Genomic DNA, 72,089 nt, shown 5'->3' on the forward strand with positions numbered 1-72,089 from the left:
GTCTAAAGGAAATAAATTCTGTGTGCCACCATCTCAGTGCCTATTAATGAACTCAGTATATCTTGTTTTTTTAATCTGTACAAGAACAGACGTGCAAAAAAAGCAAATTATGGTTTCAATGGAGAGATATGTGCCAGACTATTTCTTGGCCGGGAGCAGTGACTTCCTGGAGTCTTGTTGTCACCGCGAAGTTGCCAGGCAACCAGCGGAGACAGAGTTGTACAGGGTGGTATCAATCATCTCGTCTAATGTTTGGCAAGAAAGGGAATAAACATAGTTCCAGGCCAATAAGACAAAATTATAAAGACTTTGTCAGTTATATAGTGTGAAAGAGAATTACTATATGATTAATATCAAGAATCTTGCTTATCTTTGATTGAGTGTGCGACTAAACAGATGTTACTGTATGAAATACACCAGTGATATTTGTAATATGAATCACTTCTAGGGAAGTCTCTTCACACTCAGTAATTCAAGCTGCCAACGACTGCAGATGCTTGTACTTGATTGGAAATCTGTTGTGAGGTGGCTGTAGCACTGTAGCACTTGTTGGCGTATTTCTTATACATTCTAGAGGTTCATTTTTGGTCCAATATATTGGTTACGAACTGCAATCTGGTGTTTTCCTTTGTCCAGCCAATTCTCTTCTCTGTTTTGGCAACAGATTATTTCCCATTGACCTCTGGTTTATTTGTTCCATTAAACAAATATCTCTCTGTCTTCATGTTTACATGGACACCACCTCCTCCAAACAGTGGAGTTCTGTACAAACAATAATGCACCGCTCTACAGTTGTTTTTTTCCCCCTCTTCTGTGATCATCTATCATGTCATACATTCCCGTGGTTGTGACACAGAGCAAACGCACAGCCACTGAACTCCCGAACAAAGCAAGCTCTCATTTGAGAGAGAGTAGCTCCAAAACATGTTGGTTACATTCAAACGTCCAAAACACATTATCAGTTTGGTCACATGTTAAAAAATAGAAACCAATTTCACTCTATGGTTGTAACAACAGGAGCTCATGATGCTGGCAGCCCAGATGCACTTTAGAAGTCTGCACAGTCCTAAAGAGGATATAGTTCTCTCCCCACTGTAATTGAATACTTCCTGAAGAAACATTATCAGCTGTACTGTAACTGTTTGATACTATCCAGCCGTCTTGATACTCACCAATATCCTGCATTTAGATGGTACTTATATCTAGTTTTGTTTAGCTTAGGTCACACATGTGATTAAAGGTCCAGTGTGTCAGATTTAGGATGTATTATGCATTAATACCTATACATCACCCGAAAATGAGAATTGTTATGTTTTTGTTACCTTAGATTGAGCCTTTTATTGACAGGTCCACCACGTTGAACCGCCATTTTTCTACAGCAGCAAAGAAAGAACAAATGAAACTCTGGCTCTAGATCTCACCATAGTTTGTCCTTCACACCAGGGAGTAAAGGTGAGGCAAGAGGGTTGCAATCAGTAACTACACTGCTAGATGCCACTAAATCCTACATACTGGTCCTTTAAAGTATACTGGTCCTTTAAAGTGAGTCTGCACTACACCAGCATTTCAGACATGTGGGATAAGAATTATATTATTAAATGATATGATGATATGTTGATATATAATACAGATTTATGTGTCAGAATATTAAAACCTTATTGTAGGATACTTTATGTTCTCTTTTTGCTGCACAGCTGCTGTGATGATAGAGATGTGAGTCTTTTATGCACAACCTGAAGCCGTGTATTTTGAGTTTTTCTGCCACATTCATGAATTAGCATTCAGTCCTCCATCAGCATCCATGGTAGTAGAGGTGGAGGTAGAGCCTTGTCAATCACTGCTGGCACCATGATGCCATACACTGACAGCTCAACATCTAAAAATAAAGGAAAAACAAATGAAATATCAGGTTAGGAGAACAATCTGAATATAACATTGGTGGTATTACTGGCTGAGATTAAGTCCCCAAGCTTTCCATCCGCGCATTCGTTTAATGGGGAATTCTATAAATTATTAGGCCATCAAAATGGGAACGCTGTAGAGCAAAATCCACCTGGTTTGCATTCACAAAACATTTAGAGAGATTCTATAAATCTGCTAAGAGCAGAAGGTCAAACTGATTTGTCAACAGTTTTAGCCGTTAATCAGGCGTGCTGCAAGAGAGAGAGAGGACTGACAAAGAAGTGATAAAGAGCCACTGGAGGAGAGTGAAACTGGCCTGCTCCTCTCTATGTGCGTGTGCGTGTGTGCGTGTGTGTGTGTGTGTGTAGCTGTTTCATTCATCTATGAGAGTGGTGTAGTGTAATGGGAGTGCAAAAGAAGACTTCTGAGCATTGCACTTTCATCAGAAAACTGCTTAGTAAGATGTGCAGGAACGCGTGTCTGCAGAGTGTCTGCAGAGTAACGCTTAATGGAAAAGCTCACATGTCTAACAACCCATATACTTAGTCCCTGAGTGTGTTTTATATGAGCTCTTTATGTCATACTGATCATAAGCTCCACACACACAGCATCTTATGTATGAAATCTTTTTCTTGCTTTTCTGTGTATTTGTTTTTGCTGTTGTTTCCCACAGTCATCTGTTCCTCTACTGTATGCATAACCACACACATACGGCATGGTAGGCTGCAGCATCTGTCTACTGTAAGATTAAGGTGTGTGTGTGTGTGTGTGTGTGTGTGTGTGTGTGTGTGTGTGTGTGTGTGTGTATGTTTTCACTGTGTCACCACCAGTAATAAAATGTTGCTCTGCTTGTTGTTAACTGTCAGGGCAAACAGGATGTTACTCTGCATCTCTAATACTTCTTACAGCGTATGTTGGATCAAACACACTGCTTTAACACATTCATCCGTCAGTTACAAAGTGAGATCATCCGTGGAGTTTTTCACCACAAGTGTTGCTTGATGAGCATGGTGCAGTTTTGTCTGGGCATGTGGTGATATGACGTACACTCTTGCCAGTGGTTTCACACTATTTCACTGATCAGCTGGTCACTGGTAACGTGGTGTTAATGCTCAGAAAGTGTTCAAAAGAAATGAATGATTCAAGAGGATAAGCTGCATTCAACAGCTCGAGGATACAAACAATGGATTTAAGTGAAAACAGAAACTGTTTATTCCCAAGAAAACCACTTTAAAAAATCACTTGTTTCGTTCTTAATGTTTGTCATTGGTCAGCAGACTGATTCATTCACCAACAGTTACTCAGTTTTCAATTCATTGTTTAGTTTATAAAAATGTCCAGCATGATTTCCAAGTGGAATGTCTTTAAATTGCTTGCTCATCAGTTTAGACATGATATTACATACGGAGAAAGCAGCAAATTATCATGTTATGACAAGATGATGTTTGATTCTTGCAATAATATGTCAGAGAAACAGGAAGAAAGAGATCTAAAAAAGAGGGTCGACGCATATAGAAAGTGTGCTTCATTAGTTGCAAGGCTTTTGGTGTGATCTTCTTATCTGTCTGATATCTGGCTTTGGCCTTCTGCTAGCATATACCCTGCATACTGTCTAGATACAGTGCTTATGTCTCAGTATGCGAACATTTTACAGCCCTGCGAGCTCAAAGCAGATAAATGTTGTTATTAATGATTTAACTGTTGCTGTTCATCTCTGTGGGAGCAGTTTTAAAGCTTCTGTCTTTTGTCTCCAGCTGTCTAATGGAAGCCACACTCTCCACTGATCTAAACAGACTTACAGGATGCAGAGACACTCACACAAGACTAGCAGTCAGCCACACACACACACACACACACTGTCTCTGTGGCTTTTCCTTGTCGCTCTCTATCTCCGTCTTCCACCTCTGCATAGATGAATGACGATGCAAAGTCAGCTTTGAGTGCAGAGCTGAGCTGTTAGGGAATCAAAATCTAGTCTGCTTAATCTCTGTCTTCTTCCTCTGTCTGGTTACTGGCTATCTCCTCAATGACAGTCTGTAGAGGACTTTGTCTCTTTAAATCAATGTCGAGTGAGCTGAGCGCCTTAACATTTTCTCTTCAACCCTGTCTCTGAGAAATGATGTTTGTCTATGACTAATATGTTTTCCCAAATGTGTTTTAATAGGAAATCTAAACTGCTGCAAGTTTTTCACATGAATGGGTGGATATGGGTGGGTGTACAAACTGGACACTGGGGAGTTTCTTGTGTGATTAGGTTTAGCCAACAAAAGCGTGTTGATGAAGGTTAGGGAAAGATCCTGATTTCAGTTTTTTCGAGTTTCTGTTGTTTCAAGTGACCAAAGACCAAGATCTTTTCCTATTTTCCCTTTAACAAATACTATAAACAGTGCTTCAACAAAACCACAAAAATATGTAATATAATAATAATGTAATGTATAATAATGCTGTAGTTGCTGCAAGCAGATACCAAAGGAAACATAATATCATAGACGATGTAATCTGGCCGGCATTACAATTCTTTGTAAACATATTTACTATTGCTGATATTAAAGTCATTTTTCAGCAGGTCCTTTTGATGCAAATGACTTTCTACTGATCCGAAACGGCTTACAATATTTCAATAGCGTCAGGATTCCTTATGAAAATAGATAAATAAAGAGAGCAAAAGTCAGTATCAGTTTCTTATAGCATAAAAATAGTAAAGCAAGTGTCAAATTTAAAGCTGCTACCATAAAGATTCTGTAGGATATTTTCCATGTGGCAATTTAATCAAAATCATTAATTTAAAGATTTGTTTTCATTTGTGTTTTCAAAATCCTGCATGTTTGTCCGCTTTGTATAGTCTGAAAAGCAGAAACAGAACAAAAGCGGGGCACACAGATGATACAGAAGAGGAGCGTCACAGGTGGAACAATGCTTTGATCAGTCAAACACAGAAGCACAAAAGAGAAAATGAAATGAAGATGAGTGGCTATTTTATGACGCATTCAACGGTGAACACAGACAGATGGAGCAGCTGGAGGTTCACAGAGAAACATGGCCGACCGTCTGCTGCCCATAGAGACAGGACGGACTCTGCAAGGTCGGCGTATGTCTGCAGAGTTAGACTGGGGAGGTGAAACGACAGACAGTGACTCCAGAGGACATGAGAGACTGTGCAGATAGAGACGGGGGTTTGGAGAACGAGTGTGTTTGTGACGTCGCTGCTGGCAGTGATTCAGCAGTCTGTTCGGTAGCTGTGTGACATTGGGAGAGAGAGAGTCTGCGTCAAGCATCATGCTTCAGCTGTGCATACATTATCACACGGTTCTGTATAATGACTGAATGTCTGTGTGTTAAACAATCAATTTGTCAATACATTTGTCTTAAATATTCCCCTAAAAGGAGAGGATATTCAAATTTTGCATATTGATGATGGAAACTGGTCTATAAAAAAACATCTAAAACAAAACCTAAAGGGTAAAATTAGTTTCATTTCAAGTTGGGTTTTATTTTCATGGTTATTTTTGGCTACAATAATGCACTCACCAAAATAATTCATGAGTTCATTGCTCAATGAAGACAGATGTGGCAAGAAACATGTGCAGTGAGCCAAGGGTGGTTGTAAACAATCTAATGATATTATTATTACAGATTAGAATGATGGACAAAAATACACACAAAAAAAAAACCCTAAATTGGATCATGTTGATCTTTTAAGATATGGACTTAGGTGTCATTGGTAGAAATATGCTGCAGTTCATGACTTCTCGCATATTTGAACAGTGAAACAGCAAAAACGATGGAGCATCTGGTGTCACGCATGTGAATGAGTTTCTTCTGGTTGTTGGTCTGCAGAGAAATTCCATATTTCTTATGTTTAAAAATAACAATCATTTGTGTTAGGATTTTTGCAGCAGAACTTGCTCAAGCTGCCTGGATGAAACCCAGACCCATGGTCTAAACATTTGATCCAAAAAACTGCACCAAGATTTGCTCCACCACAAAATCCACATTTTGATGGAAAAAAATGTCCAAGAAGGTGTCCAAGGAAAATGTATAATCTGACAGAAAACAGAAAGTCCAACAAAATATTCATAATAGTAAACCTTCCAACACTCAGATCTCACTGTATAGTGTTTGGGAGTCCTGGCACAGTCAAGTCTCACTCTACTTTCAAAAAGGTAGAAACAGGTCAGATCAGGGACTGTCAATGTTTGTACTGTATGCAGTGCTGAATACTCAGCTGTAACCATATGCATGCACATACACACATATAAGGACCATGAGTGCTTGTCTTTAATGTTGATTTATCTACTGTATTTTTTTGGAATTAATAAATTGATTGTTTAGTCTTTGGAATGTCAAAAATAATGGCAAAATGATGTCTTCAAGTTGCTTATTTGCCCAGTGATCAAACACCTGAAAAGTAAACATTATATTAAAAAATATTTTGAGCTGTGGCTCAGGTGGTAGAGGGGGTTGACTTGTTGTTAATCGCAAATTGGGTCCCAATTTGCTCCCAATGGCTGTGTATGTTTTTAGTGAACTTATGTCAGTGTGAGCAGTAGCATGGCAGCCTCCATGTGGATGTAAGTATTGTAAAAGCACTTTGATTGGCCAGTACACTACAAAGGTGCTATATAAAGTTAATTTTCAAATGCTTCTTTTAACTAAATGACTTTCCCAGTTGTCCAATTACCATACAGTTGATCAGTGATTGGATTAATAGGCTAATCATATGTTATCTGCATTGTTTAACTTGATGAAATTTGTATATGGTGTAATGAAAACAAGGCAGATTGCTCTGCTATTTAAATGAAAGTGTCATAAGATTTAAAGTGAATCACTCAGTCAGCAGTTTTTTGTGTAATTAAAGAATGATATTTAGCTGAATATTGGCAGTGCTTACACACACACACACACACACACACACACACACACACACACTCTCTCTCTCGCACAAATCTGTACCACTCATGAAGGCAGGAAGATGAGCTTTCCAAAATCCTATGGATCAGCCAGAAGGTGCTTGGCCTCATGCCTGTGTAGGAAAACTGAAATGTGTTCGGCTGTGTGTGTGTGACGATGGCACAAAAATGAGAAAAGATGATTAATGGCGCTTCAGTTCTCAAGCTTGTTTAGTCCTGGATGTCCACTCCCTGCACTCACCCTGACTGCTGTCATATAGAAAACATTTGACCCCTTTTTGATCTGACTGGATCCTCCCTATAATGAGTATGTTTGACTTCCTGGTATAATTAAAGGATGTAATCAATCTGGAAATAATGAAAGTAATTGGAGATGAAAGAACTTTCTCCAGAAGAAGCCACACAGTTGGCCTGTAAACTGGATGGATCAAAGATGGGCATGTTGGCTCTTTATTTCTATGGCAAAAAACTATGAAACACAATATGCATAAAGGACATTTTAAATATGTTTATTTAGTAGCACCACTCAATTTGTTGCCATCACTAGTCTTACTTTTCAGATTATGAATGGAACATTTGGATACATTTCTAACCCAAAATATTCAGCTGAGACCAAGAAAAGCAGCAAATTCTTACAACTGAGATGCTGGAACCAGGAAATCTTTGACATTGTTGCCTGAAATATGAAATGCCAATTGCCGATTACATTTCTGTTGGTTGACTAATCAACAGTTAATCAACTTGTCTGATATTATAATTTACTTTTACATACATGTCTACTGATGTACAGCATATATTACAGTACAGACCCTGCTCTCATATTTCATAGTTTACATGCTGGTATTATTGATTAAAGCATATGTATGCTTTCAAATTTAGGAGTCTACATGTTACTGTGGCTATAAATAATTTGAGTTTGTTTAGGACACACATTTTTTTTTTTGCTGAACAGAATATAAAGTGTGAGAGCAACCATGAATTTAGTGGAAGTATGTTGTCAGGCAGGCTCAGCACTGGCTGCTGGAGCGCTCAGCTTCGTTAGCTTTGTGCCACCTCAGCGCTGACAGGCACAGAGCTACTTTTACTGCCACCCTCATTAGGCACTCACAGTCTGTGCCAGCTAAAAAACCTCAAACCTCAAACCTGAACCCCACCCCAGATGTCTGACTGTGCCCCAGGACGTCAGCGGATTTACAGCCACACACACACACAGTTTCTCGTTTGTCTGGCAACTCCTCCCTGTGACCATGTGCTGTTTGCTTTTATGTGTGTTTAATGTACAGTAGAAGTGGCTGGATGGGATGAATAAGCAGCTATGTATTTATTTATCTCACGCTCTTTATATCTCTTGTTGTTAGAGCTGTCAGCCAGCTAAATTTAGTGTACAGTCAGTGTGACTCTGCCATCAGGAGATTACACAACTCATGTCTGCTCTCTAGACAAGCCCGACTGGAAAAGCTCCAATACTTTTTTTTTTTTGGTAACAAAAGTATTTTTACACACATAGCTGCATTAATTTGAGTGATGCTTATGTCCAGAGCCTAGACAGCCATTTTTACCATCTGACAACAAAAAGCTAGCCTTCACAAGCTTAACCATCCACGTATTGGATTAAGACTGGTTTATGGTTAAAATGAAAGTCGTGCTTTGGTTGAGGTTTGGGTAAGGGTTGGGATTAGGTATGTAGTGGTTATGGTTTTAGGTTTGGGTCTCTTGGGAATTAATGTAAGTCAATCCAGTGTCCTCAAAGTCACATAAGAAACCGATTTAAACGCTTCAAGGCAATCAGACTAAGTACCACTGTTTGAGCTGATGATGGCTCATATTGCAATCAGCTGAGAGGAGTATTTTGGCATGGATAAAATAGTTGGCAGTGAGTAACAGTAGACACCCATTTTCAACATGATGATGCAGTATATCTACCTTCGTTGCTTTGGACTCTTTCAAATGAAGGTTATGGCCTGAATGGGAACATTTTCTTTATCTGATTATATCATCTGAAGGATTTTTAGAGGCCTGAGGGGGTGAAAGTATCCAATATTTCAGATGAAAAAGTAGGGAGACGAAAAAAGAAAAAAAGGTTCTCAGTTTTATCTTTAACCCTTTGAAGGTTTCCAACCCACAAAATGACATTTTAACCACAGTGGGCCTGATAATGAGAAGATGAGAGGAAGACACTAAACACACTGTTTTCTGAATGGTGACTGGTTTAAACAAAGGTCAGCCACCACACATGCATTAGAGATGATGTATGAGAGGTATATCTTAACACACACATTGACACTAAGAGGGCTTTTTGTTAGTTTTTATTTATTTTTTGACAGAAAAATCTACAGACTGATCTAAAATGATGCATCGCTCTGCTGGAAACATAACCATTAATGGTAATATTGTGCAGCAGTGATAATTCGCTTGGCAGGTTGGAAGAATCAATATGTTCCTCTCCACTGTTTTATTGACTTAACCTGAAGGGTAATTCGGATCCAGTATAGGAAATAAGAGAGGTAAACAAAGACTCCAGAAGGTCAGAGGTGAAAGGTCTTAAAGGTCCCTGCACTTCTATTTCTTTTTCATTGGTAAAACTGCTACATGTGCAGCTTTTGACCATTTATATGAGAACTACCCTCACACAGTCAATCAGATTACTATCCTTTACAATATGCCTTATATAGTTTTTGTATGGACATGTAATGTTCGTGTATTTTGTCTTACCGAGGCTGCTGTTATATATATAGTATATTTTATATCTCATAGCATTATAATATTGGGTGTGTGTCTTTAAATACAACTACTGTATTTAAGGAAACATTTAGGGTTCTAGGTTTACTTTAGTATTTCCATTTCATACCACTTTATACTTCTGCTCCACTGCATTTAAGAGGAAAATATTGTACTATGTACTTCACTATATTTATTGGACAGCTATAATTGCTAGTTACTATGCAAATTAACGCTTTATATAGAAACATATGATTATCCTATAAAATATGATGCATTTTTACAGTCAGTAGATACACTCACTTGGGCCATTTTTCTCCATTTAGTTCATTGTAAGTGCATGTTTCTGATCATACATATGTGCTTTTTGACAGTGTGTTTCATTAATGCATATCAAAGCATACTTAGAATTAGAAATGTGACTAAACAGCAGATTATATAAAACATATATTTACTCTACAGTATATATACGTACAATAAGTATAATAGTGTTTGAAACGTGGAGGGAACTGAGACACTGACAGACTAAATGCTTAAAGCGTTGCGAGAGACTGGTTATCTGCAGTGGATATCATCAAGCTGAGCTTTGAATGTTGGTGCCATATGTCACCTCTTGGCCCTGTGCTCCACCGCAGACCTCTGTTAATATATTCAGGAGGAATTTTCCATGACCACAGCCGTCTTTTTCCTCTTATTCATCATTTAGCTTTTTCAACCTCCCACGTACACCCATGCATCACATTAGAAGACAACAGTGGCTGTTCTTTCTGATTAATCATTACTTTATTTGTTATACCCAATGACATCATGACTAAACAAATGTTCGAGTAGGTCGCACTGTTTACATGGTATTTAGATGATCTAGACTTTCTTTTTGTTTTATTTTCATAGTTTCCACTGTGTTGAATTTCCATCTCTCCTGCAGTTATTTAACACTTAACACTTTCTAATAGTTTAATCCACCACTTGCAGTAAACTTCTCTAAACATTCTTTTCCCTCTTTCCCCAGTTTGCCCCTCTCTCTGTTTTCTTGTTTTTTCCATCTACTTTTCCCCTCTACCGTTATTACCTTATTTGTTTCCACATTGGTTGCAGTGTATACTCAACCTGCCAGCCTCTGTTATACTTTACTTCCAATTATGGTAATCTCCAAAGGTTTAATAGCATTATAATGGCGTTTGCACTCCACTGTGGAGCCAAACCTGAATGCTTAAAATAAATATCTGCAGAGTCCTGGTGGTTCCTCAGGTTCACAGTTTGTCTGGTTCTCATATATAACATTTTTTTCCTATTACAAACTGTGGCCTATCAAAACATGAACAAAATGAAAATAGTTGTAAACCTGAACATGCAGTCTTTTTGTAATTTCATCCATATTCCTTTTTTGTATCTGTCCGCAGGCTCACCTGCGCTCGGTGGACGTGAAGATCTTGCAGCAGTTGCTGGCGGTCCATGAAGGCATCGAGGCAGTGAAATGGTTGCTGGAGGAACGCAGCACACTGACAAGCCGCTGCAGCAGCCTAACCAGCAGCCAGTACAGCCTGGGCGAGGGCCCTGATACCTCCTGGAGAGGCTCCTGGAGCAGCCTGCAGGACCCCAATGACAAGCTGGATAACATCTCCATCGGCAGCTACCTAGACACCCTGGCGGATGACATGGATGAGTACTGTCCGTCCAGCTCAGAGTCCGTCATCTGCTCCACCACGCCACTGGTCTCAGAGGCTACGGCTGGAGTCCGGACAGCGGGAGGTCCTGGGGCTTCGGTCACAGCAGCTGGGACAGGAGCTGGGGTAGGTCTGAGGTCTGGTGCTGGGGCTGGAAGTGGGATTCGGGCTGGGGAAAGTGAAAATGGAACTGGAGTTGGAAATAGGATGGAAGTTAAAGGTGGACAAGGGGCTGGGGTTACCAGTGCTATCTCTGGGACTGGGATTAGTGGGACTGGAACTGGGAAACCAGCTGTTTCTGTCAGCTCTCCCCAAGCCAAGTCTGAGGGCCCCAAGCAAGACCATCCGGTCTGGACCAAGGCTGCAGAGACCGGTAAAGGAAGCCCTGTTTCTAAGGGCAAAGCCCAGACACAAGCCGTGAAGGCTAATGGCATCCTGGAGAAACCATCCATGCAAACAGGCAGCCCAACTCGCCCCATCCTCAACGAGAAACTGGGAACCAGCCAGAGCCCCAAACTCAAACCTTACAAAAACGGTAAGATCGACTTGGATACCTGCAAAATGAATGGAAAAATGCATCTGGAGTACGACGCGCACTGGCGGTGGGTGCAATCGCAGGAAGATGTGACGTTTTTGTAAGAAGGATAATAACAGAGGGGGGCTAAAGCCACTAACACTTCCTCTGTAACATCAAAAACCAGATCACTGAAGGACAGAAGAAGAGCGAATTGCTGTCCTGAAATGCACATAGTGAGGCTTTCCTTATTGAACCACACTGGGTTTAAAAGACAAAGACTAACTTTTTTTTGTCCTGTTGTTCCTTCCTGTGACTGCACTAACTTTCTATAAAACATTGATGTCAGTATTAAGGTGGATGCACATTACAGGATTTTGACCACAGTTAGCCAAACCGGGCTGCCTCAAACAAACTTAGGAAAATCAATTAGAAAATCCTGTCATAGTTTTTCTCAGGGTCTTTCTTGGCATTCCCTGATTTTTTTCACTTTTCTTTGGTTTTTCTTTTCTAAAGCACAGTAACATAATCTGCCGGAGAGCTGAAACATGATTTCAGGTTGCTTGACATTGTACATCAACCAATGTAATTAAGAGATTTAAATTATAATTTGACCTTCTCGTCCAGAAAAACCCATAACCTACAATTCCTCTACATGTACTAAAAAGATTTCTGACCCCCCTCAAAGAATATTGTTCTAAATTACTTATTTTGTCCTGTGGTGAGCCCTCTGCAATCATCACCACCTTATTAACAGCACTGATAGATCCTATTGTACTGCATTTAATTTAATAGAAGACCAAAGTTTTCCTCTATCAACCCACAAATTAAATTTATTGTATAGGCTCTTGACTTAATGGTTATAGACAGTATTACTTGATTAAAAGAAAACAAAAAACAAGTATTAAACACCTTTTGATAAATTCAGTGAGCGTGTTTCTCCCCAAACTCGTAGCTTACCTGAACAAAAAGTGGAAGATATAAAAAAAGAAGACAGATCACAGAGGTTAGTAAAAGTTTCCCTCATTGAGAAATAATGTACCCACTGTTAGCATCTGTGTTGTTGTGGAGGTAATACCTTCAGTGCTTAACCAATCATCTGCAATATTGTATATTCATTGAATCGCAATACAGCTACTCTGTGCATCAGGTATTAGTCGTGACTGGTTGTAGGCAAATACTGAATATGGCTGAAATTTCTTCTTTTTTTTTACCATTATGGTAACCTGTGTTTTTATAAAGCAGATGTTGTGCCTGATCGGTGTAAACCTTAACTACATATGCCTGTACTTTCTCTCCTGAGATGAATGCACTGCTGTTATGATAATCTGATTTTTTTTAATCAATTATTATTTTTTTTTGTATTTTTGCTACCGTCTGGCCTCTGCTTGTGTGTACAAATGGCTAGACCAACAATCTGTGTACTCTTGCCATGTGAGTGTTGACTGGTAAATGTGTTATGTTGGCTGGGTGGATATTGCATGCCCTTTGCTGAGAGCTTTATTGGTTGAATTGTGAGAAAAGCGTCGAAGACCTAACACAATTAGCGAAGAAAAGCAATATTTTCTTGAATTCTTTCCACTGGCTTACATAAGCAGCCTCTTCTCTGCTAACGAAATCTAATATTATTGTCTGTTCTTCGGGAGTTTCCAAGACTACTGACAGGGAGAGGATGTGTGTGTGTGTGTGCGTTTGTGTGTGTGCGTTAAAGAGACAGATGCTCACTGGCCGCCTGGGTTGGCTGCCACAGCTGGCTTGTCAAGGTTTGGATAAGAATAGACGACTCCCAAAGGTTTTCAAGAGTTTTCAACTCATTCATCATAGTGTTACTATGTTTCCTGCCAGTCTGGAGTAAGTCATGTTAATGCTGCAGGCGCAATGCAACACATTTGATGAACGTATTACATAATCAGTACTTTAATCACTGTTTATGCTATAGCATACCCTGTCGAAAAGAAAACTCCTCATTAAAGGGTTGGTTTACTCTTTCTCTTACCTTATATGAGCTGACATTTGAGTCTTTGTGTGGTAACATTAGCCGTGTTTACATCTGAATGTATTGCAGATTATAGCCCAATATTGAGTCGATCTACAAAGGAAAATGCTAATTAATGCTTGTTTCCATCCACTCCCGTTATGCAAATATCTGTAGGTGGTGCCAGTTCTTCAGTCAAAAACCAGAAGAAGAGGGCGCAACAAGATAGCTTAACTAAAAGAGCATCAGTCGAATCTCAACGCAGAAAACATTATGACAGTATGACATTTATGTTTGTTTCATGTATTAATGTGAGGAAGGGTACGGATTACATAATATATCGGAATTTATTCAATCTCCCATTAAGCATTAACTCTTATAAAAAAGGCAAAAACCACCTCAGGACTGAGGACTATTTCCATCAAACTTTCCTAATGTGATATTTAAAAATGCACATTATAATACGTTAATGGAAACATGGCTATTTTCCACTTCTGTACCCCTTCACGTAACCCGTAATCCCACAAAATCTAGCCCCCATTGGGCTAGATTTACAGTGGGGTATTTTGGGGGAGGCTATTACTAACTAAATCTGCCTTGGAAGTAACTACTGTTGGTATTAAGATAGTTAGCCGGACATGCTAATGACTGAGTTTACCATAATGGATTAAACATTCTTCTTGCTACAGCCCTGTGTACACCACTTCAACATGTGGAGGAATCTAAAGCTTGACAGGCCAGTTGTGCCTCCTTCAGGATAGGAGTTTAGCAAATGGTCAATAAATCGACGACTCCATGTGAAGAGTTAACTTATATTAATAAAACAATGAGCTGTTATGTTGATAACTATAGCCAGTTCAGCTTCAATCAGTCCACGTTATTTCTTGTTAGGTCTTCCTGTGAAGAAATTCTATCTTTATAGGCAGCTACAGGGAGATGTTAAACTCAGCATCTCCATTTGTTTGAGCCATTCAAGTGTTTCCTCCTCCTGCCTTTCTTTTCATCCTACTTTCCATCGCCACACTGGTTCGATGGAAATGTTAAGTCTGTGCCAACAAACACATCATGCACACACAATGCCCTCTCGCTGGAGACAGCACCATAAAGCCGGCACCACAGAAATAGTGACTGTAGGCCAGTCCTGGAGACAGGAAAGGAAAACTGTGCTCAAACTTGACCTTGAACTCTTGGACAAGTTGGAACCCTTTAAAAAAAATATCTGCCCCCCATTAGAAAAAGAAGAGCATCTATCCATTGCTGGATAAGTATTTCAACCATATATCATCCAGCCACAGTATAGACATGAAGTCATTTGAAACCTCATTCCTTTTTTAACATATGTGTTGGCTGTAAAGCAATATTGCATGCCAAAGAGACTGTCTGCTCTGCTAGTTTGTGGTCTTCTTTCCAAATTAACCGAGCCATATGGGGGGAAAAAAATACATTTTAGTGAAGGGAACAAACCTGTAAAACACATTACATCCAGCTATAGTGTGTCTTTCTGAAGCTATGCTGTAGCACAAATGTTGTAATGTGTTTTCACTGGGAACATCCAGTTTAAAATTGGAATATGAACATTGTTTTAAACAGCTCACAGACAGAAATTTCATGGGTGCTGACAGTCTAGGTGCCAGGAGAAATGGCTTGTGGCCTCAATGTTTTTGAAAGAGGGCAAATTACTGCTGTTTGCATGGATAAGAATGGAAGTGTTACCAGCTGGCACACTTGTGGAAAATACCTTTCAGTCAAAGCTGCAAGCCTCACCTCAGTTTCCAGAATTTTTGTAGGGGATGGATTTAAACACAACCTGGCAAAAATCTTTCTGTTCTATCCTCTTATGATGTCCAGGATTTATCAGATGCCCAGTGTGTGATGTGTTTACCTTGGCTTCAGGTGCCAGGCACCCTCCAGCTATTCTGGACTAAAGACAAACAGCATGATTACATAGACGAGTGGATATCCACACGGTTGCTATGACAATGAGACAGAGCAGGCTTCAGCTCTAGTGGCTACATAAAACAATGTTTACCGTAGTGCCAGTAGCAATATAGTGGTACTGTTTGAATGATGCCAGATGAGATGAAAGAGATAGACAACAAAGCCAGACAAATAACCATTACAATGATGTTTAACACCTTTATAGATAATTTATGAACCTTAAATACATTTTCTAGTACATCTTCCTAAAAAGGCTAATTAAAATGTTTAATTTGCTATAGATCAACTGTAAGTCATAAAAATAACAAAATCCGGATTTTGTCCCATAAAGAAAAATGACAACTTTAATTTACTTTACAGCTGCAGGCATGATGATTAAAACCCTTTTATGAATGACTTAGTTACATTTACAACTGCAGACTTTATATGTTTTTTTGAAAGTCAGAAACCATGGGCATTGATCGACTGCATTATTACCAAATACAAATGGATGAACACCAACCAGTTTGCTATTTTTACTATCTTGCACGCCAACATTTGTTTTACTTAATGCATATTACTGATCTGTAACGTGTTGGTAAATGATTTATTAATGACTACTTTACTTGGTTACCAGGTCCTGTAAAAACTAATGTAAAGATGTCTGCCTCTCAAGGACTTACAACACTGAAACGAGTGATGAACAACATTAAAGAGTTGAGAGTCACTGAGAGGCGAGAGAATCACAAACCACCCAAGGTTTTCATTTTCAGTGCGCACAAAATGATGCACAGTAAATCACTGTACATATTCATTGCTGGTACCAATTGTACTTCCTTCTTCTCACACTGCTCTGTCCTGCATTAGTACACAGCTCAGCCACACTCTATGAAGCACCTGAATTGCTATCAAGAGCCCTTTGCCTCCAAGTTTTGGCTATTTTGGAGAAGCTAAAAGACAAACTTGTTGTGCCTCCCTGGAGGCAGAACAGAGGGGTAAACAGTAAGTTGAGCACACAGCATGCAACTAAAAGGGAAACTTCCACTCCCGGTGTCCTGCTGTTTTCTTCCTTCCTCTTATGCATACATAAACACACACACACAAGCACAATATATCCAACTGACATGGGTCTCTAGGTACCTGACAGCTCCTCAGAGAGAGCCATTAAGCATTTCCTTTCCTTGAATCTTATTTTTACTTTATCCCTGTGTGTGTGTTTTGTTCACATCCCAAACTGCTCAAAGAAATGGAAGTGAACTGAAATAAACCCCACTGAGTGCACACTGGGCTCGGAACCAAGAGTCCAAAACTTAACTTAGGCGACACAAAGCTTTGAGGATTGAGAGATCCAAAACCACAGAGACGACTGCAGTTCACTGGATCAGTCGAATCAATATCTCGCTTGAGTGAGTGGAACTGTTTTTATTTCCATGGTATGGTGCATTTTTATTATTTTGTTATGCAATGTGTTCAGAGAAAATGGTATTTTTTCTTTGTAAAGTGGAAATGTTCAACTAATAACTGATTATGTTCATTAATGTGGAGAATTATATTATGCAGTATGTAAATTATATGAGCTTATCCAATGATTAAAGATATTTTAAATGTTTTTGCTTGTGTTTTTATTCCCTTATCAAATAGGGAAGTGGGAGATCCTATTCAGCTGACACTGTATCAACAATTTCCCCGGAGAAAAAAGCTCCCAAGCTCAATCAGCAGCTGTTTTTCTACCCTGACCTCTCAATGCAAACTACTCTAAGTGCTTTCAGTGAACCTTATGTAGATTTCTAATCAATACTTGGCCCAGCCCTCTCCCCCACAAAGGTTTAGCAATGCAGATCCATTAGTACTCAATGGCTATTTTCCAAAACAACTTCAAAAGCAGTGTAATGCTGCTGTTTGATGAAAATAGAGAAAGCTAGAACTGCTGTCCTTCTTTGGGCAGATAGCTGAAAGGTGTGTAGGTGTAGGGAGTTGAATAGAAATGATATAAACAGTACACCAATTTCCAGTCCCAAGCTTTTGGCTTTCTTACAAAAAACAGTAGGTGTAGTTTGGTGCCAGGAATCACAGTAAATAAATACCAGGTTTGCCCTCCAGTTGTTAAATATGCTTGGCCGGGGAGCTGATGTTTCTATTTAGGATGTTGATACTGTTAAATATACATACACAGCATGGTGTGGTCCTCATGTGTGTCCATTTGATTGGAAATACGTTTTTGGGTTCAATGCACTTGAGAAATTTGCCATCACCAAGTGTGAAAAAGAAACAAACACAAATCACTAATATGTATGACATTTTGTCAAAGGACTTCTTTGTCTCTCAGGGTAAGACATTCTGTCTGGGTATGGATGACATTAGCCTGCACCAGCTCATAAATAACACTTCCCGGTGGACAACATATTGGAATAGTTCAACATTTGTATTGGGATGTTGTTACGACCCGACAGGGCAAAACTTTTTATTTAGGGAGGGAATTTAGGGAGGTAACAATTAAAGTAAAGACCCAAAAACAAAGGGATTAACCAAGGACCGACTGCAAGCGCAGGGATTTATTAAATAACACCAAATTTTAAACAACGTAAAGAGGAGGCTTCTTCAAAACGGCACAATGTTGGCCAGGAGCGATCACACTGCACACAATGAACCATTCGCTGCACGCCACCACTGAAACACCCGGTAGGCAGTTATAGCCTACAGGTGTTGATCAGCTAATCAGCTGATTGAGGAGGAGAGGGAAAGGGCGGTACCTGAAATCAAAGAGAGCACAAGACAATAAGACACACCCACCACGGCATGTAACAGATGTATTCACTTTCTTACAGAGAGTTTGATTAGAAGATCAATACCACTTGTGTCTGTTTCCAGCATTTGTGGTAAAATAAGCTAACCAGCTGCTGTAGCTTACTTTATCCCCAAAATGTCAAATTGTTATCTGATGTTTCATGAGCTAAAAAACAGCTCTGTTTTCAGCTTTGTGACAATGCATTTTTCAGATAGCTTCATTGGACATCAAGTCTGTTTTTTAAAGATGACATGGAAAATATGGCGTGTGGGTTTGACTGCAGCCAGGAAGATGATAATTAACTGCTATAAAACCTTCCCATGAATTATCCCCAAATATTTATTACAATTACTTCTGGATATGCTATGTGGAACAGTCTTCAGGAGGGATCAACACCTCAGTTATAAATCAATCAAAGATAGGTTTGTTCTGCTGTTTTTTTTTTTATTAAAATACATAATGATTATGATAAATATATATCTGTTGTTTAATTATCCATCTGTGCATTCACACTTGCAATAGGACATCACACCTCAAGGTGCTCACACATTTATAGGTTAACAAATCAAAAGGGTTTAGCCTCACAGTAGTTCTCAAATCAGCTGACATCATCCCATGTGTGTATTCAGTGTGTGTTCATGTATAAATACAGTGTTATTCATGTTCCCCACCCTTCTGGTTACAGTTAAGCAGTATTACGGTTTATCTGCTCTAATGGGGGCTGATAGTATCAGCCTGATGTAATCCAACAATAACCTCTGGGCCCTTTTGTCTGTCTGTAAGTACTATGTTCTCCCTGGGCTGTGTGAGGGGAGGATGGTGTGGATATAATGCAGTTGTGTGTGTGTTGTTTTTTTGTTTTTTTTGCAGATTTGGACAAGCTGGTCGGTTTAACAGATTGAGGTGATGACAGTGGGGGTGTGTTGGTAAGAGGAGGGGAGTGATGATGCCCTCAGGAGGGGTGTGAAAGCATGGCCACCCAGCTGTTAACGCTAAAATGTGGATTAGTGAGGATTGCAAAATGAAGTGGTCTAGCCTGACTAATGAAGCTCATTCAGAAAGAATACTTTCCATATTTTTGTTCCCTTAAATTTACAACATGCTTCTTTTATCCACTTTCAGCTGAATGTGTTTTTACCACGACCTCTGTCAGCCAATAATCTTGCTGCTGAAAGCCAGAGTGCTGTCATCTGTCATTTCACTGCTCGACTGGTGTAACGAACGTCCACCCCTCCACCTCCACAATTCATCAGAGGCAGAGGCGTCACTACTATTAGATTAGATTCTATCTGGCATTCTGTGTTCAGTTTTACCAACCTATAAAAGCACTAGTTTCATACTGGTGTCAAAGATTGTTCAATTTTATTATGATGTGCACTTAAAATCCAATAAATTAGTTTTATTAATAGGTCTTGTACACATTTATTGCTGTGTTTGTTATCAAGTAAGTAGTGATAAAAAAACTAATTGCACGCAGCATTTACGCTTGGTAAGTTCAGGGAACAGTACAGAACATTTAAATAATGAATGTCAAAACTGGATGAACGCTTTTACATTTGCTGCTCTAAACATGTAGTCAACATAAATTTAAATTGTATAAATAGATGTTAGACAACTTGCACATTACCATGTTTCTTATAACAAACAATTCTTCGCTCAACCTCTATAGACACTACAGCTGTGCTGACAATGTTCAGCTCTGTTAAGATGATGGACTTCTGTGTTTTAATGCTGTGTCAGTGTCAGTGATTGATTTTCACTGTCCAGGAGACAGTGGTTTTGTCTGGTAATGCACAGCTCTGCTAATTGAAGCAGGCTAAGTGTTTGCGGCTGGTGTTGACGCCTATGTCAGCAGAGTCTTTTATTTTACAACCAACAACCACACGAAGCAACCAGACCCGGCTGCTGTTAAACAGACTGTAGAGCAGCACATTTTAACTTGCAGTTCATCAACTGATTATGCAAATGCCACTGCTTCAACCTGTGCTCTATTCAGAGCCCTGACAGGGTATTTTTATTTCCACTTGAGCGTGTTTTTTCCACAGTGGGTGGCAAGAGCATGGAGTGCACACAAAGAATGTGGGAAGGCTGCAAAAGCACAGTGAAACAGTGGGAAGGAGGAAGGTTTCATGCTTATAAGAGAGGGTGGAGGACCCTGGAGAGACATTGTGATGGAGAAAACATGGACAAAGGAATCGTTTGACATTTTGGGGAATCTGCCCTCTTGCTGAGGATTGAGAAGATTCATACCACACTTATGACTGTACACTACATATGAAACTAGAGCCGGCAGCTTATTAGCTTAGCTTAGCATAAAATGGACAGATGACAGCTAGCCTGAATGCAAAGAAATTATTCTAGCATAACTCCCCCAAAGATCAGAATGTGTCACGTTTAACTTTCTGTTTATTTATTTTCTAAACTCATTAGTTGATATTTTTATTGATTGATTATTGAGTTTTATTGATCTTCTCATCTATGTCTCAGCAGGAAAGTGAATAGGCCTAAAATAATTTCCGAAATGTCAAACTATTATACAGAAAAATGTTGGAATTTTAAACAATAATTACACTTAAAAGGTGCTATATGTAAGCTTAATTTGATGTTTGTTTGTTTTTTAATGCTAATTGGTAAAAAGTTGCTGCTGGTTTAAAGGACTCTGGAGGAATTTCTAGATGGACGTAACATTTATACGCACTTTTCTCACCACTTCCCTACAGTGTCAACAGTGTGCAACACTAGCTAACATTAGCTTAGAAATTGACTCCATTAACAACAAACAACCAGCACCTACTACCATATAGTCCAAAGTCAAAGCTAACTTGTGATCTTGTCATTTCAGCTGTTTACAAGCGAATTCCCCCAGTGTGCGATCACTAAGTGTATCTTAATGTGAACAAATTGCTTGCTAGTTAACGTAACAAAATAGTCAAATAATTAATTGATGATTAATATGTATATATATTGTATAAGCTTGCCAAATTACTTAAGCTAACACTATCCCTGATACTTAACAATTTTGATTTTACCCAACAACAAATGATAGAACAGTAAAAAGCGATGCTTTGTGATGTTGGCTAATGGAGTGATTTGCAAACTGCAAATTAGTTAGTATAAGTCCAAATAAAATAGTCATTCCAGATCCAGTCTCGTGTACGTCACCTTTGGACTTGCTCACAGCTCGAACAACACAGTTGTTATGGAATTTTCTGTCTTTAGGTTACACGAGGTCACGTGTGGGCCTTGAGGTCCTCAGCAGTAATAGTTTGGCTTTGATTGGGAACAGTAGATTCCAGTCTATCGCAGCACTGTGGTGGCCAGGGTTGAAGAGACCTATTGCTGCCTTCCTAGACATAATACATAGCTTGCCGTTGACATTCCAATCTGCGTAAACAGACATCTGTGTCTCCAGACTAGAATATGCTGACAATAACACCTGCATGGGTAAAAACATTCTCTTTGGCTAATTCTGGGCACATAGTATTTGTGGTGTTATCTTGGGGTTTAAAGTCTATCCACCAGGATGAGTTGGGGAGAATGTGAGACCGACTCAGACACTTCTGATGTACTATGAGAGTGTCTCTAATTCTCCTTGATCAAGCAACAATAAATAATACAGCATAAGACATCAGAGGCTCCTGAACACTTTCTTCCTTCCTGACCTCATCATTGATCTTTGACTTCAGCAATTTCTCCATTACAACACCAACATTATTATTGAGGGTTTTTTGAATGTTAGACAGAGAACCAATGTCTATGTCTAAAAAGTGACTTATTTCAACAACAGTTGTTACTGTCAACTGATAAATTCTTGAAATGTACACACATCATGAACAAACACAGACATTTAATCCCAGAGCAGATCCCATAAAAACATATCTGCCTTTTCAGACCTTTTTCGATTTGTCAGTTGCCCAGTCAGGTTAAGGATGATGATCATAATGAGCCACAGACTCCAGTCACACAGTACCACTAATCTCTTGAAGTACCCCTCAAATGTCATGACAGCAACCATTCAAAATAGTTGGTCTTCCAAAATTGGAGGGGAAAACACCACAGGCCCTCCTCCCCTTAGCCTCAGTGTGGTGTGAGAGGAAACCACAGATCAGGACCTGATCCCCAAAGTGTTGTCTCTTGACCAAACATCACTACAGCAGGGATGAATCTGTAAAAAATATTCAAAAGCAATACTGATTTATCTTAAAATAATGAGTATAAACTCAGAGAAGTATAATGTCTTGTATTTTGGGGAGAAGGTGAGCTGTTACAGTGAGTCACAGTGTTGAGTGGATACAGAATTCTAGCCAAAAGAGAGACAGAGAGAGAGAGAGTATGAGCTCACTGAGTTGAACTTTATTGAAATACAATTTGATGTGGATTTAGTGAACATCGATCCAAGAAGCCCAGATTTCAGTGTTTTCATGGTCTGTGACATCAGACAGTGACTTCAGTACACTAAAGGAAAATGTAACCACAGCTATGCTATGAATAATGTTATGTGTATGGGGTGGTAAAGATAATACATTATGACCAAAATGAAAACTATAAAGGCAAATTTAACCAAACCCTCTCAGGGTGCCTGGTTAAACATTTTTAGACAAATACTCAGTGAGTATCTTGTTTCTGTCAATAACTCATGACTCCAAGGAAAGAATGAAGTCATCTACATATAACAATTTATTTATATTCACCATAACCATTCAATTTACACCCAAAAGGTTCAAGTCCTCTTTCAGAAATAAACATTTGGAGCTATCCAACCTGTCTTTTCCTCCACATACATAAGGTCAAAAACCTTTTTAGGTCCAACCTCAACTAACTGTACTAACTTCTTTTTTAAAAATCCACAGTGGAAACAAGAAACACACTGACATATCTTTGGCTTTTAATTGATATGTTGAACACGTTGGCAAACAGTTGCTTTTTTGTAAATCTAATGGCTACAGACAAACATTAGCTTTCATGATGATGACGAAACCTTCGCACGCAGGATGACTTACTCTCAGCCAGGTACGTAGGTCCAAAATGAACGCTCTTTTAGCTCTGTTTTTGGTCTGCACCAAGTAACTGGCAAGTAACTGTCTTTAGTTCCACTATGTTCACTCTCTAGTTACTAACTGTGTCTGCAGCTGTTTGGTGCTGAACAGGTAGTGTGCAGTGGGTACTTTCTCGTCTATAACAGCTGACTGCTGTGGCCAAAAACAACCGTATGAGAACAGTGAGACTAAAACAAAACAATAAGTTGCTGCCAGGCAGCTAAATAATGAGCTGAAACAAAACTCCATAAAACCAAGAGAGGCTGCAGATTCAGGTGATAATTCTCTGTAGATTCATCACTACGAGCGACTCCTTTCACATTGTCACATTGTTTATAAAAAATATTGATTAGAGCCACTTAAATTACCTTGCCACCTTCTTGACTACTGGATCACACTTTGGGCTTTGTTATCTGACTAACTCAACCTATGATTTATGCAACAACACACACACAGTAAAGTTATAGCCAATTTTTTATTTTTTCTAAGAATGTAAACAGTCTCATCGTCTCATCTTCCTTCCCCTCACGTTAACAACTATTTGGATCCTGTGACACTTTGTTAGGACGTTCCCAGACACAGGAATGTGCATGAGCGTCCCATGAGCCGTTTGCCACTGTTGAGTGTTTTTACTCCAGAGGTCCCCGGGCTCTATGGGACGCTGAGGGAAACAAACAAAGGGGCAGAACTAGGCCGCGGAGTTCCCACCGAGTGACGTATCCGAACGTGGGTCAAGTTCAGCAGGGGCCAGGCTTTTTGGGAATGGTTGTTGGAGTTTCCAATGGATACCCAATGATTTTGTGGTAAAGTCACTCACAACATGGTTGGAGATTAGGCCATCTGTTTTGTGTTAACGTGACCGGGTGTGCATATGTGTGTGTGTGTTTTTTTCTCAGCAGGATTTCTGCAGAATATCTGCGGGTTGTTGTCATTGAGGCCATTTTGTGTTCACAGCTCACTGTTTGTAAGATGTGAACATATTTGTAAGAAGACATCGCGTAGCAGCAAACTGACAGAGAGAGAGGGTACAGTCATTACGGCAACAGACATAGAGAATAAAAAGATGAGATATAAAGCTGACCATTCAACCCAAGGTCATATCACTTCTAATCTGTTTGAAGACTGAATGGAGTATTGATCATGTAATCCCTAGATTCATTGTAATTCTTGAAGGACTGATTGATCAAACAGACCTGGGTTATCCTGGTGGTCACATGTCATCTCTCTTCTCTCTCCAATCATTTCCTGTCATTTCTAAACTGATTGATATTAAAATAAAGGTAAAAATGGCCTAAAATATACTTAAAAATAGTGTAAGTGATGATTGTTATGTCTTTATAGAGTTATTGTATGTCTGTCTGCTGCATTCTATTGAAGTAGACATGTGGGAGTTGTGTTGGATTGAGAAAAGAAGATTTTGGCCAATCTAATGGTATGAATAAAGTGATTGCTTTGCATGTTACGTTGTGTGACAAAAGTGTCTCCATAAAACTGTATTTAAATGTAGTGTGTGAATCTTAGTAATCCTAAAAACTCTGATGAAGGTTTGCACAGGCCAAACACTTGTCTTAAGAGTAATGTCCTTTCCTATAAGGCAGGATGTAGTTCAAGGAGGCTTAAAGAAATACAGTATATCTAGATGACCACTCCTCATGACTACAGTGTTATTGCTGTTACATGGCTGTATGGGTCTCTGGAGAGCAGCAGTGGAGCTTTCCAGTAATGCATTAAAGGAGTGTAACACAGAGATGCTGACACAGCACATGGAAATATCTGACATAATACACATTAATGCCGTGTACGGATGCTCCCTCTTTACTGCACACAGAAACACATCACAAAGACAAATTGATCCATAGCCACAGTCATATGGATCTATATCTGCACTTAACTGTATCCTGCTCTGTGCCGTGTACCCATTTTATCTGTGAGTCAAATGAACTGTAAAAATACCAAAGCTATTGTCCAAAACTGCTGTAAATGTTCAAAGAGAACATAGGCAAATAATCAACCTCTTGGCTTAAAACCTGCTTTGGTTGTTAACAGATCAAAGGAATATTTCCAGAGGGGGCGGTTGAGATAGAAAATAGGGAACAAGTGCACAGAATCCTGGGGTGTCGCCTTGCCACATACCATGTTGTGGACCTCAAACCAATTAGGCCATAATTGAGTGTCAGAATGAAAGGGGGCCATTCGGCTGAGCCTCTTTCACCCTGTTAGCCAGAGACAAGCATGCTTTGTGACACACGTACTGACTGATCTGGAGGCATTTCATTCCCCCGACCCACTTTCTTTCAAATACTCATGTGCATCTCATGTTTTGTCCCACTAACAAGTGGATAAATGGGTTTTGCCATTCAATTGATTGGGTTAATGGTTTTGGTTGAATATCAGCCTGTGCCCTATACATATGTGTGGTAATGGTTCTTTTCCCTCCTGCAGGATAATGGGTCACAGTCGATGAGGACAAGCTCCTTGATGGCATCTTTCAATAGAAAACAGTGTGGAGGATTGTTTGTCACCATCAATGCTCACGTCCCAGTTGTTGTGTCTCCAATCCACAAGAAACAACAATGGAAAAAGGTTGTGAGAAGTAACATGATGGTCCACAACTGCACTTAGATTATTCTTTGGGTCTGTTTGTGAGAGGGAAAAAGCTAAACAGAGCTGAATCAGATAAGAGTCATGTGGCTGAATTGAGACATTTTTACTTTGGTGATGGAAGCTAAAGTCTGAAGGTGGGGAGATTTAGAACAGATGCTTCTTAAACGCATAGTGACCTCCAAGATGGGGAAGAAAACAACTTTAGACAGGTGAAAACTAACACAAAACATGATTTACTTACATGTTATGTAATATGATGGCCCTGGATCAAGACTATACGGGCCTGATAAAGGCATTATGGTGTAAATGCTTGTTGAATAAAGTGTTTAGGAGAAGAGTTAAGCAACTTAAAACAGACTTGCCAAATTGGACCAAATCTTAAAGATCGTGATGTTTTCTTTATCTCTATCACCTGTTTGTAACATGAATGACTGTCATGGAGTTCCATCAATGGAAAATTCTTGCTCTGAGATTAAATATTTCCAGGTGTCTGATGATTATAAATCATGAAGCAGGCATCAAGTAGCACATATTTTCAACCCTGTCTGAGGGAGCAGTATGTCTTCCCAAATCCTCTCAAAGGTCTCCAGCACAGATAGGGCCCCAAGGAGAAAGTCCAAGAGGTCAGCACAGCTTCTGTCTACATGCTTTCTCTCATTCTCAACCCTGCACACTTCCTCATTCTGTTTTCTCTGCTCTGTTCCACCTGCTGCTCCACACACTTTTAACCTCATGTGTTTTTTTACAGTGCCCTTTCTCTCTAAGTTCTCTAAATTCACATTTTCACTCGCTGTTTTCGTCTCTCCCTCTTCTCATGAATGTTGATGACATCGATTTCCCTACAACTGAGCAGCAGTTGAGCCAAGATTACAGATTACAGGGAGAGAGAGGCTTTACATTCCCCGAGAACCCAAATGTATCCAACTTGCAGGGCTGTGATGCCTGGTAACCGAGCCAAGTTTCTGTTTTCTTACTTAAAAAAGAGCACAGCCAATGCAGCGTGCACATGCGGCTCCAAACCAGCAAAGGTGGATTTTCCTCATTTTCTTTGCGGTCTTGGAGTTTTCTAGTGAACTTGCCACAATCTGACCTTTGCCCCAGATGTTAAGGCCTTCAAAGCAAACATGGATAAACATCAGTAGCTAAAGCCCTTCACGACTGCTGCACGAATTAATGCCAGGCGATCAATGAAGGATTTACAATGTCAAGCTGCTAAACCTTTCTCCTGATTCCCTTTAACAGGGTTGATAGCAATATCCAGAGCATGAACAGTGACCAGTAACACACATACACATCTTAGGTAAATTTCAGTTTACTGGTTAATGGTTCATTAGATTTGTTTTGTGAATGTAATTATGCCAATAAAACACATGTAGCAACAGTAGTTTGTCATAAACAAACTAAACTATGTATGGAGCGCCAGTGGATGAGAAACATGTTGAGCGTTTCATAGAGTGAAACAGAGTTCATTTGGTTTGTTTTACATAAATTCACTCATTCTAACCATCGTGTTTCAGGAGGTTGGAGAAGATTATGGTAAATTATACTTGTGACTTAATTTTGCATTTTATGCAGCAGTGCTGGATGTTTTCTTACAGCGGTGGATAACCACAGCTAACCAGTGACGAGCACAACACGTTTATTTTTCAGGAGAAAAAAACCCCTAAAGCGCTGTATTACCAAACTTACTGCTCAGACTATCCTGATCTGTCTTAAAGGGCCAGTGTGTTTACAAAATAAAAGTGTGTAAAGCTGCACTAATCAATATTCTTTTATTACCAATTGATCATATGATGTGTTATGTGAGAGGTGACAATTATAGTAATATAATAATAATATAATCACTGAATTCTGCAGTTTGTTTTAAATCAAATTTGTAGAAAAAAGGTAGAAAAACCAAATACCTAAAACACAGTTGCGTGGCAATATGTGGAATCTAGTGGTGGCATCTGATGGTGTGGTTGCGGATTGCAACCCCCTCCTTTCACCCTCTTCTCCCTAGCGTGAAGGAGGAACTACGTTGGAAAATGTGCATAAAAACTCTAAAGATTCCATCTAGATCCAGTGCTGGTTTGTCCGTTCTGAGCTACTGTAGAAACATGACAGTTCAACATGGTGAACTCCATGGAAGAGGACCTGCAGACTCTGTGGAATGTAAAAGGCTCTGTAAGGTAACAAAAACATAATAATTATTTTCACTGTGTTCATATTATGTTCAATTTCTGCCGTATTATGTAAACAGAACCCCATAAATCCAACATATTGGACTGGACTAAGGTTTTGTCTGCTGTGGATCAGCGTGTACTTTCTTTTCCTCTTTGTCTTCTCAGTTGTTTTCTCCTCCTTTTTCCACAATCCAGAGGTGATTGAATCACTTCCAGATGACAACAGCATCCAGCTTAAAGATAAATCAGATTTGTTTTTGAGGAAAATTGTAATACCAGACACACATTTTCTGGGAGGTGAGGAAGCTTTCTGATGAAGTGTTTGCATTGCCATTTCAAGATGGGTGGATCCAGGCAGAGCTGGGGATGAGTAAAATGAATCAAACAAAATGTAAATACATTTTAATAATAATAGATAATATTATCATAAATATCTTCTGGGTCTCGTCATGGCTTAGAAACAATATCATTTGTGCCAGGAACATTCAACAGCACACACGGTCTTCAAAATGAATATTTAAGGTAGTATGCATAATCTTGTTTTTTCACCAGAGTCAGTATTTCTCTGCTAATGAACAAAAGCTCCATCTTAAGAACAAGATTACTACATTTCAAAGATACTTATTTTGTTTACACCACCTCCACCACTGGCAAATTTCAAAGACCTAATCAGCTCAGAAATCTCCTTTCACTATGGTCCGAATATCTTACAATAAAGAAGATATAGTATTTTCCCCTCAAAGTTTGTATTAAGTTCAAATAAATGCTCTATCCTTTCTGGTAGAGATTCTCTGGAAAGGTCACTCACCTCTCACTTTTTAGATTGTAGCTCAGTCTTTCCTTGTTCATGCTAATTTGTCACAGCTGAGAGATCAGCAGAGCTCCAAAGAACTTTCACATGTGCAGTATTTCTCCTGCAGGCCGTCTTATCTCACGACCCCATGTTAAGCTGTTGATTTGCAGGAAGCAGGTAACAAGCTTGCTCCCAGGGGTTTCTTGAGGAATCTGGGTCACTCACAGTAACTAGACATAATATCACTCTGGAAGCCTGGATTCTGATCTTTTTGATCATGAGTCGGATGTAATTGTGTCTGCATCTTAATTTGAAACACTTGTGTCTGACGGTTTTCCGGTTGGGATCCTTGAAGTCATTATCACCTTACAGAAGACAGCACACTTCAGACAATACTGAGCCCCATCATGTCCTTCTATGGCAAACACAAGAGACCCAGCACTGAGGGCCTTTAAGGATACAGCTTCCTTCAGTGACATCACCCAAACACCCAACTTACTGGACTCCATAAATTAGTTTATTCTGTCCCCGTGTGGCTGCAAAATGAAAATACATCTGTATGACTTACTGTTGAGTTTTAGATTTACACTTTCACGGAGGTGGAAGAAGTATTCAGATCAATTACTTACGTCAAAAATACTACCACACTGTGAAAATTAAAGTCCTGGAATTGAAACTATTCTAGAAGTATGTAAAACTAACTCAGTAAAATTACTCATTAAGCAGTACCTTTTAGTCAGCATTTTAGTATTATGTAATATTGTTCTTGTGTGTTTGTTGCATTTTACTGCTGCAGATGTTTGAGGTTGAGCTCATTTTAACTACGTTATATCGTGTTGGTTAGTTTAATCTACAGAAATACATCATATTCCATGAGATCACAGTACATTTGTCTTGTTAGAGTCACTTGAGAACCATGAACTAGCTAACGTACACATTATAACATGAAACTTATCAAATTATAACATGAAACCATCACTTATCAAATACTCATTGTAATGTTATGAATCAATGTTTATGGTCTAATCACTCTATATAGATTTCTTTGTCAATAAAAGTACAACTTAAAATCATGTTCCCTGTCTAAAGTGTTTTTTATTGACTGTTATTCATAACTTATAATGACTTGAATGAATGATTCATGGCTGCTGTGAAGTGACCTCTTGAAGGCAAATGTGACAAATAGAGTTAATCTTTATATTATCTATATATTAGCCCTATTACATACCAAACAGAGCATGTGTGTGTACCTGGAGACTTACGTCCTTTTGATGTAATTGCTTCTCTCAGCCACAAGGTGACAGAATATTACTGCAGTTTAAGAGAGTGATCTGCACACACGTGTATGTATTTATCTTCTTATTCAATGTATGATACCTTCTCTTCTAATATTTTGCGATAGCATACCCACTCACAATAATACAAAGAACACATAAAGAATTAGTAACAATGCTCTGTCCAGTAAGTGTGTACAGACTGAGGTTGACATACTGAGATGTGTGTGTGTGTGTGTGTGTGTGTGTATGTGTGTGTGTTTATGTTTTGGTTCATAAGATTTATCCTGTGGTTTTATTCCTTATACTGTCATTGGTTTTCTCATTTTCGTCTTTAGCCAGTGTGTGGAGAAATGTCACAACTAAATGAGCCAGTACGGATCCAAAGAGTGTGATGTTCACTCACGTAGAAAGAAGATGAAATCTTCAAACATGCAAGAGATTAAGTTTCAGGCACTCATGCATAGAGAAGCAGGAGTATTTGGAGTTATGATAAAAGGCCTTTATTGATTAAATGGTTTGTTCATGATAAAACATAAAATAAAACCTGGCATAACTTTTATTTTATTATTATTAAGGGTGTATCCTAAGTAGGCAATTAGGACAATACATACTGAGCATCATCTTCTTCATTCCTTACTTTTTCAAAAAACATGGTTACTGACTCAAAGATGTACTATTCCTAATTTCTACATTCAGCCCTGCATATACTGTTGCATCAAGTTTGAAAATCCAAAACATCAAATGGAGTAATTTATTACATGAGACTCAGAAACGGGACAGAAAGTCTTTACTTATATTATGTAAATAAAGTAAATAATATAATAAACTTCCAGCATGATGCAGAGGGGATATGTGGCTCAAGTAACCCTTGGGTGCTTCTGAGGTACTCATTGATCCTGTTATCACTGAAACGATATTTTTGATTTCCAAACTGGTATGACACACAATCAGAGAAATGTCATCAACTGTAGCACCACGTTTGTAGTATAATGTCGTTTTGTCCATATGATTATTATAATGATTATTCATTACGTCCACCAAAAGAGTTTCTAGAGTTCAAAACATAAACAATGTCAGCAAAACCACTGAACATTAAATTAAACCTTCAAACTTTCTGTGTTGGTTTGTGGACTATTTCTCTAGAGAGAAACTTACTAACTGAAGGAGTTCAGACTTTTTTGTGATTGTGATGTCAATAACTATGTTTATCCTCATTTTAATGTTTGTTTGTTTGTTTTTTTTAATTATTATTACTGTCACAACCAAGCCATGTAAGCAAAACTTAAATGATACCAAAGCAGACACGCTCACAATAAGCACTTTATTTTCACCATGAAAAATAGACAAAATATCTCAATATACAACACTTTTCTTTAAACTTTTCATTTCTGTCTTCTTCTGGTTTCAAATATACATTCTTTTGTCTTTTTTTTTCTTTTTTACACCAGACAGCAGGTGTTTATATTAATGGCCAAACACAGAAAAAAATAGATATCACATTTCTCAGAAACTGTAACAGAGTCTCAAACACATTACAGCACAAAGTACAAAAAGACATTCTTTGGATTGGTGGGTGAGTTCGTTCATGCAGATGTTGTTGCGCAAGCTGCCGCCAAACGTCCAAAAATCACCTGCAGTTACTCGCAGACTAACCAAAGGTTTGCCTTCACTTCACAGTCTGATGTGCTTTGAGGAAACCAGATTATGTGCCTTCTCTTTTGCGTTTAGCTATTCTCTTTGAACCTCTTTCATGTTTCACTTAAAATGCAGCTCAAATAGCTGAACACAGAATGAAACACTATTTATTTTTTACATTACGACGGGAGCAGATGAGTGAATGTGGACACACGCAGCACTACCACATTTTTTTTTTATATGCAACATGACTTCCTCCTCTACTGCTCCCTTCCTGATGACCAATATTCTGCACAGTCTGCCCGCTGCTCTCTGTGAGCAGTAACTGTACATGAGTCCACTAGCATAACCTCCCATTGAAAATCTGTGATTTCAATGTTCTCAGCAGGTGCTCCTGCATCAGTAAATGATTGCAGAGGCGCAGTGTGGCACAGTACAATCTGGGTTTCAAACCATATAAAGAAAGAAAGAAATAAACGCCTATAAATCAGGCGTGTGCCCTCCTGCCATCTCTTCCGACAGAACATAACAGCAGCATTGATGAATATCAATTTGCAAGAAATCGAGGTATTTTTACATTTTCAAGCTCCACACCTCACTATGTCTGAAGGAACTCGTGCACATGGCTTTGGTAAATGCTGACTCATGGCGCAGACCACGACACACAACAGATTTTTCATTTAAATGCAGTCTGTGTGAGAGTGACGCCTGCCAGGGCGTCTTGTGGTTGAGCTGTGAGTTGCCTCGCGCAGGGTGCAGTTCTGAACTGAGGCAGGTACAACGGAGAGAAGCCACGCACTGGCGGTGACAGCAGCTCGCTCGAGTCCTCAGGGCCGAGCAAAGGGTGCGACTCCACAGAACAGTCCTCTCTGTTCAAAACTACGTTTTTAAGCAGCTCAGTTTTTGTCTCCTCTTCTCTCTGCTCCTCGCTCTCCTCATCCTCGGCTGGATAGTCCATTCCTAGGTAGTACAAGTCCTTTTCTTCTCTTGCCTCCTCTTCGTCTTCTTGCTCTGATGTTTCGGAAAGCTCCTCCACGGAGTTGTATGAGCAGGAGCGCCGCGGGTCATCCAGCTCCCACAGAGCACCATGGAAAGATCCAGAAATGTCTGAGTTGTTAGCAGAGAAATTGCCCTCATCACTGGAGCTGCTTCCGCTACCATCCTTGTAATGGAGATGAATGGGCTGCTGGCCCTGCTTTGGATCAGACAGTAGCACAGTGGCGTATGTGACTGAAGACTGGGCAGAGCTGTCAGTGCTGCCTGGGGGCTGGTCTGCTGGGTTGTCGATTAGCTGTAACTGATCTGTTCCCGAGCTTAAACTGGTTAAAGAATCCAGATTAAGTACAAATGACGGAGACCCACCTCCTTCCACAGGTTGGGTTTGGTTGACCTCTGAGTCAAACCCTGGAGGAAGGGAGATAGACAAGGCAGTCGCTGGGTCAGGAGTCAGGGACACAAGTGGGGCTTGGACTAACGCTGTAGTCAGAGCCGAGAGATCAGCCTTGTCTACTATGACGACTTTGGAAATGTTCTCCGACTGCATGAGCAGCGGCCAGGCTGGGAGGCCTCCTGGAGGTCGGAACAGGTGATCGAAGGTATCAGCCTAGGAACACAAAACAAACATGTGAACAAGCTGATCAATAAAAACCATGGGAAGGGGAATGCACTTAATCGCGTTATTGCCGACATATTGACAGAGAAGATTAATACCATACTCATGTCTGTTACCAATATAATCAGGAGCCGGCTAGCCTATGTTAGCATGAAGCCTGGGAACAGCTACCCCAGCTCTGTCTGACGGTAACAAAATCTACCAAGCAGCAGCACTAAAGGTCAATAATTAACTTTGTACTTTCACATCCTTTTTTTTTTTTTTTTACCTTTTTCAAATCCAGTCCTTTGGCCCAGGAACACTTGTTTGGGTTGGGCACATCTTTCCACACAATCTTTTTCATCCTGGAAACAATGCAGCAGATCTTTAGGTGTAATCACTCTGTCTAAAGACCTTTTTCCTTCCTCCCACTCCCCATCATTTAACATCAAGCGTAATTACACCCTTGTAACCCCTTAAATGTCAAACACCAAATTCTTCATGGTCAGTGTCACTGCTCTCTAAATTAGAATGCGCCCTAGAGATACCCATCATTTATCATTTCTTACAGGTGTCTGGGTTAAAAACTAATTTGATGTACAACAATGTCGTACAATTGTTACCTGGCACAAGATTAAATATGAAAAACACCTGCAAGATCTGCGTGTTGAGTTGAATATCTGTAAATACAGTTTGGACGTTCTCTTACTGGTTTTGGGAGAGGATCAGGGTGACTAACAGAACGATGGAGAGGAAGGAGATGATCATCAGCATCATGTAGGCTGCAGGGTCTCCTCTGGTGGCTGTAACAGATGGGAAATACACATCAGACCTTTAATTAATAGCATAATGGAAGTACTGGCTTTGTGTCATTAAATATGACACTGAAACAACAGCCAGAAAACTGGTGCATACCTGTAGTGTACACTGGCTCCCCTTCTCCATCAGCAAACACTGGGTACAAGTAGAAACCACACTCCTCTGAGCCAAAGAAATCATCTGAAATCACACAATGAGATCACGTTGGCACAGTGTCGCACGCACTGAGAAATAAAACAGAACAGTCAGAGAAGAGCTCTTGTTACCTGTTAGATAGATGGGACGGTCAGTGTAGGGCAGTTTGGCCCATGTTTCTCCGCTCTGGCCTTTGTGACGATCAGAGTCCTGCTGCCTCTGTGCAGACCACTGGACCACCATGAACAGGGGCACAGAGCTGTTGTCCAACAGAGTCCAGGACAGAGACACACAGGTGCTGTTGATAACCAACACACTGAACGAACGCACACAGTGGCCTGAGGTAGAGGGAAGAAAAAACAGAGTGAATACAATACTTTCAGGTGACTCATCTTTAGGTTTAAAAAAACACACAAATTAAAGTTTAATATAAAATCTCTATTGACTGGACTGGAAGGCTAAAAAATGTGTTTTTTAATGACGGTGGTGGTGGAGAGCAATAACAACATCAAATTTATCCTGCTGCTATTTTAGCTGCTAATAACACTGAAAACACAATTTCTCTGAATACTTATAGGAAAATGTCGAAACAAACATGCACAGCATGGAAACATTTTTTGATTATGCCAATTAGAAGTTTTCTGAAAATACTTTTTGCTGAATTATGAGTAATGGGTGAGAAAATCTCTCTCTCTCTCTCTCTCTCTCTCTCTCTCTCTCTGGGAAATGAAACTCATTCCTCTCTTGACGTGCTGCTAATAGTACTTGCTACACTAAAGCTAATGGCAGCAGGGCCTCAATAACAACCTTTCTGGCCTCTCCGGGACATACGGGAGTGCTATGGCTAAATGGATGGCCATTAATGTTCCCAGCTTTGATGTAAACCATAAACTGATCATAGTGCCAAATAAAAAACAGGTAAAAACAGGTCAAAGGATGACATTTTCTCAACCCAACCTCAGAAAGCGCAGCCAAACTTTTGTTTTTTAAGAAGTATATTTCTGAAGGGAAATGTAAAAAGAAAATGATTCAGTCTGTGACATAGTTTGGACAGAAAGAAATCTATTACTCAGAAGCACTCAGAGTTTTTTCAGCAGTTTTGCTTCGAGTGGACATTCTTGTTTTCTTTCCAGTACATGAGCACCTGTGTCCATGAATTTGATTGATCATAACCTCGTTGTAGACCTGGACATTGTTTTTTACAATGCAATATAACTGCAAACCCTTTTCAAACCCAGTTTGAAAGTCCTTACTGGAACAACATGCTACACAATTGAAACTGTCTGTCAGTCTCACAGAGTTGTTATTATAGTTGTTAAATATGTTAATGGTTCTAGCTAGTGGAGTTGTTTTGAAGTATGATTTAGGTTGTTTCTAAGATGATTTATTTGACTGTAACAGCAAACTTCATGATTTTATAATAAATATGTGTTCATCATCAGTGAGGTGTTCCTGCTAAAATAAAGGTAAGTATTATATATAAAGTTTTAAAATGTATGTTAATATTAGTTTTCCTCCCAAACAAAAAAACTGTATTTGTCATTTAGTTGATTAAATGCCAAAAAAAAGGTGAAAAATGTCAATCCCAATTACTCGGAGCTCAAGGTGATACAATGAATACCAACAAATAGTCCAAATCAATATGCAACAGAGAGAAGACTGAATGTGTTTTGCTCGATAAATGACTAAAATGATTAACAAAATTATTAAGCAGTATTTGTTGTTGACTGAATTAACTGACAGATCATCTCAACACAAAAATAATCCCATTCAAAAAGACAAATCTAATGTTGAGATTTGTTTGTGGGCCACGGTCCACAAACACACTGTCCTCCCCTCACTGTTTTCACTATCATTAAGACTTCAGGCTATGGATCAAGAGAACAGCTTTAAAATGACTGCAGTCTTTGTCAAGGACAAACAGTACCGTTGCTGCATCACTGCTACGTTGCTCCAACAGTGAAAGTATTTTTTGAATGGTCCTTCAATTTAATGTAATACTAAGAATGTTCCTACTATTAAAACAGATTCAGTGTAAAAGAGAATATGGTTAAACAAGATAAAAATTCCAGCTCACTCACGTTTGGGATTTCTATCCAGCGTCATGTTGATGTTGTTAGTGGAGCTCCCCAGACTGTTGTAGGCCTCCACAGTCACACTTTGGGGCATTTGGTTCCACTCAAAGCTGTAGGAGGATGTCAGTTCGATCTGCTCCCTCATCACAGAGCCACTCGAGGTCTGGTGCTGGACTATGAATCCTTTCACGCAGTAAGACTGCTCTGAAATTTGGAGGTGCTGGGAAACAAAAAGCAGAAAAAAAGAGCATTTTTTTTATCATGTCTTAATGATAAGCCTGGAAATGTTTCAATTTGTGTTTGTGTACCTTGAATAGCAGAGTGACATTAGTCTGGTTTCTGTATGGATCATCCTGGAGAATTCTCCAGAAATCAGGGCCACGCTCAGGAGCTGAGGGGGAGACAAACAACTGCATTACACGACAGCTTTTACCTCTGTGTTAGAGGAAAAGGTATGATTGGTACGTGTGTGCCATTTTCCATTAGAGCTACGGTCAAACAGTCAAATGTGATCTAAAGGTCACATCAAGCATCAAGCGCAGTAATTATCTTAAAAGGTTAGTGATCAAGAGCGAAAATAACAGTGTTGTACTTTTGTACTTTACCTCTGCTGTTCTGAGGAGTGGAGTAGACTGAGTCGCTCCATTCGCTCCAGTAGCCGGTGCCGTTGGTGTGCATGCAGCGAATTTGTACAGCATATTCCCGGCACATGTCAGACACTGTGACCTCTGCCCACGGCACCCGCACTGGACTCTGGACCTGAAGGCATGACGTTTCTATTGTTACTTAGAGCTAGTTAAGAAAACTAAATGGAAAATATTTGATCTATGGAGTACACATCTGTTCCCACTCTACCCTAACAAAGAGAAGAAATTATTTATCTACCTTCTAAGCATCATCAAGATAATGCTTCAATTAGAGAATTAGGAGCATGGTCTCATACCAGCTCATATCAGGTCATTTTTAACTGACCACTGAGTCCGTATCAAAGCATCCTGTGCTATTTAGGGACATACAAGACTTATTTACCAGATGAACCTGAGTGACTACTAAGATGTTTGCTCCTGATGTTCTGGTGGGAGGACATTTTGGAAACATAATAACATGTCATTTTGTACAATAACAATAAAGTGCTCGTGGTAATCATCCTGTTTCCTAATTACCCAATAATTACATGCAACTTGACATTTAGAGGTCCAGCAATGTTCTGGAGGGCGTTGTCTTTGGTTTTCAATAAAGGTTAGTTAAATGTCGTGCATATCGCCACTTAGCCGAACTTTTTGTTAAAACCTGTGGTTGGTAAACAATCCAACAGACGAGCTCACCTTCCACTCCGGCTGGGCTTTCACAGAGGATGGTGAGTGGTACCGCAACTGACACTGGACCCCCTCGACTGGCAGAGGGGGAGGCTCCCACGTGACCATCAGGACCCCACTGCTCCGGCTCACTGCCTTCACATTGGTGGGCGTGTGGGGTTTCACTGCAGAGGGGATAGTGTAAGGGAAGAGTGTGAGTGTGAGTGTGAGTGTGTTGTAGCAGGATCTTATTACGCTGATATAAGACTAAAAGGATCTTTAAATAAAACCTTCATGCTCACCATGATCTATAGGGGTCAGGTAGATGGGTTTAGATCTGATAGGACCCAGTCGGGACGGCACTTCCAGCCACAGCTTGTAGCAGTTCATCCTCAGAGGCTGGATGGTGCAGGTTTTCTGACTGGATTGCAGGCAATAGGCTCCCATCTCTCCCACTTCCTCTCCCGTTCTTTCCCTCTCCTCCATCACGTCACACGATAGGTCTGCCCAGCTGCAGTAAAAATAAATAAATGAACATGAAAATCTTGTCGCGTTATTCCTACAGGACTCCTTTTTTCGGGGTGAAACTAAAGTGAATTCACCCAAAATGTCTGTAATGATCACTTATTTCATGGAAAATTTGGGTACTGGCACAACTACAGCCAGTATAATGGGTGAAAGTTGAACCAGGAAGCATCTGTAGAGTTGGAGGATTTATTTTCATTTCCTCGATCAGAAACGATGAGCTGACCTGGAGATTCATTCAAAACCCCTACGGCTGTCTGACTAGCAACAAAAAGCTACAAAAATAAGACAGCTTTTAAAGAAGTGGCTTATCAAATTACAAGCTCTATTACTCTAAACTATCAAAATATCTCACAAAGTCTCACATTTAATTATGCCAAGATGTATTTTTGGTGGATTTGAGCCAAAGTAAACAGTAGGGGAGAGGGAGAAACTGGAGTAAAATACAAAGAAGTATTGTCCTAGAGGCCTCTGTGAGAGACATGAAACATAAGAAATCATATCATTTTATCAGTCCTCATTGTTGTGGCTGGAGCTTCATTTCTTAAAGGGCAGAGACTTCCTGTTGCCTTGAGGTCAGAAACACCAATGACGTGGAGTTTACAGCTTCAGGGTGTGTCTGATACGGGTGCAGTCTGGCACACTGTGTACAGTATGACGTTGTTCTGAATGTTGCTTAATTAATGAAGCTTGTATAAACATCTGAATACGCTACACTAAAATGAGTTGCAGTAAAACATAAATGTCTGTTTTACCTGGATCTGAACTTGGGTTTAGTCCACTGTGTGTTCTTCCAGCTACAGTCCATAGCATCGATATCACCGTTGGTTTGACAGTTTATATCAATTGAAGCTCCTGGAACACACAGAAACCCTCATGTTTAGGTAACAATAACAAACGTGACCTGAGATAGCTTCTGTGGGATTATTTTGGTTCACATTGTTGTGTTGTCACATGCCGCCACTTTCTTTCCTGTCTTTGTCCACTGCAGAGGAAGAGTGACTCAAAAATGGGACATGGACTTCCAGAAATTTGCAGCTTTAAACTGTATATCAATTATGTATCTCTTTGTTTGGACATGTCCTATTTAACTTTGCTGTCGGTGCTACGAAGCTCACCCTCTACATAGATCTGGCTGTACGGGATGGTCCAGTGAGTGCACTGCAGCAGGTCATATATCCGGGTCTCTGAAGCACGCACTGTGATCTGGCTGACCTGTTTTGGATACAGGAAAATCAGAAATATGAAGCCATTAACATACACTGTACTTTTCTAAAAAAAGCACACAGCAAAGTCATTGAACTGTTTGGAAACACACAAAAGGTTGTAGCTTACCCATTGGTTGACTGGGTGGTACTGGCTGCTATGAAGCTGGTGTTTGAAGTTGAGCATCCACATGGCCGTGCTGGCGTTGATGTTGTGGTCGTTGAACACACAATACACCGTAACGTTCTCCCCTGGTCGCACCACCACTTTCTCAGGGATGTAGCTCACCGCTGTACACACACACACACACCACATTTTTTATACAAAGCACCTTCAAGCAAAAAAAAAGAATAAATGCTTGACTCATTCACTTTTGCCCAAAGTTTTCATGTAGATTTTACAAAAGAAAAAGAAAATTCAACCGAAACAAAAGAAATGACTCATCTGCAAAACAGGTGAACAACAACTCAACAAAATTGACCTTTAAAATTAATTACACTAACTTAGTGAAAATGCCGCTTCATGACTCATCAAAGTTGTTCCAACTTTTTGAATACTGGGATTACAAAGGACGTGTGTTTTTTGGTATGTTTTACTGCATATACACATGAAGAAACTTTCCAACAGTCATTATTTTACCTTGTCCAAACTTTTTACTAAATTTACTTTGCTATTTCTGGAAAACTTCCCTTAACCATAAAAGTTTTGATAGCTCATTTTGGTGGCATGACTCACGAGCCATTCAGTCTCATCAACGTTTAACCCCATGACACGTTATTTGGATCAGGGTCAAGTTTCCTCTTGTGTGGCACATGGAGTATAAGAGCAGCCTTCTAAAAACACACCAAAATATATACATGCATACAAGATTTTAATTGTAGGTTGTTTTATTTAAAGTCCTCGGGCTGATCTTACTACCAGCCAACATAAAACGTTTATGATTGTCGATGGTGTTAAAGAAACCTTTAGAGACAATTCTCACTCTCATTTCTCAGTTTCGTCATTTTAAACACTTCTGTTAAAAAGTCTCACATGCAGGGCTGCTTCATATTCAGCTCTTTGTACAGATTCGCTGCCTGTGACATTTTCCATTCCTTTCAGGCCGTATGTGTGTCGTATGATTTGTAACAGGTCACTAACCTTGGGAACAACCTCTCATTCAGAGTCTATTGACGTTGACCACACTAGAATGAGTTCTTCGTTAATAGCTCAGGCTAATGAGCTAGACTCGTTTTAATAGTTTAGAACAGGCGTAAATCAACCTGAGAGATAATTGAAGTCAGTGTTTGAGTGTTTTTCACAGTCTGTTCTCTCTCAGAGAAAAGGAGAGCTGAGTTGCTGCCTTCAGGAAACGTTAAAAATGTTGGCTAACCAAGTTCATTGCAAAAAGGTGAAATCATCAAATTCCCAGATAGTCAGTTTAACAATAGAGTTTCGAAACATGAGCAGTGATTTTTTTTCCCCCCTTTTGATTTTGTTTCCAGATTTGTGGTGCATTCTCACTTTATTCAGTGAAATTGAACATTTCAGTTGGGTGTTTTTGTTAGTTAAATAATTTGGAAACAAATGTACTCCACACAACAGGCAAACAGAAAAGCCAGTGCGCAGTGTTTAAGTCAGACTGAAATAAAGCACATACAAGAAGTAGAAAATGCGTAGATCTCACAGAGCAGACTGTGAAATGCCTCTAGCTACTTAATAATCATAACTGTATTTTGTTTCAGCTGCTCGATGACAGACAAAAATCACCCAAAAAAATGCAATCACAATAACTACTGTTGTAGCTCACGTCAATGTCTCACTCTACCCATGGCCAGAAACATGAATCTGTTAAATAATCAAACATCTGCATGTTTCATAGCAGAATAAACACATGTACACTGCAGCCAACAGAGAAAACAACCAACTTTAATTAAAGAGACACCCTAAAAGTTGGAAATAAACTGTACTTCACACCTTTGATTCAGTCTATATTGACATAAGCAGTTCTCTAAATATTTTGAAGTCCTTCAATCATGCCCCAAAACTGCAGATTTTAATACAATCTGATCAAAATTTCAAATTAAACAAGTTTAAGAGCTCACGGTCATGACAGCAGCACTATGAGACTGTACTGAGGTGGTATTTTGAGCTGAATGTTTGCATCAGCATGCTAACAGGTTGATGATGAACATGGTTCATCAACAGGCTAAAGTTCAGCATGGTTTATATTTACTGTATTCACCAGTTTTGCTCGTCAATTAATACTTAAATAATACAAAAGCTGTGTCTGAATGTCTTTTATTTCCAGGAAGGAATGCTCAGGAAGTCATAGACCGTGGAATACTGTACGCTCTACAAGGATTTTCAAGAGCTTAAAAAAAGATGTGCAGGGTTGTTCTGAGTGACACGTTAACATTACAGAGGAAAGAAACAAAGTGCACGAGTAAAAGACAAACGGAAATATATTTTTAAAAGCTTTGTCTGTGTAGAAACAATTGGAAGAGAATGGTTCTTACTGTCCAGGTAGATGTGGTGAGGTTCACTCCATTCGCTCCACAGCGGAGGATTGTTGAGGCTGGAGCAGCGAACCTGGATGGTGTAGTTCAGTCTGGGCTTCAGATCCAGAGAGGACCTGGGCTCTCCAGGTGCAGACACCACCTGGAGACAACAGAGAGGGAATCAGCACACACACGAGCATCCGTATACACAGGCATGCATCAGACTAGCTGGGCGTGTTCGTGCTTGAGAGCGATGACTGAATCAAATTCAGCCGTAATGGTGACATGATTGTGGTTGATGTTCGATGTCTCATCAACTGTAACTGTAACCAAAACACACAAACAGGATTCAACCAGAATTGGACAGTGTCTAGACACCTGCAACTTCTTGGAATTTCTTTTGAAAAGCCCTTTGTGTCAAATTAAAAAGATGATTCAATGCCACACAGCATGGGTGTAGTAGTAAGATCATTTGTACGCATTTGACTTCTATTACATCTCTGTCCACCTTGGGAAAGAGATTCCTTCCAAGTTGTCCTTCATGAGGTTTTGCTCCATATTTTTTTCCATTAAAGTATTTTGGGGGTTGTGTTTTTAATCTTTAATACCCAAACTAATGGAAAATATATTAAGAGAATCACTGAACCTATATTTTATTTATAAATCTGAGTCTTTAACAGCAGGTCTATAGTATCACCCCTGGATGAATCATGGAGCTTCTGATCCACTGCTAAATACACCGTATGAGACTTTTAAAACCACAACTGACTGAGCAAGTCACACTAAATAAACACAGTGTCTTTGCAGTGGAAATTTGTGCCACGCTGCTGCAGTGAACGAAAGGCAAATACAGTAAGTGTGTGTGTGTGTGTGTGTGTGTGTGTGTGTGTGTGTGTGTGTTTGTGTGTGTGTGTGTGTGTGTGTTTGTGTGTGTGTGTGACTCACTCACTCAGGACATGACTTGAGTCAAGTTTCTGTATAATCCTTCATAACCAGTCTAATAGAAGTTTTTCAACACCTGGAAGTATATTTTCACTTCTCTATTTGATGCATAATTTGCATCTGACTTTCAAGGCTTTCTTTGCCACCTGCAGCTAATAATTCCTGTTTCAGAATAGATAGAGATTTGGTAGCATTTCTTTTAAAGAAACCCATTATTAAGAACTGCAGTTGAGTTGAGACTAGTGGTTGATGCCACGACTTGGAAAAATTATGAGATGGCTTACTAGAAATCTGGGATTACAATCTATAAACCTAAATGTTCTTATTATCTAACATAAAACAGATGTCAAAGCACCATTAATAACACGTTACAAACTCAATATAAAGATCACTTGACTTCCAGTAGGTGCAGCAGCAAGCTCCTACAAGGTACCACGTCTTAGGTAATATTTTATCAATGCTTGGTGTTACCTGCCAGGCTGGGTGAGTGGTGTTGGAAGAGTATCGTATCTCATATCTCAGCGGCCCGGTATCAAAGTCTGATGGGTTGTCCCAGTGTAAAATCAGTTCTGCCTCAATGGTCTGGATATGTGACAGGTTGACTGGAGGACTTGGTTTCACTGTAGATAACAAACAGATCAAACAGACAAATTATCATAATGCTACTTTGATCCCGCTTTAATATCATTTCCCATTTTATCTTGGGTTACTAAATCCTATGGATCATGATAATAACTGTACATACAATTAGAAAATCATTTTTACCGCAAAGGATTTAAAGATCCACTGTGCAGCCTCAAGGTCACTTATTATTTCCAACCATGCGTTATATCTTAGCTGGGGTAGTAGATTGCAGTAATTACTCTTATCTTCAGACAATGAAGATCAATACTCTACTACTCATCATGCCAGGATTATCAATATTAAATAAATGAATCAATCACATCTGGAGTTCAGAGTTAATGAAAAATCTAATTTACTATCTCTGCTTGGCATAAACAGTTAATACACATTGCCTTTTTCATCTTTACATATGTATAAAGCTTGTGCACTTTTAATGTCAATGAGTGGAATTTGAAGCATGTAGCTGGGTATTTTCACATTTTTATATAACAATAATAAATATTTAGACTGAATGACCATTTCTGGTGCATTCAAGAGATTTGGATTTACGGTCATCTACTGGAGCAAAAATGAGGCATGGCAGCCTGGATAATCAGTTCATCACTCAATAATGAAGTCTCACAAAACCACAAGGATGTCTGCTGGGCAAAAGGAGATTACTCAACATTATGAGTAAAAGCTCAACAATTTTTTTTCCTTCCCCTATCAGACGAAGGGCTCTTAATTCTCTTCTAAAAGGATCATTTGTCCATGTACCTTCAGGAGAATGAGAATAATTTCCAAATACAGTAACAAATGATCAAATGTTCAAATCAAGCCTTCCGACAGAACAGTACAGTACTCAGCGGTGCTTCATATTTCCAGTCACAGTGCAGCAACAAAAGTTGCAGTGAAGTTTAGAAAAAAGGTTAAAAGTTTTCAAAAAGAAAGTTTGGAGACTCTGATGCTCTGATCTTTTTAAGCTGTTTATTTTACCCCTAAATGATCACAGATACCATAGATCAATACAAAAAAAATGCAGTTATTTTGTTTCAGAAAATCAACTTTCATTCTTAGTACAGTCAGTAGTTTAGCCTTTATGAATCAAGTGTTTCTGCTTGGCTAAGTTTCTAATTACATGATTCGAAAACTGAGATTGTGGCTAGTGAGATCTGCTAAGCTCGCTACCTTTAGCAGGAGTTCAGCTGTGTTTTTTCTTCATCATCATGAAGTGATTTAGCTGAGACCTTATTGAATTATACTGAATAACAGACCAAATAAACTGTGTCAGTTCATCAAAATGGATACTTTACATGTAAAGACAACAGCTAGGCAAAAATCAATAAATTCACTTAGATGTGGCTAACTCACAAACTAGCTTTCATTTGAAGCCCTGTTACTTTAACTGTCTGTCTAGTTGACTGTCTTTGTATGGCAGAGACGTTGCTGCAGCCTGGGCAGCAATAAATAGGCAACTTCAAAAAGCTATCTTCACTGTGATTGTGGTTTTCACTATTTTATTTTCTGTTATGCTTGGACAGAACGCACACTCGTCTGTATGTATCATAGACAGATACAAGAAACAACAAGAAACAACTCAAACTATTTGATAGCTTTTTATTCCCTTTTTCAGAAAAGGTTATCCTAGAATATGTTTAGTATAGTACAAATCATGTGTAAAACTGATGAATGAATGAGTGTTCACCTAGGGTACCAAACACCCAGGACCACCACTGACAGTATTTAAGTATCCTCCATAAAAAGTTTGGATTTTCACTAAATTTTTTTCAAGGAAAAAGAAATAATCATTGAGGAGGATGAAGCATTTATGAATGACACTCTAGGCAGGAGAAAAGGGATAAAACTAAAGAACTGCCTCCGTTCTGCTCTGTCAGTTTAACAAAAAGGTCTGATTGAACAAACACAGCATGGAAAGTATTGTCTATCACTGTGGAGATCTCACATCTTGGATGTGGTTGCATGCACACACACACAAATACACACACAAGGCCACGGACCAGCTGCTCTTAGCTATTCCGGACACGTCTGCCAATCACAAATGAATACGACTCTTTCTCCTTATCTGTTCGGATTCATTACTCTGAAGCTGGACGATGGAAAATGTAGGTGTTTTAAACAGTGATGGAGCCAAGCATCATCTCCACACTCGGAGCTCTAATACCAGTAAATGAAGGACTTTGAAAAGAAAAAATGGGGGGAGAATGCTGGGAACTTGCTTTTTTGATGAATTACTGTATTAAACTAAAAAAGGACAGTTTGGGTTTATTGAAGTGGGGTTGTACGAGGTACTTATGCATCATCAGTGTGTTACTTAAACATGTAAACATACCAGAAGTATATTAATTATCTTAACATTTAAAGTTTTTTGAATAATTATTCTGCTTTCAGTACCATGTTCTTATAAGACATAACAGTTGATAATTTGTAAACAATAACTTAATTCATTCAACTTCTAATATAGTAAAAAGTAGAACCCATTTCTCAAAAAGTCAGTGATTTCTTATCATACAGTTTTACATCTGTCCCAGTTCTAGGTGCAATAACTTGGGAGCAGAGACAGCTAAGGCAAGTCTGTAGTGTTCCTTGCATTTGTAAACATAATCATTTGATTGGTGGCTTTTGCATTGGACTTCAGCCAGTAATTCCATACTTTTCTTAGAACGTAACCCCCTATAGTATGCAGCTGTTTTCCAGAGAAATAAAAACAAGCACTGCATACCATTCCTTGGGGCTGCATTAAATTATGAACTGCATCTACAGAGAAAACTGGTATCTCTGCCTCACCCACAATTGATTCTGGTTCAAAATTGAAAATGTAGAAAGAAGCTCTTTGCTCTTTGATTTTGTGGGACTGAAGTTTATTGTGGTTTTAATTTGAGTGGGTCCACATGCTAGGAAACCAGTTTTATCTTAAATCACGGGAAAGCAAATTGTGTTACAAATATGGAACAAAGAATGACACATTCATGACACAATGACAATGACATTCAATGACACAAAGAATGAAACAAAATCTCTTTCTTACCAGGTCGTGCAGGAATTCTGAGCAGCACTGGCGGAGCTACGGCGTTGCCGATGCTGACAGTTACCACAGTGACAAAGCTTGTTGTAGTGTCAAGGGCGAGTGAACACATGAAGGAATCCTCCGCTTCACAGACGACAGGATTATAAGGTGCAGTATTACCATCGTTCACCATCGTGCCCTCTTTCTGGGACCTGGGAAATTATTACAAAAAATCACCAATTTAGCAGAAACATATCACTTGACTGATGCTTTTCTCACACAGATTTCATGTCAGGATCCATTTATTAGCTGTTATGGAGCTTTTGATCATTTGTTATTAGCAGGGATACTCAGAAGAAAAAAAGGAAATTTGAACTATTCCATGACAACGAGGCACATTTATCTCCTGATGAAGATTGTGTGACATGACTGAAAGCTCCAGAACAGGTAATAAATGGGACTTGAGTTGACACCATCTAATCATATTTATTTACACTCAAGGCAAACATTTCAGAACAGGGTACAACATGTTTCTTATCAGGTGCGTGTGTTAGATCAGTGGTTATCCCCGCCGTAATAAAAGCCTGGAGCCTGCTTGCTATCACGCAGCTTCCCCTCTGCTGGTCAAAGTAAACACACATACTTAACACCCCACTGAGCAGTCGGGAAAGCTTCAGATCAGACTAAAACACACACACACACACACACACACACACACACACAGACCATTTGCACAGGACAGGAAGAAACTACAAAAAATAAGAGGAGCCTGTAGCTTCGTACTCACACCAGACGCTGTAAGCTGACTTCCACGAGACCAGCATCCAACGTGGACGATGGTGGACTGTGACACTGAAGGTCACACATTAAATGTTCCCAGTTTTCATCAATTCTGCACAGTATGTCCAAACAGGTGCCTGACGAGAAATTACATTTACATGTTAGTAGTACGATCAGCCTGTTGACTGTGACCTTAATGAAAGCTTCTGGGAAAATGGCATGCATTCATATTCTGAGAACTAAACCTCTGCTATGAAGCTAAACTGAATGAAATACTATAGTTGCTCAGGCCTGGCAATTTAGTCTTGATGAGAAAAAATAGTATTTTAAAAGTCTTAGTTTAGGGCTGATTACAGAAGTTAAATCATTCAATCATTCATAAGACAGAGGTTTTAATATATATATTGTATTATTAAGTTTGGAGAAATTATTCTGAAACAAAAAAAACCCCTACGAGTCTACAGTCATGCTAGCGGCTCTGTGAGGCTGCACAAACAGCAAAGATGACTACTGAACATCAGCATGTTAACATGCAGTTGTTTAACACACACCTGTCTTCAACACGTTTTTGTTGATGTGAATAAAATAAGTATGACTAATAAGTAAAAATGAACGAGTAAAATGAACAGGGACCTTGGAGGTGAATCACACTGCTGACTGTGAAAAGGCCCCATAAAGCAGTCAGGAGGCACAGCACAGGCCGCCTCTCTTTAATTATCATTGGTTGGACATGAAGCTGGAAGGTTTTTGCTAATCGACATTGATCTGGACGCGTCAGAGCGCCTCACAGATCAATTCAAACAAACAAATCCTGCTGATGTCTCTATATTGCCTCACCTCCATCTTCACCTCCATGCTGATAATATCAAGAGAGCATTTTATAATTGTGACTCACTTTAATTGGCCCCCTGTTTGCTTTTTAAACTCAACAACCATTGTCTTTCTTTTTCTTGAGGTGCTGAACAATTCCCCAGATCAGCAGAAGAGGAGAAAAACAGTTGGTTTGAATGTGTGTGTGCTGACTGATGAAAGTGAGGCAGATCTTGTGATCACAACACAAGGCTCACACAGTCATTCATCCCGGTGGAAAGGATTCCAGCTGAAAAGCCATTAAAGTGTAATGAGCCTGTCTGAGTCAGGCTGATCTTCAGGGGCGTCTCTATCAGTGACAAGTGACTGTGCTGCAGGCAGAATTATGAGGCACTGTCACACTCACCCTGCTGTTTGTTCTGATGAGCAGAAGCCACACCGCTTAGCTACCCTGGTATTCGAGATCACTCGAATGTTGTGTTGTGAACAAACACTGTTGTGCTTATGTTCCCTCATACAGAGAATGATGCTTGTCCTGCACATCTTGCCTGAAACCGTCAACGGGAGCATGTATATTTAGAGAATATGGCAGAAAACGAATATAATGTAATATGCATAACTTTGAACTTCAGAATGCAGAAAGATGCCACGGCTCCTCTTCTACAGAGTTGGTCATCACCATGTTTCTGTCACAACAAAGTGAGTCTGTGTGTGTCTATATAGGTTCTGTGTCTCCCTTTGTCCTGTGCCAAAGTGTTTCGTCTTATGTTCGTTCACCCAAGCCAGCTCCAAGACTTGATCATAGTCACAGTGTGACTATGAGTGTTTTGCCTCGAAAGAGTGATTTTGTGTTGTAACTTTCTTAGTCTTGTTTTTTCATTCCTAGTGCTTAGTTAGGTCATTTTATTGTCAGCCTTCCTTGGAAATATTTTCAGTTCCTTGTTTTTGTGTATAGTATTGTCCAGCCTCCACCCTTCAGGAGAGTTTTTGTTTCTTCCCCGTTTTTCTAGTAGAGGTTTTAGTTAATGCTTTGCAGCCTTTTGATTTTTCTCCTTGAGAGTGATTTTGATAATTTTTCATAACTGGTATAGAGTTTTTCCTTCTTAGGAGTGTTTTTTGTTTACTTTAGTTTTGGCCTGGTTCTCCCATCTGGAAGACTCCGTTAGGTTAGTTTTTCATAGCCTTTTTGTGTTGTATCACTCAGTCGAGAGGTTTTGTTGTCTCCAAATAAATCTGCTCACTGACACCTCAGTCCTGTTTGAGTTCCAGCCCGACAGTTTTTACAGTAGTCCCGTACAGACAAACCAAACAGATAGATAGGGCCCTTTACGTTTACGCATATTTTGCAGCCACTAAAGTTTCTGCTTCACACTTGTAATAGGAGGGTAAGTGGAGAGGGTTGCAATCCAGAACTACACCCAGACGCTCTAAACTGTAGAAACTACCAGCTTCAGTAATTAGTAGTAATTATACTGATATTGGATAATGCCACATGTCATATTCAGTGCCAAGGCAAGAAGTAATGACCCCTAAATGTAGCATTATGGAATTTTAAGGTGTGGAGAACAGGTTGGTGGATGGGCTGGCTTTTTTTCTCTAACCAACGTGTTTTAGTTGTCCAGGGTTTTACAGGATTGCCCAATAACATTTTTCTTGTCTGCCAAGAGGGTTATGAAAGCTGAATGCTATGTGCCTGCAAAAAATGTTGTTTTTCAATATTCTAGTTTGTGGGGCAATTCATATGAGGGACACCTTAAAATAGTATTACTGAAATAGTTTAAATAACATTGAATGTGCAGTAGATATACATTTCCCTCTGTTTTGAGCCTTTGCTACAAGTCTGCTAACCTGAAACCTCAGTAAACCAGTTTTTTAATAAGAACAATTGCAAAACATGACCTGATCTAACCTGAGCAGAGTTTGAAACTGGCCTCATGTTTAATATCAGCGTGTGAAAATACAGACCTGGTGTGAAATTTATCACTTCAACAGGGTTAACAGTATTAAATAAACTCTTACCGTTGGAGAGCTCATGAGGTTGTGATTCAGTTGTGGAGCTCCTGAAGCTGCAGCGAGGGTAGTGTGGGTGGTTTGATTCAGAGCTGTTTGTCTCTGGTGTGTGTGTGTTGCCGCCCTCCACACTGAGGGGGGCAGAAGGTGAGTCACAGCACAGCTCATCCTGCCATGGGAGGTCCATGGCACCTGAATGAAGGGAGGCTCCCTGGACAGGCGCTATACATTGAGCAACTGCTCACAGAGAAGCATGGACAGAAACAAATTAATAAAAGTGTCTTTATACGACAGTATGGTAAATATTCAGAAGTCTTATGCAAAGTAAAGTTGATTTTCAAAGTCTTGCTGAACTGGCTGCTGATTTTCTATTTATGTATAGAGGCATAAAGTTTTAGTCCACGTTTTAGCTGTTATGAGATAAAATCAGGTTATGATCTAACATTTTACTAAACAATGTCTTCAGTGTACTCAATACAATGTACTCCCTTATTACTAAGCAATACAGGAAGAGTATACAAAGCACCTGATTTAAATATAAATGTTTGCAAAGTACAAAACAAAGCACAAATGTCTATGTAAATAGCATGTTTTTTGCCCAAGCCTCTCCTGAATTAGTAAATATTACCACTTGTCAGCAAATCCCTCAAGGTTTTATCATTAATCAAAAATGACTCAATACTGTGAACTTAGTTTCACAGAAGTTTCACAAGTTAGATTCAGGTGAATTCAGGCTATTTTGAGGCATCTGTACTTTGGTTTTTGTTTCTGTTCCTCTGTTCTGTTCCAGAAGGTTTTGCAATGCCAACGGCAATTTCTGACACGTTCTCTATTTTAAAGCGAGGCCAAAGTGTGTTTGTGTCTAAGAGAAAAAGCAAAAAAAAAGAGCATGAGGGAAGCGCCTTGTTAGTGCACATGTGGCGTGCTATAGATTTAGCCCAGGTGAAAGTCATCATGTAGGTTTGACAACTAAGAGTCGAAGAAGAGTGCAGTGGTTTTTCATTATGGCACATCTGACCACATGAGCTGCACATGGGAAATCTGTTGACTCTTACACAATAAATCTCAAGGAGTCAAAAGTCAACACTAGTAGGAGGCTGCGGTGTCTTGTCAATCTCGAGATTATGTAGCACTGGTCATGATGTGTATTAAAACTTGAGTACTATTGAAATAGAAATGTCAATCCTAAACTGCAATTAAGCTTAAACTGCTACCAATAATAGAAAAAAGTGATTACATTCAAGCCAAAAAGGATTTCAGTTCCATAGCAACCATATCTATCTTCACACTCGTACACATTATTAACATCCAGAAATGACATCCCCGTGTTAACCCTGTCAGTGTCAGCTATAATGACACTGTCAGAAATTGTCTGTGAGGACGAAATCCATTTCATTAATTAAAATCCTCACACTGATGTGGAATAGTCAAAGCACAGTGTGTCATACTATTAATGTTAAATATTGACATTAATCAATGGCACTGCTCTGGGTGTTGAAGTCCCTTCCAAAAACTATTACCGAGCTGAGGTAAGCGGATCTGTTTACTCTAAACGTGAACAGGTCGTGCATGAATAAAGAAACAAATCTAGTACAAGGTGGAATAAGATATCCAACAAGCTAAGAGGTTGTTTTTGAAGTGGAACTCACCATGCGACACCAGGAAAATATGCATGAGGACTGTCAACATTACAGACCGAACCCTGTAGAGAAAGAAATTGATTTAGTGTTGCTCTATATGTTTAAAGGAGGATTTAATAGGTTTTGAACATCATCTTTAAATACTCACAAATTCAAACTGATGCAGTTAAAATAAATATAGAAAACTGGTAACGTGATCTATCTTCCAGTAAATATAATCAGAATTAGCTGGAAAAGGGAGTAAACTCTGCGGGTTCTAGACGTTACGATAACGTCACGGTGCGTGACAGAAAAGAAAGAAAATATTTCATAAGAACTGGTACTGTGTGATAGCTGTGAGAGGTGTTGGCACGTATGTCACAGTACACAGGCCAGTGCCAGGAAACTTGAGCATGCCAGTTACACTGTACAGTGGAAGAACGGGTGTACCGATTCTCTACAGGCGTAATGACTCATCTGATACCAAGTAGCTGATGTGAAGCATTGCGACACAAAAGACTGGTCAGCAGTCGGCATATCAGTACCACAGCTCCAAGTAGAGTGTGGTGTCTGCTGGTTTGTAGCTTTTTCATCCTAAACCAGCAGATCCCAATCTTTGTGTCTGCCTTCACCCCACATCCCTCTGAAATGACCTCCATTATCCAGTTTTGCATGCATGCTATTACGTGGAATGAATGCGCCTGAATGTTTTCAATAATTCATCTCTTGCTTTCAGCTATCTATTCCAACTTCTTTGCTCATGTATTAACTAGTTTTTACCCACTCCTAATCTCATCAAGTGATGTTTAGCCACCACAGCTGACTCTAAAGTGTCCTCACCAATCAAGGCTGGTAGTTTATTGTTCACTGTCACAATTGATAGAAGAAAAATCAGCACCACAGCAATCTGTAACCCCATTTGTGTGTTTGTCTTCCTTTTGACACAAATCTGTGAATATATAACTAAGTAACAAACAAATCTGTGTTGTAGGCCAGAGTTATGCAATACGGTTGTAAAGGATTTCACTTTTAACAGGTTTAAATAGCTTTTGCCAAGAAATAAATGAGTTCAAGGGACTCTGATAGATAAATTTACCTCAATTAAGCCCAGTTAGGCTATATTAGGCCCTTAATAACAAAAAACACATTTACTGGGCTGGGCTGTCAACAGCTGCTCCAACTATTAAATTCCACCTCTGCTCCAAGAAGTCATTTCCCTGAAATTCTCTAAAAGCGTAATCTCAGCACAGTTGTTTCCTGACTGTGAAGGGGGAAAAAAATCACTTTTACAACATAACTTTCAGATATTTATGAAAGCATGTTTTCTTATCAATAAAAGAAACCATGACTTGAAATTTGTTGATTTATAATCATAATCTAGCAAACTCTTGGACAATGTTAGCGTTACTCTTCTACACAAACTTTATAGTATGTCATGACCAACTTCAAGCAAGTGTTTTGAGACTGAATTAACATCCTTCATCTGTCTGTGTGGGATCCACACATCTGAACAGTTCAGTCCATATACTGCAATACTTACATTGTAGTGGTCATAGTGTGAGCATGGCCTGGCTGGACTTGGCTGGGGTGAATCTCACTGAGGAGAGAGAGAGAGAGAGAGAGAGAGAGAGCGCGAGAGAGAGAGAGAGAGAGAGAAAGAGAGAGAGAGAGAGAGAGAGAGAGAGAGAGAGAGAGAGAGAGAGAGAGTTAATTAAAAGAAATACTTAAAATTACTAAAACTAGATGTGTTTCAAAGGCATTTCTTTTAGTAGTGGCATTAAATGACTTTCTTGAACACCCACTGATAAGAAGCACCTCCTACTTCCCATCACAAACGTTCACAAGTAAAATACTACAGAAATTTATTCATGGGAAGTTCATTCAGGCAAAGAGCATGAGGAAGTCCTCTTACAGTAAAATAATTTCTTTAATTTCTCTAGAGACCAGCGACATTATGTCATTTCCTTGAACGACAACCCCAGTGAAATAACAGGATGTTTTTGTTGTTGTTTGTCCCGAAAATATGAAGATTTATTCTCAAATATTTCCTCTCTAACTTTGATTGACACTGCCCTCCATTATAAAGCTCTCAGCCGCTTGTTTTGGGGACAAAACAGAGCACTGAGGTGATAAATAATAGTGCGACTTGCTGCTAACGGTGCTTTTAATACTATTAATACACTGATATAATGTATTAGACCAAGACACACAAAACACAAACACAGGATGCAGCAAGATAAACAAGCTGAAGAGCTTGTGGGTGTGTGTGTGTGTGTGTGTGTGTGTGTCTGTGTGTGTGTGTGAGAGAGTTTATTATGTCAGGAACTTGTGTTAAATAAGGTGATCATTTGCAAGTCTGTAAATGTGCGTGCAAGTGTGTTCCATTGGAATCAATAACAGACTGGCACACACTGTTGTTGCGTGATCAAAATAAACAGACATCAAAATACACTTGATTAATTAATTGTGGGATGCCGAGCAGTACCATCACCATGACGATATAGTGCGGTAAAAAAAGGAAAGCTCATGAATTTAAACACCTCTCTTCCCACACGCAGCTTATCACCTCCAGGTGGTCAAAACAAAGCCTCAGCCTCAGGGGCTCGCTCGATAAGTGATTACGGTGTGTGCTTATCTATAAGTACTGACAGGTGAATTTGTTTCCTATGTCAGGTGGAATAGAAACATTGTTGAGGACACCACTGTGACTCATTAACTGAAAGCCGGAAAGTTCTGCAAAGTTTTCCACATGTCATGTTAATCTTTTAATGCACTGGTAGTCTGTTGTCTTATTTTGAATATAGAACATGTGGTAGATTGTTACAAAGGATGAAACAGACCTAAAGTTTTAACTTTGAACCGGTGTTGTTTCTTTTTTTTACTTCGGATGAACATGCCAGAAATAATTGGATCTCATTAGCCAGTCGCACTGTTCTTGAAACAAGAACTACATTTCTGGATGTGTATGATATGCTGCACCTTCATATAATTCTGATTTCTAGCCGATCGTGTAATCATCTACATTTTGCTTCTTGCTGTTTCGAATTCCTGAAAGCACATGGTTTTACACTCATTTATTCAAATAGATGGAAAACATCAGCATCCCGAGATCCTTTTTTTGGCTGCCGTCCCATCAAATCAATGCTTTGGTACAGACCGTGAGTAAGATGGATAAAGGGAATCAAGAAGTGGTTCCAGTTGAGAACCAGTTTCAAATGATGTTTCTTTGAAATCATCTAAGTCAGAACTCATCATTCCTTTTATTGCACATTGCACAACAATGACATCAAACTCGTGCATCTACTTGTAACAAGAACAGGTTACGACGTAAAAAAGAAAGAAATCCAAAGCGTGGTGTCATTTTATGAAGAAAGGTGATGAGCTGTGCTAATAAATGTCTCTAAAATGTCACTTAAAGTATGGGTGGAAAAGGGAGCAATATGCTGAAACTTTTCTGAATCTTTCTTAAATTCCAAACTCATCAGCACGTCATAGAGGGTAAATATCCCGTTATAGTAACATAAATGCCACGCAGGCAGGATTAGTAGATCATTTCTTTGACTAAGAAATGTCAGTACAGCTAGTTCCCAGGCTAACCGGTCTCAAAGTAAACAGCAGTTTACCAGTGGAGCTGTGTAGAATGACGACAACATTGCCACCAAGAAATCCTGCTAATTGATTTTCAACGCTTCCTACAAAGGTTTCATTTCATCAGAGATATTAATAGGATAGCTGTCACAGCATCACAAAATCATAATCATCACATCACCCACGCTTAGTCAAAATCTCAAAGCCATCATGTAGTACGACAGAAATGTCACTTTCATGTTATTGACTGTACTGACTACATTTCCCATTTACATTCTTTCATTACTTTCAGGTTGTGTTACTTTGTTACGTCGCTGGTGCAAAACCACAGAGCCCAACATTAGAATATTGTAACAGAAGGGATATTGAGCGGAGGTGGAGGTGGTGTACTGGGCTGCATTATATTGAAAGGTGTTTTGTATTTGGCAACCTCATTAAGCCATAATATTGGAAACACCTCACAAAGCTGCAGTCCAGTTGTAAACCACTGCAAACCAACCAATGATAAACAAAGTAGAATTAGCACCTTTCTGACAGCAACAACAAAAGATGTACCTAACGAAGTAGCAGGTTACTTCACACCCATTTATTTAAATAACAGCAGCATCCTGAGATCCTTATTTGCATAAATACTTTTGGCTTCTGTGCCATCCAAACCAATGCATGAGTCACTCAAACAGCTCTAGTCTGTGTAAAATAAGAATAAATATGTGTTCTGAGTTTGTCAGAGCAAAGAAGAAAGTGTTATTAACTATCCAGCAATATTTGAGTGATTAAAAATATCAGTAGGTGTCAGTATCCAATGTGCTGAAGTCACGCCCACTTGTCAGAAAATGACATGACTAACTTTGAAACACTGAGCGAGGTGAATTAATCTCTCTGCGAGGGATGCAGGGGTACGCTCAGGGTGGCCTCAGCGTGTCATCGAGCCACCCTTTAAGGACCGCCCACAAAATCCTGGACTGAAAAACTGGTGAAAAACTGTTTTAACCTCTAACTCCACAGCAACAATTTTCTCAGAATTGCCTTTACACAGACTTCCCTAAGATCCCTCTGGTCTGTAGCTTGCATCATTCATTTAAATTTGTAAATATTTGTTTACATTTTGTTTTAAAAGTATATTGCAGCTTTTGTTGTGCAATTAAAGCTGAGGTGTTGACAAAACACATGTACCAGACCTCACTAAAGACCCATGCAATGATGGATAGTGCTCTCTTCCTATTATAAAGTTGATGCTGCCAACTCCTTGCTCCGGCTTCCTCATTCTCTTGGAAACAATTAGACTAGATCAAGACAGGCATCTGAAAGCATTTTCCACACGTATGGGAAGCTCTGCCCCTCTGCCCCGTGTCCTCCAAGGACTCCACCTCGACCAAACTATTCATCCCGGTCTGACTCACTGCCTGCCATTCTCAGGCTGCTCTGCACGGAGGCGCGCTGGGACTTGTTCCCCTCCCTCCTCCTCCTCCTCCTCCTCCATCATAAGCGGCAGCTGCAGATTTCTTTAAAAAAAAAAGTTTTTTTCCACTTCAAACAAACAGCATTCATTCATTCACAGACATTTTCAGGAGTTGCCGCTGACAAGTTTGAAAATGAAAAGTGCACCACGAACAAGAACACACCGTAAATGAATGGTGAATGTTAAATCATCATCTTTCAATGGAAAGAGAGAGAGAGAGAGAAAAGTTCAACTCACCAACAAGACAATACACTGCACCCCCCGCTGCGCACCTATCTGTCTATTACAACACATGTAAAGATGTAAAAGTCGGAAAATCCAATAAATGAGGAGGGGAAAACATTTAAGCTGTCAGTTTGACAGAAGTGGTGAGCAATTCCTCACCTCTGTGTGACAGACAGACACTCAAAGGTCACAAACATATCACACTTACAGACGCTAAAAAGTGAAGTAAAAAAAAAAAAGAGTCTCCTTACGTCGCTCTTGGAAATATCTCGTGTGTTTTTTTTTATCGAGGTGTCTTTCTGTCCGCCTCACGGTTGGTTCAGGTGAGTTTTTAATCCTCAGTGGAGGCGTCACAGCTCAGTGTCCGCGGCTGAGTCTGAGTCGTGTCATCTCACAAACACACTCTGCTTCCACTCCCACCCTCACGCGCCGCTGCCGGTACGTCAGCTGAAGGCTCGCGGCGAGAAGTAACGAGACCGAGGAGCGAGGCGCAGACAGAGGGGGGAGGGGCTCCGACTCACACAACAGCGACCAGCCCAGCCCACGGTGAGGCGTTCACGGACACATGAAGAAATTCAGAAATTCTGAAGCCTGTCTCAAACTGAAGCTGTTTGTTCGGGAAATAAAACACAGAAACACGCGGTGGTCGCCTGTAACAGTACACCTGAGTTTCCTTTCCTTTTTTTTTTTAGTATATCCATTTTATGCTTAATTCATCTACTCCACTATTTGACAACAGCTACCTCACAGATAGAGTATGAGTACAGAATATAAACCAACTAATAACTAAATCATGATGTTGTTATGGATTAAGTGAGCCAGCATATAGTAGCATTATGTGAAATAAGCTTCACCTTTACCAGCTGCCACTTCATGCGTCACAAACTATAATTTAGTTGTATTTGTTCAATTTGAGTTGCATTAGCCACTACTACTACTAAATACGAACATACGAAAAGGGCATACGCATGGTGCTTTCACATCTGTACTAGTTAATATGCTAAATTTTCTTCTTTTTTTTTTTTACTTGTCATTTTTACACTATTGTAGCATTTGTACTTTCAGTAAGTAAAGGATCTGAATATTTTTTCCACAATTTTGGCTGGTTTTCATTTTATTTATCTCTTGTGCAGGCACACATAGTGGTGAAGCTTTTCTTCATGTGTACTTTGCCTCCTGCTTTGTTTGTTTGTTCCTTTCTGTATTTGTTGTATCTTTAGAACATCATGCTTGTAGCTGTCTTTATTTTTACTTGTCAGTAAGGGCATAACCTAAAAATCTTTCTCCCTAAATATGTAAACTATCTCTGTGGACCAGTAGCTTCCCCTCTTGATTTATGATTCTCAAGAAGCATTTACAAATAAATGAGTGTTTATTTTTCCCATGGCATGAGACAAAGCTACAAAAGGCCGTCTTGTTAAATGTTCCCAGAGGGCCAATGTGCTGTTTACTTATCTCTCACTTGTATGCGATGATAAGAAGACTTGGCAACATAAGGACCGACATGATACTAAATTTAATCACCCCAACGTCTCTGTCTTCCTCTGAATGTCATTCCCTTCTGTTTTCTGTATCTCTGAAAAGAAGCTGACTTCTAGGGAACTACAGATCAACCACTGTCTGTTAAAAACCAGACTGGCCTCATAGATGTTCCACATGTCTGTCATACAGACACATCTTGTATTTAAAAACAGGAGTCAACAGGCTGACCCGCAGGCTTCTGCTGAGACTCAAACTTCTAAAATACTCCTAAAAAGCTCACTGTTTTTTTGTCCTGGAAAAAAGCCTCTGTCCAGATGTCGATCCTTGGCTAAGTCAACCCACTTTTCCAAATGCAAACAGACGGTCCAGTCAATAATCTGTTATTTTAATGGAAAGTATGTCTGTGTTGCTATTAACTATACAGGGAATTCCACATGGATGAGTGAATAGTGAATGATTTTGTTGTCTTGGTAATATGGGCTGATATTTGTGTATCACATTTATACTCAACCAAAACCTTTAACTTACATGACACATCGGAAATACAGAACATACTCTGTTACTATAATGCTGCCTAGTGTCCATACATACTGTAGAGCCCTACAGAAACAGAGGTGAGAGAACAACATTTTGGTTTGTGTAAATGGAAAACACAGGGAATGTCAGTAAGATGAGAGTAAAGGTGAGTGGGAGGGGACACTGCCAGAGACAAGGATGAATAGAGCACTATCATATCCAGTTTCAGCGTTTCTCACAGTCTGAAGACTTACTTGCGATGCTGTACCTGCCAAAAATTAATGTGCACTTTCAAATGCAATTATATATCGATTTTAACTTTAAGAAAATAGTAAGAAATGATAGAGTTCAGAAAATCCATGCATACCCACATTTGTTATGGATTTACAACTCCAATTGCAGTGTTACAAATCGTCCAAAGTGTATGTATATATGAATAATAATTATTACATTTATAAGTGTTTGTATAATACTGTTTGCCTTCTAGTGTTTTGTATGATGCAATGATACAAAAAAGGTTCCCAACATGTCAGGTTGCTTTTTTGTCAATAACTGTCTGCATGTGTGTAATCAGATGAAATGTAATATAGCATTAAATCACTGGCTGCCAGACAGATCAGAGTATTATACATTTGTGGCATTATGGGAAATGTCGTATACTGGTGTTAGATGACAAGCAAGTGGCTGATCCCTATGTAGATTTATTGTGTTGATTTACAATCCCACAGCTTTGATTATAGTTTAATTATTTGTCTGAGTTATTGGTTTGCTCTTATTGAACAATCAATACTGCAGTCTCACTTTATGTTTGACGAAGCGCACAGGATTTGCTGTTGTGTGTGTTGTTGTGAGATATGAGCACTTATCTCCATTCTCCACAGATTACGTCATTCATTTTCAGACTTTTATGATTAGACTTTTAAATTATTCAAATTGTTGCTTGCCTTCGGGCAATGAATGTACAAAGAACACTTTCCTCACAAGTGCAGCACTGTAGTAATTATGGGGACAAAACTATACAGTCTCCACACTGTTAACCATTTATTTCAGGGATGGATTTGATTTCAGGGTCAAGGTCAGAAGTATCCGTCCATCCAGTGACAGGTTGCCAGTCCACAACAGGCCTAATAGACATTCACACTCACAGTATGAGAGTTTATAATTCATCTAAACCACAGCACCTGATGGAAACCCAAGCACACATGGAGGACACATGCAAAGTTCAAAGAGGACACAGCTGGACAACAGATTTGGAACCAGGACCATCTTGCTGGGTGGCAGCTGAGCTAAACACAAAGCCATTATGTTGCCCAGGTTGGGATTAACCGACCAGGCTGAGATTACATTAAGGTTAGGCATGGTGCAGTTATGATTAAGGTACGGCTTTCAGGGAGTAATGTAACACAATGCTCTCCCGAGTATAGTAGTACAGGTTTTGCCTGTGTGTGTGTGAGCAGCAGAGTGAGACACTGCTGCAGTCACTATAAACTTAATGACGTAGAAAGGATGCGTCATTGTGCGCATGCATTTGCAAATGTGAAGAGGAGGAGATTCATTTGCATATGGATTTCCCTGATCTGCGTCATGATCGAGGAACATTGCTTCAATTTTACAACCCACTGGTCTTTATGAAGATAGATGTTGCTTGTTATTGTCAGCAGCCTGGCTCTGCTCTGTCACTGAACACTGCTCTGCCTGCTGGGGATTAGCAGAAACACATAGAAAATCCTTTTCAGAGCAGAGTGACAGTAAAGACAATGAATGTGATACAGGTCTTCTGCTGACACATTTCTCTTTTGTAACATTTGCCAAGTGCCAATAAGTCATGTCATTATCAGATGACGTAGAAAATTGCAAACATGTGCCAGTGCTTTCTGTCATACAAGCAAAATGGATGAATCCGTAGCATACTGGCACTGAAGGCAGAATGACCCCTGATTTATACTTTTAAAAATAATTTGTTAAAAAACAAAACACATGCTGGACTCCTGATGAAAATATAAATAGCCTACTTCTAATAGTGGAAAAACATGCACACAGGCAGTCTTATTCACACTTACAGTCAACATTACTCATAAAGTCCACATATTTTGGATTCTCCTAACTAGTTAGGAGAAAACAAATGTGCTGCCAAAACCAATCACTTGTGAGTTTATCCCTGCAAAACATGATTACTAAAGCACCTTCATCTACTATTAATCCCTACTTCTGATAATATTTACCATTCCTGCCCCACAGAGCAATAAAGGGATACAGCAATATAAGATTACAGTATATAAAACTAGGTTCTAATGTAACGTTCACTGATCAGACAGGGATGTGGAGAAGAGCGTGATCAGGGGAAACACACTGTAGCAGTAGCCCCACCTACAGTACGCATTCAAAATGAGGAGATGACATCATTCCCTCCAATGACATCATCCTAACCTGTGTGAGAATGATATCATCCTCTTGGTATGTAATCCTGTGGTGGTAAGTAAATTAATTAATAAAATCTAATAATTATGCTCATGTTGACCTGCAGCTCGAGAAGGAAAAGTAATAAAGGGCAACTCCTGCTGCTACATGACATGTCACCATGTCATGTTATCTTTCAAGGATTTATTGAAAACATTTTTAGTAGGTTTCAGCAATATTGAAATTATTATTATTTCCTTTCCTTGTCTTAGACAGGCTTCATTTATTTATTCATTTATGTTTTGGCATTTGTCTTGTTCTACAGCTATCACTTTTAAGAGTTCTTACATTACCTATTGTACTTATAATCTCTCTAAACAAATATCTGCATATGAATGAAAAACCTGGATATCTGTTTTTCATTGTCAGTTCTTACACTGATTATACACTTTGACTGTTGGCCCCAGATGCTGAATCTTTATCAGAGCTGATGGGTTCTAAAGTTGGTAAAAACATGATGAACTGGAGGTTACAAACCGAGCATGGACATGATTAACCACAACCAGAGTCAAATTCCATGTATGAGTCAGCATGTTTGGCCATTTGATTTATCTCTCTACCACATGCAAATGTTTTTAAAGGATTATTTTACCCCGGCTCAAATAGCTCTGTCACCATTAGAACATCTAAGTGTTGCACCAACATGACATTATTATTATGCCCATGTCATCATTGCATGATTTGACAGCACAGATACAGTATCATCACTGCAGTGGATGAGTTAAGCAGTGGATGACTTTCCCTTCGGGATCAATAAAGTACTCTATCTATCTATCTATCTATCTATCTATCTATCTATCTATCTATCTATCTATCTATCTATCTATCTATCTATCTATCTATCTATCTATCTTTGAGTTAACTCTTTCTAACAAAGAGCCTGCAGTGTAAAATGTCGCCTCAAAGAGGGAAGCCGGTCATGAATAATTAATCAGATTCTGCACCGGAGGAAAAAAAATCCTCACGTGAGAGGAGGGGGATTACATACCAAGAGGATGATGTCATGTTATCAGACTGGTTGGGATGATGTCACTGAAGGGGATGATGTAGTCTCTTTATTTAAATACATGTATGGTTCCGTTGCAGTGTGATTCCCCTGCCAGCAGTCTGTTTCATGTGCAGATCAAACCTCTTTTAATCACTGATGGGTGCTATGTAGATCAAGGACCATTGTTAGAGAGCATGCTCCACGGGGATGACTTCATAAGCATTGGTTTAAGGTGTGTGTGTGTGTGTGTGTGTGTGTGTGTGTGTGTGTGTGTTCTTTTAACGTGATAGTTTAAAATTTGGGGACTGAGAAGATCAATACTACTTTTGTCTGTAGGGAGCTAAAGCCAACCTTCAGCTATCTTATCTTAGCATGAAGACTGAAAACAGGACGAACAGCTAACCTGGCTCTGTCTGAAACTCACTAACTTATACAACACAACAAATCACATTTATCAAGCACAAAAACAGTGTACAAAAAAAGTTTTTTTTTCTGGCCACCTGATTTCCTCAAGCCTTTGCTCATTGTCTAGCAATGCCAAGCTGATGACAAGAATTTAGAGGAATTGGTATGTGTCTTTGGACAGAGCCGGCCTAACTGATACCCCTGTTTTCAGTCTTTCAGTCCTATGCTAAGCAAAGAGTCTCTTGGCTGTAGTTTCATATTATTGCACTATAATCAGCATTTATTGGAAATGTATCCAAATCTAGTTTAGTCCAAATTTAGCTTCCTGTTCCAAAGCTGCCCCGTAATATCAGAAATACTGTGTACTATATAGAAACAGAACCATGGCATCAGAACCAATAAGTCTAAAAATAAAGTGTTGTCCCTTTTTTTTTCTAGATTTTTTCTATCCTTTCTGAATATCTGTTATTGTAAGTGTTTTCTTTCTCAGTTTAAGGACAAACAGCCAACACTCTGCTGATGTCTAAAGTAGGCCATTGTCTTGGTGTTCATTTTCCTCTGAGAGGACAGCATGGAAGAGCACGGAGCATGCAAAGCAAGTGGGTTACACAACTGGCAGGATATATACTATATGTTTATGTAAATGTTCTGTTCTCTTTTAGATTTTTGTATATTCAATCCAATCATTATTAATGTGTAAAGTGGAGCACAGCATGTACAGTATGTGACACCACCCTCATGCGCACGTCATTTTGTGATCTAAACACTCCTTTCCTCTGAAATTTAAGATCAACTGGAATTCTGAAAGGTGAAGATACTGACTCAAAGCTTTTTTAATGTTCCATTAGTTTATTAGCTTATATCTAATGGAATGTGCTTCCATATCTGGCCTTATCTTCAATTTTCTTATTAATTACATGTGAAAGCATCGTGTGTTTGCTGTTTTTTGATCACAAACATCACATTTTCTAATTGTGTGTCCTCTTCATAGCTGAAATATTTGAAGCTATGAAGTGTTTTTATTTTTGTGGAAAGTCCAGTACTGGACATTTTTATTTTCATTGGCATTAAGCCCAGAGTCACACTATGAATATCCTTCTTACTGAGAGATGCAGCATCAGCAGCCACACTGTAGGACTGTTCAGACTGGGGCCTGTTGAGCAATGGAAAACATAGATTTGAATCAAACTAACACTTCTGTAAGAGCTTCTTCCTTTTTATTTGAAAGAAATAATCACTGTGTATGAGATTTAGTCCACTTTATTACGGTCATGCATCATCACATAAGCAGGGGTGTGTGCTGACAAAGTTTGAGCGTGATGTCTTTTGCAGAGCACGACTGTATCACATGTCTCCTCATAAGTTACGCACGCCAAAAACACAAGCTGACCCTGCATTTTTTAAAGACTTCTGGTTAATGCAGGTGAAATCTTTAAAATAAAACAGACCAGTAGTTTGAACCCATCAGGCAGAACAATAAAACCTGCTGATGTCTGCCTTTCTGTGACCTGACGGGAGGGAAAAGCGATCCAAAAAGCAAACGCTCCCATAAGATTTTGTGAAATTAGCGTAAACAAAGCAGTCATATGACGAGAGTGAACACAATTCCATGTTAACTGTCCAAAAAAAATATGACCGTGACTGTGTTAATCTAATTGACAATAGATTGCATAACTTTTATCTGCTGGTTAGAGCCAACATCTGCACAACAACACAGCTCTATCTAATCTGACAGACATTCGTATGCTAAATGAATCAGACTTTATTGGTTTAGCCCCTTTCACACCAAACTGACTTTGACAAATACTTTACTTTAACACACACTATCACAACACCAGATTAGCCAGTAAGGATCATGTTGTGGTAACCAGCCCAATGCATTGAAGAATAAACAAACACAACTACAACAAACTGGAATACCTAACCCCTTAACATCCACCTAATAGTTAAATAGTCCTTTAGCAGCTGAACGCTCCATCATGTTTACTAGCTGTGTGGTGCTGAACGGGTAGAGTGCAGTGGAGGTTTTTAACTGAAAACTGCTGCCTGCTGTGGTTGAAAACAACACTAAGAGAGTGGTGAGGTTACTTCTGTTCAATCCATTTTGCACTGCTAGGACAATCATTTTATCAAAAGAAAGGGAAAAAATGGTAGATATGGTACTTTTCCTCTATTCAGTGGCTGTTTATTGAATTAAGAGAAAAGATTTCCAACTGGAGAGCCGCACATGAGACATAGCACCTGCCAAACATCCAGTCCAGTGAGAGAAGAGACGGTGAAAGTGTCAGCGAAGCAGAGGAGAAATAGAGTGAGTCACGTTATCGTGTGCCCAAACCATATTATACCAGCAAAAAAAAAACATTTAAACTGTGCACATTTACTGACATTTGACGTGTGTTTTTCTTTTACTATTTGCAGGAAAGGACAAACCTTTTCATACATTCAGAACTTTTGTCTTTTGTGATACAAAATGAACCAACCCCTGATAATTGATTCATCTCTCAAATGTGACCGTTTTTGGCTTTTCTCTGTTTTATATCATTATAAATTGAACATATTTAGTTTTTGACATTTTGGACATTTCATAGACTAGTCAATTGAAAAAAACAAGCAAGAAATTATTTTATATTGTAAATAATCATTAGTTGCAGACCTACTTTACTAATTTTTTTCACTTGTTTTTCCTTTTTCGGTTCTCTTTCCCTGTTTGGTTTGCCTGTGTCGCAACACAACTGGAGCTGAATTGAGGTTATGTACGCACTTATGATGCAATTTACCGACTCAACCCAACCACTGTGTGTGTGTGTGTGTGTGTGGGTGGGTGGGTGTGTGTGTGTGTGTCCAAAAACAATGTGCAACCCTCAGGTCTCACAGCAGTTAACAAGACAGCCACAGCTAATAGATTTAATGGGTCTTATTAGTGCCAATACTCATCTGCTGGCACAAACACTGGTCTGGAAAACACGGGCAGCTGGGTTGTTGGGGTTTGTGGATGCACAACATGTGAACAACACACATCAGCACCAGATGTGAGTGGATAACATTTGGTAGTGACACCAACCAGGCCTTAAGATGAAAGTTTGTGGGTTAATGCTTAGCTTCAGAGACCAAAGCACAGAGCCTGAGGGTTGAGACAAGCATTTCTCATCCATCTTGTGGTCCTTCCTTTCTTCCTTTCGACCTCTCACGTCACATCAGCACACAGTGAGAGCTGCAGCGAGTGCATGATGTTGTGATGAAATGACAGCACAGTATTGACTCTCAGCTTGTTCTCTGCACTGCTATAATCACGTCATCAAAGCATGATGGAGTCACTCATAAAACCACAGTCACAGTCTCTCCCTGGAATATAATCTCCACCTTGTTTCTGCATGCACACACTCATACATTGAAGTGACTGTTATGTCACTTATTCCAAACCAAATAGGTTACGTGCTCATACACACAGCTACACTCTCACTTTCTCCTCCGAGTGTAAAATTATATGGGAGTATCTCTCATCTTTCCATCTTCCCAGGGAAAGAACAAATATGGAAAGAATTAGAGACAAAGGTTGAAAGACAGAAAGTGGTGAGGCGTCCTAGTGCCAAACGTGTACGTCTTCAGATTTTATTATCTAAAAACTCTTGTGAGCCTCCCCCTCCCAGTCAGCACAATAAAGCAATACTTCGGGTGTTGAGTATGGTACGGTCATCTGGCAACAAATGGAGGCTGTGATGAAAAAGAGGAACCAATGTCACAACCTCAGACCCAAACCCAGTGGACTCAAATGCACGCCTCTAGGGCTGATGAAGATGTAACAAAAGGGTATTTATTTGGCCAAAAAAAAAAAAAATCAAACAAAAGGCGCTCTTCAAGAGGATAAGTGCAACCAAAAATGCTCTTAAGGGAAATCAGAAAATGAACACAATCTTCAATCAAAACATGAAAAAAAACCCTGAAACGCTTGACAGTACTCTTCTACAAATGGAACAAGACGAACTGGCAAAGACAAAGCGAGATAAAGTGTGACAGGTGAAACCAATCAGGGGAGGGGAAAACAATTACCGGTACAAAGGTGTGAAAATCACACAAAGGGAGGATGTCAGGGTCTAAAATGGGAGGGAAAAGGTGAGCAGGGGCGCAGATAGTGGGTGTGTCAGGTGTGTCATGACACACCCACTTTTGAATGACTGTAGATCCGTCCCACCCACTTTTATGTAGCTTAACGTTTTGTTTTTTTTTTTGTTGTTTTTTTTTAAACTTTGTCTTCTTCAAATCTTCTGATTCTGATTGACTTTGGTTGCCACGGTTACCAACTGATCACTTGGACAGCTAGCTGCGTCTGTTCCATTTGTAGAAGAGTACTGTCAAGCGTTTCAGTTTTTTTTTTCATGTTTTGATTGAAGTTTGTGTTCATTTTCTGATTTCCCTTAAGAGCATTTTTGGTTGCACTTATCCTCTTGAGAGCGCCTTTTGTTTGATTTTTTTATTTTTGGCCAAATAAATACCCTTTGTTACATCTTCATCAGCCCTAAGGCGTGCATTGTAGTCCGTTTGGGTCTGAGGTTGTGACATTGGTTCCTCTTTTTCTCAAAACCCCCACAGCCTCCATTTGTTGCCAGATGACCGTACCATACTCAACACCGACGAGTATTGCTTTATTGTGCTGACTGGGAGGGGGAGGCTCACAAGAATTTTTAGATAATAAAATCTAAAGACGTACACGTTTGGCACTAGGACGCCTCACCACTTTCTGTCTTTCAACCTTGTCTCTAATTCTTTCCATATTTGTTCTTTCCCTGGGAAGATGAGGAAAGATGGAGATACTTCCATATATTTTTACACTCGGAGGAGAAAGTGAGAGTGTAGCTGTGTGTATGAGCCGTAACCTATTTGGTGTGGAATAAGTGACATAACAGTCACTTCAATGTATGAGTGTGTGCATGCGCAGAAACAAGGTGGAGATTATATTCCAGGGAGAGACTGTGACTGTGGTTTTATGAGTGACTCCATCATGCTTTGATGACGTGTTATAGCGTGCAGAGAACAAGCTGAGAGTCAATACTGTGCTGTCTCATTTCACAACATCATGCACTCGCTGCAGCTCTCACTGTGTGCTGATGTGACTAAGAGGTCGAAAGAAGAAAGGAAGGACCACAAGCTGGATGAGAAATGCTCGCTTCAACCCTCAGGCTCTGTGCTTTGGTCTCTGAAGCTAAGCATTAACCCACAACTTTCATCTTAAGGCCTGGCTGGTGTCAACTACCAAATGTTATCCACTCACATCTGGTGCTGAGGGTGTTGTTTCACATGTTGGCATCCACAAACCCAACAAGCCAGCTGCCCGTGTTTTCCAGACCGTGTTTGTGCCAGCGATGAGTATTGGCACTAATAAGACCCATTAAATCTATTAGCTGTGGCTGTCTTGTTAACTGCTGTGAGACCTGAGGGTTGCACATTGTTTTTGGACACACACCACCACCCACCCACCCCCACACACACACACACACACACAGTGGTTGGGTTGAGTCGGTAAATTGCATCATATAAGTGCGTACAACCTCAATTCAGCTCCAGTTGTGTTGCGACACAGGCAAACCAAACGGAAAGAGAACCGAAAAAGGAAAAACAAGTGAAAAAAATTAGTAAAGTAGGTCACACTAATGTTATTTACATATAAAATAATTTCTTGCTTGTTTTTTTCAATTGACTAGTCTATGAAATGTCCAAAATGTCAAAAACGAAATATGTTCAATTTATAATGATATAAAACAGAGAAAAGCCAAAAACTGTCACATTTGAGAGATGAATCATTATCAAGGGTTGGTTAATTTTGTATCACAAAAGACAAGTTCTGAATGTATGAAAGTTTGTCCTTTCCTGCAAATAGTAAAAGAAAAACACAGTCAAATGTCAGTAAATGTGCACAGTTTAAATGTTTTTTTTTTGCTGGTATAATATGGTTTGGGCACACGATAACGTGACTCACTCTATTTCTCCTCTGCTTCGCTGACACTTTCACCGTCTCTTCTCTCACTGGACTGGATGTTTGGCAGGCTGCTAGTCTCATGTGCGGCTCTCCAGTTGGAATCTTTTCTCTTAATTCAATAAACAGCCACTGAATAGAGGAAAAGTACCATATCTACCATTTTTTCCCTTTCTTTTGATAAAATATTGTCCTAGCAGTGCAAATGGATTGAACAGAAGTAACCTCACCACTCTCTTTAGTGTTGTTTTCAACCACAGCAGGCAGCATTTTCAGTTAAAAAACCCACACTGCACTCTACCCATTCAGCACCACACATCAGACAAACACAGCTAGACTAGCTAGTAAACATGATGGAGCGTTCGCTGCAAAGGACTATTTAACTATTAGGTGGATGTTAAGGGGTTAGGTATTCCAGTTTGTTGTAGTTGTGTTTGTTTTTCTTCAATGCATTGGGCTGGTTACCACAAACATGGTCCTTACTGGCTAATCTGGTGTTGTGATATTGTGTGTTAAAGTAAAGTATTTGTCAAGTCAGTTTGGTGTGTGAAAGGGGCTAAAACAATAAGTCTGATTTATTTAGCATACAAATGTCTGTCAGATTAGAAGAGCTGTGTTGTTGTGCAGATGTTGGCTCTAACCAGCAGATAAAAGTTATGCAATCTATTGTCAATTAGATTAACACAGTCATGGTCATATTTTTTGGACCGTTAACATGGATTGTGTTTCACTCTCGTCATATGACTGCTTTGTTTACGCTAATTTCACAAAATCTTATGGGGCGTTTGCTTTTTGGATCGCTTTTCCTCCCGTCAGGTCACAGAAAGGCGACATCAGCAGGTTTTATTGTTTTGCCTGATGGGTTCAAACTACTGGTCTGTTTTATTTTAAAGATTTCACCTGCATTAACCAGAAGTCTTTAAAAAATGCAGGTCAGCTTGTGTTTTTGGCGTGCGTAACTATGAGGAGACATGTGATACAGTCGTGCTCTGCAAAAGACATCACGCTCAAACTTTGTCAGCACACACCCTGCTTATGTGATGATGCATGACCGTATAAGTGGACTAAATCTCATACACAGTGATTTTTCTTTCAAATAAAAAGGAAGAAGCTCTTACAGAAGTGTTAGTTTGATTCAAATCTATGTTTTCCATTGCTCAACAGGCCCCAGTCTGAACAGTCCTACAGTGTGGCTGCTGATGCTGCATCTCTCAGTAAGAAGGATATTCATAGTGTGACTCTGGGCTTAATGCCAATGAAAATAAAAATGTCCAGTACTGGACTTTCCACAAAAATAAAAACACTTCATAGCTTCAAATATTTCAGCTATGAAGAGGACACACAATTAGAAAATGTGTGTGTTGTGATCAAAAAACAGCAAACACACGATGCTTTCACATGTAATATTAATAAGAAATTGAAGATAAGGCCAGATATGGAAGCACATTCCATTAAATATAAGCTAATAAACTAATGGAACAATAAAAAAGCTTGAAGGGCTGTAAAACTTGTTTTGAGTCAGTGTCTTCACCTGTCAGAATTCCAGTTGATCTTAAATTTCAGAGGAAAGGAGTGTTTAGATCACAAAATGACGTGCGCATGAGGGTGGTGTCCCATACTGTACATGCTGTGCTCCACTTTACACATTAATAATGATTGGATTGAATATACAAAAATCTAAAAGAGAACAGAACATTTACATAAACATATAGTATATATCCTGCCAGTTGTGTAACCCACTTGCTTTGCATGCTCCGTGCTCTTCCATGCTGTCCTCTCAGAGGAAAATGAACACCAAGACAATGGCCTACTTTAGACATCAGCAGAGTGTTGGCTGTTTGTCCTTGAACTGAGAAAGAAACTACTTACAATAACAGATATTTAGAAAGGATAGAAAAAATCTAGAAAAAAAAGGGACAACATTTTATTTTTAGACTTATTGGTTCTTGATGCCATGGTTCTGTTTCTATATAGTACACAGTATTTCTGATATTACGGGGCAGCTTTGGAACAGGAAGCTAAATTTGGACTAAACTAGATTTGGATACATTTCCAAAAATGCTGATTATAGTGCAATAATATGAAACTACAGCCAAGAGACTCTTTGCTTAGCATAGGACTGAAAGACTGAAAACAGGGTATCAGTTAGGCCGGCTCTGTCCAAAGACACATACCAATTCCTAAATTCTTGTCATCAGCTTGGCATTGCTAGACAATGAGCAAAGGCTTGAGGAAATCAGGTGGCCAGAAAAAAAAACTTTTTTTTGTACACTGTTTTTTGCTTGATAAATGTGTTTGTTTGTGTTGTATAAGTTAGTGGTTTCAGACAGAGCCAGGTTAGCTGTTCGTCCTGTTTTCAGTCTTCATGCTAAGATAAGATAGCTGAAGGTTGGCTTTAGCTCCCTACAGACAAAAGTAGTATTGATCTTCTCAGTCCCCAAATTTTAATATCACGTTAAAAGAACACACACACACACACACACACACACACACACACCACACACACACACACACACACACACACACACACACACCTTAAACCATGCTTATGAAGTCATCCCCGTGGAACATGCTCTCTAACAATGTCCTTGATCAACATGCATCCATCAGTGATTAAAAGAGGTTTGATCTGCACATGAAACAGACTGCTGGCAGGGGAATCACACTGCAACGGAACCATACATGTATTTAAATAAAGAGACTACATCATCCCCTTCAGTGACATCATCCCAACCAGTCTGATAACATGACATCATCTCTTGGTATGTAATCCCCCTCCTCTCACGTGAGGATTTTTTTTCTCCGGTGCAGAATCTGATTATTATTCATGACCGGCTTCCCTCTTTGAGGCGACTTTTACACTGCAGGCTCTTTGTTAGAAAGAGTTAACTCAAAGATAGATAGATAGATAGATAGATAGATAGATAGATAGATGATAGATAGATAGAAGATAGATAGATAGATAGATAGATAGAAGATAGATAGATAGATAGATAGATAGATAGTAGATAGATAGATAGTAGATAGATAGATAGATAGATGATAGTAGATATGCTAGAGTACTTTATTGATCCCGAAGGGAAAGTCATCCACTGCTTAACTCATCCACTGCAGTGATGATACTGTATCTGTGCTGTCAAAATCATGCAATGATGACATGGGCATAATAATAATGTCATGTTGGTGCAACA

At 39.4% G+C, this 72,089-nt stretch overlaps 2 protein-coding genes across 4 annotated transcripts in view; one reads left to right on the forward strand and one right to left on the reverse strand.

Moving 5' to 3' along the window:
- The window catches only part of lurap1 (leucine rich adaptor protein 1), an 18,207-nt gene extending 1,651 nt beyond the window's left edge, over nucleotides 1-16,556 (forward strand). The window contains exon 2 of the mRNA XM_010744004.3: nucleotides 10,931-16,556. Coding sequence (XP_010742306.2) covers nucleotides 10,931-11,833 — 903 coding nt within the window. The 3' untranslated portion in view covers nucleotides 11,834-16,556. The remainder of the gene's footprint in view (nucleotides 1-10,930) is intronic.
- Nucleotides 16,557-31,562: 15,006 nt separating this feature from the next.
- Nucleotides 31,563-57,547, reverse strand: lepr (leptin receptor). Of its 3 annotated transcripts, none has more exons than XM_019270027.2 (21): nucleotides 57,334-57,547; nucleotides 53,351-53,407; nucleotides 51,841-51,893; nucleotides 50,201-50,428; nucleotides 47,379-47,508; nucleotides 46,613-46,803; nucleotides 43,435-43,583; nucleotides 42,040-42,181; nucleotides 39,671-39,831; nucleotides 39,454-39,550; nucleotides 39,091-39,190; nucleotides 38,113-38,321; nucleotides 37,841-37,995; nucleotides 37,121-37,274; nucleotides 36,824-36,906; nucleotides 36,522-36,735; nucleotides 34,572-34,778; nucleotides 34,402-34,485; nucleotides 34,196-34,289; nucleotides 33,776-33,851; nucleotides 31,563-33,498 (listed from the first exon to the last, which is right to left on the reverse strand). In XM_019270027.2, exons 2-21 carry the CDS (start codon nucleotides 53,362-53,364, stop codon nucleotides 32,572-32,574), a joined length of 3,468 nt encoding a protein of 1,155 aa, XP_019125572.2. In that variant the 5' UTR covers nucleotides 53,365-53,407; nucleotides 57,334-57,547; the 3' UTR covers nucleotides 31,563-32,571. The 3 variants fall into 3 exon arrangements, with proteins under 3 accessions (XP_019125572.2, XP_027146125.1, XP_027146124.1); XM_027290324.1 differs by lacking the exon at nucleotides 57,334-57,547 and adding an exon at nucleotides 57,291-57,309; XM_027290323.1 differs by lacking the exon at nucleotides 57,334-57,547 and adding an exon at nucleotides 56,799-56,893.
- Nucleotides 57,548-72,089: the final 14,542 nt, after the last annotated feature.

This window comes from Larimichthys crocea, chromosome XVII, assembly GCF_000972845.2.
Source record: "Larimichthys crocea isolate SSNF chromosome XVII, L_crocea_2.0, whole genome shotgun sequence".
Taxonomy (NCBI): domain Eukaryota; kingdom Metazoa; phylum Chordata; class Actinopteri; family Sciaenidae; genus Larimichthys; species Larimichthys crocea.

Excerpts from the sequence above, each read along its gene's own strand:
- lepr (XM_027290323.1), bottom strand. The coding sequence starts at position 56,881 with ATGATGGAGGAGGAGGAGGAGGAGGAGGGAGGGGAACAAGTCCCAGCG. Across the intron at positions 39,551-39,670 it reads ACCACCCAGTCAACCAATGG|GTCAGCCAGATCACAGTGCG; the intron begins GTAAGCTACAAC and ends TATCCAAAACAG. Across the intron at positions 34,486-34,571 it reads CCGTCCCATCTATCTAACAG|ATGATTTCTTTGGCTCAGAG; the intron begins GTAACAAGAGCT and ends GTGTGATTTCAG.